We start from the raw sequence: 72,089 nt of genomic DNA, 5'->3' as shown, positions 1-72,089 counted from the left end.
TCCCTGTACTAAGCACAATTCAGCAGGAACAGCCCCTAAGTTTGTTCATAGTCTGTACAGAGAGATCCCATAAAACTATGGCAGCATAGGTATTCCCTGTACTAAGCACAATTCAGCAGGAACAGTCCCCTAAGTTTGCTCATAGTCTGTACAGAGAGATCCCATAAAACTATGGCAGTATAGGTATTCCCTGTACTAAGCACAATTCAGCAGGAACAGCCCCTAAGTTTGCTCATAGTCTGTACAGAGAGATCCCATAAAACTATGGCAGTATAGGTATTCCCTGTACTAAGCACAATTCAGCAGGAACAGTCCCTAAGTTTGCTCATAGTCTGTACAGAGAGATCTCATAAAACTATGGCAGCATAGGTATTCCCTGTACTAAGCACAATTCAGCAGGAACAGTCCCTAAGTTTGCTCATAGTCTATACAGAGAGATCCCATAAAACTATGGCAGCATAGGTATTCCTCTATACTAAGTACAATTCACCAGGAACAGTCCCCTAAGTTTGCTCATAGTCTGTACAGAGAGATCCCATAAAACTATGGCAGCATAGGTATTCCCTGTACTAAGCACAATTCAGCAGGAACAGTCCCTAAATTTGCTCATAGTCTGTACAGAGAGATCCCATAAAACTATGGCAGCATAGGTATTCCCTGTACTAAGCACAATTCAGCAGGAACAGCCCCCTAAGTTTGCTCATAGTCTGTACAGAGAGATCCCATAAAACTATGGCAGCATAGGTATTCCTTGTACTAAGCACAATTCAGCAGGAACAGTCCCCTAAGTTTGCTCATAGTCTGTACAGAGAGACCCCATAAAACTATGGCAGCATAGGTATTCCCCTGTACTAAGCACAATTCAGCAGGAACAGTCCCTAAGTTTGCTCATAGTCTGTACAGAGAGATCCCATAAAACTATGGCAGCATAGGTATTCCCTGTACTAAGCACAATTCAGCAGGAACAGCCCCTAAGTTTGTTCATAGTCTGTACAGAGAGATCCCATAAAACTATGGCAGCATAGGTATTCCTTGTACTAAGCACAATTCAGCAGGAACAGTCCCTAAGTTTGCTCATAGTCTGTACAGAGAGACCCCATAAAACTATGGCAGCATAGGTATTCCCTGTACTAAGCACAATTCAGCAGGAACAGCCCCTAAGTTTGTTCATAGTCTGTACAGAGAGATCCCATAAAACTATGGCAGCATAGGTATACCTTGTACTAAGCACAATTCAGCAGGAACAGTCCCCTAAGTTTGCTCATAGTCTGTACAGAGAGATCCCATAAAACTATGGCAGCATAGGTATTCCCTGTACTAAGCACAATTCAGCAGGAACAGTCCCTAAGTTTGCTCATAGTCTGTACAGAGAGATCTCATAAAACTATGGCAGCATAGGTATTCCCTGTACTAAGCACAATTCAGCAGGAACAGTCCCTAAGTTTGCTCATAGTCTGTACAGAGAGATCCCATAAAACTATGGCAGCATAGGTATTCCCCTGTACTAAGCACAATTCAGCAGGAACAGTCCCTAAGTTTGCTCATAGTCTGTACAGAGAGATCCCATAAAACTATGGCAGCATAGGTATTCCCTGTACTAAGCACAATTCAGCAGGAACAGCCCCCCTAAGTTTGCTCATAGTCTGTACAGAGAGATCCCATAAAACTATGGCAGCATAGGTATTCCTTGTACTAAGCACAATTCAGCAGGAACAGTCCCCTAAGTTTGCTCATAGTCTGTACAGAGAGACCCCATAAAACTATGGCAGCATAGGTATTCCCCTGTACTAAGCACAATTCAGCAGGAACAGTCCCTAAGTTTGCTCATAGTCTGTACAGAGAGATCCCATAAAACTATGGCAGCATAGGTATACCTTGTACTAAGCACAATTCAGCAGGAACAGTCCCCTAAATTTGCTCATAGTCTGTACAGAGAGACCCCATAAAACTATGGCAGCATAGGTATTCCCCTGTACTAAGCACAATTCAGCAGGAACAGTCCCTAAGTTTGCTCATAGTCTGTACAGAGAGATCCCATAAAACTATGGCAGCATAGGTATTCCCTGTACTAAGCACAATTCAGCAGGAACAGTCCCTAAGTTTGCTCATAGTCTGTACAGAGAGATCTCATAAAACTATGGCAGCATAGGTATTCCCTGTACTAAGCACAATTCAGCAGGAACAGTCCCTAAGTTTGCTCATAGTCTGTACAGAGAGATCCCATAAAACTATGGCAGCATAGGTATTCCCCTGTACTAAGCACAATTCAGCAGGAACAGTCCCTAAGTTTGCTCATAGTCTGTACAGAGAGATCCCATAAAACTATGGCAGCATAGGTATTCCCTGTACTAAGCACAATTAAGCAGGAACAGCCCCCTAAGTTTGCTCATAGTCTGTACAGAGAGATCCCATAAAACTATGGCAGCATAGGTATTCCCTGTACTAAGCACAATTCAGCAGGAACAGTCCCTAAGTTTGCTCATAGTCTGTACAGAGAGATCCCATAAAACTATGACAGCATAGGTATTCCCTGTACTAAGCACAATTCAGCAGGAACAGCCCCTAAGTTTGTTCATAGTCTGTACAGAGAGATCCCATAAAACTATGGCAGCATAGGTATTCCCTGTACTAAGCACAATTAAGCAGGAACAGCCCCCTAAGTTTGCTCATAGTCTGTACAGAGAGATCCCATAAAACTATGGCAGCATAGGTATTCCCTGTACTAAGCACAATTCAGCAGGAACAGTCCCTAAGTTTGCTCATAGTCTGTACAGAGAGATCCCATAAAACTATGACAGCATAGGTATTCCCTGTACTAAGCACAATTCAGCAGGAACAGCCCCTAAGTTTGTTCATAGTCTGTACAGAGAGATCCCATAAAACTATGGCAGCATAGGTATACCTTGTACTAAGCACAATTCAGCAGGAACAGTCCCTAAGTTTGCTCATAGTCTGTACAGAGAGATCCCATAAAACTATGACAGCATAGGTATTCCCTGTACTAAGCACAATTCAGCAGGAACAGTCCCTAAGTTTGCTCATAGTCTGTACAAAGAGATCCCATAAAACTATGGCAGCATAGGTATTCCCCTGTACTAAGCACAATTCAGCAGGAACAGTCCCTAAGTTTGCTCATAGTCTGTACAGAGAGATCCCATAAAACTATGGCAGCATAGGTATTCCTTGTACTAAGCACAATTCAGCAGGAACAGTCCCTAAGTTTGCTCATAGTCTGTACAGAGAGATCCCATAAAACTATGACAGCATAGGTATTCCCTGTACTAAGCACAATTCAGCAGGAACAGCCCCTAAGTTTGTTCATAGTCTGTACAGAGAGATCCCATAAAACTATGGCAGCATAGGTATTCCCTGTACTAAGCACAATTCAGCAGGAACAGTCCCTAAGTTTGCTCATAGTCTGTACAAAGAGATCCCATAAAACTATGGCAGCATATGGTGTAAGGTACAAAGGTACTAAGCACAAAACTACAAGGAAACTGAACAGGAGATTTGAGTCAGAAGCTGAAGCAGTGGCACAGACTATCATAGCTAGAAGCATATACTGTACCAAGCAAATTAATTAGAATAAGCGCAGTACTGTAGGATGTGGGATTTTAAATTAATTCTGCATCAAATTAAAAATAAAACTTTGTAGTATTGAGTTTGTGAAGCTATTTCAGCTGCTGACGGTTAATATTTATGAGCATGAGCAGAAGATTTTACTTTGCATCGACCTTGCAGATATATGGTAATCATACGCCTTTATTGACGTCTCATTTCCAGCGGTAGCAAATCCATTCTTGGATCGTTTTTCCCTTAATCTTTTCCCTCATCGCTGACTTCTTTCCAGCAGTTCATTTTTTTTTATAAAGAATTGGTTTTTGTGCATACATTATTACAGGTATGGGACCTGTTATCCAGAATGCTCAGGACCTCGAGTTCTCCGGATAACGGATCTTTCCGTAATTTGGGGTCTTCATGCCTTATGTCTGCTAGAAATTCATTTAAACATTAATTAAACCCAATAGGATTGTTTTGCATCCAATTGAGATTAACTATATCTAAGTGGGGATCGAGTACAAGCTTTTATTTTATTATTACAGAGAAAAAGGAAATAATTTTAAAAAAATTGGATTATTTGGATAAAATAGAGTCTATGGGAGACAGCCATTCCGTAATTCGGAGCTTTCTGGATATCGGGTTTCCGGATAAGGGATCTTATACCTGTACTACTATTTTTTGTTTTGTCTTAAAGGGATACTGTCATGGGAAAAAACATTTTTTTCAAAATGAATCAGTTAATAGTGCTACTCCAGCAGAATTCTGCACTGAAATCCATTTCTCAAAAGAGCAAACTGATTTTTTTCTATTCAATTTTGAAATCTGACATGGGGCTAGACATATTGTCAATTTCCCAGCTGCCCCAAGTCATGTGACTTGTGCTCTGATAAGCTTCAATCACTCTTTACTGCTGTACTGCAAGTTGGAGTGATATCACCCCCTCCCCCCCCAGTAGCCTAACAACAGAACAATGGGAAGGTAACCAGATAGCAGCTCCCTAACACAAGATAACAGCTGCCTGGTAGATCTAAGAACAACACTCAATAGTAAAAACCCATGTCTCACTGAGACACATTCAGTTACATTGAGAAGGAAAAACAGCAGCCTGCCAGAAAGCATTTCTCTCCTAAAGTGCAGGCACAAGTCACATGACTCGGGGCAGCTGGGAAATTGACAATATGTCTAGCCCCATGTCAGATTTCAAAACTGAATATAAAAAAATCTGTTTGCTCTTTTGAGAAATGGATTTCAGTGCAGAATTCTGCTGGAGTAGCACTATTAACTGATGCGTTTTGAAAAAAACATGTTTTCCGATGACAGGATCCCTTTAAATATAAGTGAATGTAAAATTGATGAGGGGGCTATTCTAATCACTTTTGCAATGTACATTCATTATTTATTTATTTTTAATTCCAAGATATTAAAGGGATACATGTACTGTTAATATGAATGAATTTTGTTACAACAGCGCCACCTGCTGGTCATTTTCCCACCAGTCTGACCACCAAGTAGTCAAGGAAGAAGTTGTCAGGAGAAAGAAAGAGGCTGCTCTGATGTTCTTCTGCTTAGGAAAAACAATTAGAAACCTTTCTCAAATCTTTCCTAAGCAGAAGAACATCAGAGCAGCCTCTTTCTTTCTCCTGACAACTTCTTCCTTGACTACTTGGTGGTCAGACTGGTGGGAAAATGACCAGCAGGTGGCGCTGTTGTAACAAAATTCATTCATATTAACAGTACATGTATCCCTTTAATATCTTGGAATTAAAAATAAATAAATAATGAATGTACATTGCAAAAGTGCTTAGAATAGCCCCCTCATTAATATTATATTCACTTATTTTTAAAGTTTACTTATCCTTTAAGAGGTGCCAAATGCAGGTAATGTGCCAGTGATCTGCCTTCCATCGCCTCTGCTCCAAAGAAATCAAAAGACTTTCAGGTTGAAATCCAATTAAAATGTAAAACACGGGATCCAAGCACACAAGAAGCCGGCTATTATTTTGTGACAATCATCTTTGTACTTATAAGTAGCAAAAGCAATGATATATTCTAGTACAGGGGTATAATTTAGGGGAAAGGGTCATTGTTTCTGATGCCCATAGAAAGCAGCTGCCGTCCAAGCCCCAAAATCCATTACCAAGAAAATACAGATTTCTCCTTTTATCCCCCAGAACAATAGAAAAGCTTTAGACAAAGACATAGCTCAAGGTCTGATCCGAGACGACAGAACTTTTGTTTATGCGCGAGTTTTTTTATTTTTTTATTTCCAAGGACAGAATTTTAGGAAGGAGTCTGGAGATCAAGCGATGCTGAATATGGAGGTTTATAAAAGAGCCTTGAGGAAACATCTTCTGCTTCACAATGAATTGTATTTCAGCCCGTTACACAGCCGCCGCATTGTTCCTATTATGTTATTTTACATTTTCTTTTTTTTGGGTTATCTTGTAAAGTTATTAAAGAAGGACAAAGTAAAGCTTAAAACTGAATTATAAAGAAACAGAGAGATTTCAAATATTCAAACTTTAGATTTAATTAAAGGGATATAATCAATGGAAATGTTCAATGCTTCTTAGTAAAGGAATGGCTTTGATTGCATAGTTTTATGTTATTTCTCTGTTCTGACTATGAGCAAATTTAGGGGCTGTTCCTGCTGAATTGTGCTTAGTACAGGGAATACCTATGCTGCCATAGTTTTATGGGATCTCTCTGTACAGACTATGAGCAAACTTAGGGACTGTTCCTGCTGAATTGTGCTTAGTACAGGGGAATACCTATACTGCCATAGTTTTATGGGATCTCTCTGTACAGACTATGAGCAAACTTAGGGAACTGTTCCTGCTGAATTGTGCTTAGTACAGGGGAATACCTATGCTGCCATAGTTTTATGGGATCTCTCTGTACAGACTATGAGCAAACTTAGTGGTCTGTTCCTGCTGAATTGTGCTTAGTACAGGGGAATACCTATGCTGCCATAGTTTTATGGGATCTCTCTGTACAGACTATGAGCAAACTTAGGGGACTGTTCCTGCTGAATTGTGCTTAGTACAGGGAATACCTATGCTGCCATAGTTTTATGGGATCTCTCTGTACAGACTATGAGCAAACTTAGGGGACTGTTCCTGCTGAATTGTGCTTAGTACAGGGAATACCTATGCTGCCATAGTTTTATGGGATCTCTCTGTACAGACTATGAGCAAATTTAGGGACTGTTCCTGCTGAATTGTGCTTAGTACAGGGGAATACCTATGCTGCCATAGTTTTATGGGATCTCTCTGTACAGACTATGAGCAAACTTAGGGGACTGTTCCTGCTGAATTGTGCTTAGTACAGGGAATACCTATGCTGCCATAGTTTTATGGGATCTCTCTGTACAGACTATGAGCAAATTTAGGGACTGTTCCTGCTGAATTGTGCTTAGTACAGGGGAATACCTATGCTGCCATAGTTTTATGGGATCTCTCTGTACAGACTATGAGCAAACTTAGGGGACTGTTCCTGCTGAATTGTGCTTAGTACAGGGAATACCTATGCTGCCATAGTTTTATGGGATCTCTCTGTACAGACTATGAGCAAATTTAGGGACTGTTCCTGCTGAATTGTGCTTAGTACAGGGAATACCTATGCTGCCATAGTTTTATGGGATCTCTCTGTACAGACTATGAGCAAATTTAGGGACTGTTCCTGCTGAATTGTGCTTAGTACAGGGGAATACCTATGCTGCCATAGTTTTATGGGATCTCTCTGTACAGACTATGAGCAAACTTAGGGGCTGTTCCTGCTGAATTGTGCTTAGTACAGAGGAATACCTATACTGCCATAGTAAGTGCTGAATTGTCAGATACATGTAGAATCCTATAGTTTCTATGTGTATATTGTATCGAACGATTCAGCTCTACACGTTTGTATTGAAAGAAAAGATCTTTCTTGGAAACATCTTTTTCCATGCAAGATCATAATTGTAACGTCTATGGCCACCTGAACAAGGTTACAAATCTAGAGGAACGTTGGTGCGTCAGCCTTTCAGTCTTAATCCAAAGAATATCTTGAGCAGTGAGTACGTTTTCTTTCCAATCTCACCCCAACCGACCTTCAAGCTGGGCTTTCAGGTGAACTCATCTACATCCCATAATTCCACTACAGAACGGGCTCTCTGCTATTTATATAGTTGCTAAATAAACTCCAGAGGAAGACATTATCAGTTATAATTTTAAGATTACGCGAAGGTGATTATAGTAATTTAGACCTAAGTGCATTAGATCCTCGGCTGCATGGAATTGTTTACCTAATTTTATATTTGAAGAAAACAAATCATTCCATATAAACAAATTATAACGTATAATCCAACAACAAGCCATAATGCCACACATGGATAGGACCCAACAGGGGGTGAAAGGAAATTCAAGGGCCCAGTCACTCTAGCAAAAGAAAATTGGGATGATTGGGGGCTTGTCTAACAATCTCCCCCTACAAGAGGTATCTTGGGTATTCATTTGCTGCCGGTGCTCCAGCCACACTGCCTCACTAACCTATTCACTGAATGGCAATAAGTCCCAATTGGATATAAAAGACTCCGTTTAACATCCCAGGGCTGAAGACCTACTGCCTCCTGCCCCAGTGGGAAGCTTGGTTGTGCGGAGATTTAGCCATTGCAGACCATCCATCAGAAGAGACAGGGTGGACATCCTGAAGACCATGTGGAACAGGGCAGCCATCAGGGGAGGACAGGGGGGAGAGTTGTAGGGGGTCCTGATGGTAAGGGGGGCCCGGTCAGGCTGCACTTTCTTGATTAGCCGGGCCCCCCTGCTTTCTGAGAGCTGCTGACTCCGGGAAGGCAGGGCGGGAGCACAAGGGGAGGTATCTTCTGTCCATTCCTTTCCCTTATTGGTCACTGAGTTTAAGTCCTGGGTGAGCTGCTCAGGGATTGGATAGCTGAGGTTTGAACTTCTCCTCCAGCTCATCCAATCACCATGCAGCTTTACAAGCACTTTAAATTCTGTGACCAATAAGGGAAGAAAATGTTGTCACTGGAAGAAGATGCAGCCACCTGTGCTCCACTCCTCCCTTCTGTAGTAGCAAGTGGGCCACACTAATGAAGTAAGTGTAACATGGCAGGGCCCCCCTAAAGGTAACCCTTTGTGGTCCCTGTTGTGTGGTGGGGCCATGGGCACCAAATTATTTTAAACTTCTGGGGTGGGGCAAGTTTTTTTACATGGACGTTTAAGGGGGGCCCTGGCCACCAATTTTCTTATAACGTGGGGGGGCCTGGCCACCAATTTTTTTCCCCATGTGGGGTCCTAGCCACCAATATTTTTTAATGGGGGCCCTGACCACAAATGTTTTTTTTAATGGGGGGCCCTGACCACAAATGTTTTTTTTCAATGGGGGGGCCCTGACCAGTAATATTTTTTTATTAACATGTGGGAACCATAGTCACCAACGTTTTTTTTTCTTTTTTAGTGTGTGGTGGGGGTTGGACCTGTCGGGTGGGGAGGGCGGACCTGTAGGTGGGGCTTGTGGTGGGTGCAGCGCAGGGGGCCCAGGAAATTTTTTCGTATGGGGCCCTGCGATTTCTGATTGCGGCCCTGTGTGGAGTGTGTCTGGATGCGAGTTCCATCTGCTCTCCATTGCATCCATATCGGTGCAATCATAAATGCCCCCCATCAATCCCATCTCCTCTATCAAGCCATATCTCTAAAGTCCTACAAGTACTCCTTGCTTCTAAAACAAACAGAGCCGCCATTAGAAATCACGGGGCCCCATACAACAAAATCCAACCCCCACCCCTTCGGGTCATTTCGTGGCTTCAGGACTTCAACTTTGGCTCCATTCGTGGCTTTGGGTCTTTTCGTGGCTTCAGGACTGTTAACTTCGGCTCCTTTCGTGCCTTCGGGTCTTTTCGTGGCTTCAGGACTTCGGCTCTTCGGTGCCTCAGGACTTCTGCATGGCTTTGGCGCTGTCGAGAGGGGCCCAGCTATTTTTAAAAGTGCAGCACAGCCTGGCCCCCCCTAAAGGTCCGGACCCGGTACAACAGTACCCCTTGTGCCCCTCTGATGGCGGCCCTGGCCACAAATGCCTTGGTAAGAATCAATTGAGGACCTTAGACCCCTCCATTGGTCAAAATCACAACTCCTGTTGATACTCCTCTGTTATTCTTAGTTATTCTTATTTCTTATATATATATATATTTCTTATATATATATTATAGCCTTTGCTTATTCCAGGTATGATAGAAACCTCTTGCAGTTTCGTCCTCTACGACTTCAACTGGAAATGAGTTGCAGACCCCAACTGTGTTCCCTGACTGCTGATCTTCCCACCAGAGAGCTCCACAACCTCTTGTTCTCGACTCCCCCTTCCTATGAAATACACTGCCCTTCGGTGAAGCTTTTGTTACATTTTTTTTGTTCTCTCATCATACTTCCCAACATTTTGGAAATAGAAAGAGGGACAACGAGATTTGCTGCTCGGAGCAAGGTGAATTTTTTTTTATAGGAGGGCTCCTAGAAGATGTATCAGAGCTCACTCTATTAAAATCACCAGACATCATGTCTCTCTACATGCAGAATTTGTGCAAAAGGCAGTTATTGTGTTAGATTTTGATTATACTGGAATCAGTTATTTGAGTGAACTCTAATTCATCTGCTAGGAAAGGAGCCCCCTATAAGATATATTGGATCATTCATCTGACACCCAACTGCTGCATGAAGACAGAAGGAAGAGAAACAGATGCTGAGAGAGGAATAGTGAAGATAAACTTGATTATTTCAACAATGCAGAATTTTTAATTGATTGTGTATAGAAAGTTTCTTATTTCAGTCTGAGGAAGTATATATTACATTTTAATTTTCGTGATAGTTCCCCTTTAGGTTTTAGAAATGTTGTAACTTTATCTGGCTGTTCAGTGCAGGATATCAAAAAGAAAGTCGGGACATTTCAGTAACATTCCAGGACTGTGGGTTGAGCTGTCAAAATCGGGACTGACAGTTGGGTGGCGTGTTGTATTCTTACCTCCTAGATATATCTGTAGATGTTCTTTGAAGTAGGGATGCACCGAATCCACTATTTTGGATTCGGACGAACCCCTGAATACTTTGTGAAAGATTCGGCCGAATACCGAACCCTAATTTGCATATGCATATGCAAATTAGGGGTGGGAAGGGGAAAAATGTTTTACTTCCTTGTTTTCTGACAAAAAGTCACGTGATTTCCCTCCCTGCCCCTAATTTGCATATGCAAATTAGGGTTCGGTTCAGCCGGGCAGAAGGATTCGGCCGAATCCGAATCCAGCAAAAAAAAAAAAGGCCGAATCCCGAACCGAATCCTGGATTCGGTGCATCCCTACTTTGAAGGCAGCCTGTTATATTGCTATGTACAAGTTCAGCAGCCGAAAAGTCTTCAGTTGATGTCCTTCAGGGCAACCGACAAGGAGAGGACCTGTGCCAACAACTGAAACGATGCATTAGTTCAAACATCTCTGTGTCCATAATAGAGAAATAAAAAATGATATATCCACATACTGTTCCATATAAAACTGGCGTCTGTTCCACCTTGTGCTCTGATACACAAATAATGGGCAACCCAGATGCTGCAGGTTCTAGTAGGACTCACTCAGGCTTAAATATATACTGATATATAAAAAGAAGAATAAACTGCTCATTTACTAGCAGGAAATGTGATCACATTGGTTCAGAGACATTTATCTGCCCCCTTGAAAGATCATTTTGCTCTTCATTCACAATAGTTGCTGCTGTGGCTTATTAAGGTGTTCAACATGGCGCTGAACATGGCAGCAGCTCCCATATGTACTGGGTTGGTGCAACTTTATAGGCAATGACTGATTGGGACAAATCTTTTATGCAAAGTGTTATTTACAGACACAAAATTGATCCAGATTTTGTCATTTTAACCACTGGGGAGTTTATAAATGAAGCCCGAGGTGTCTAACTCAACAGCAATCACACCACCAAGTCTCTAGCCGGTGTGAAGTTCTTAAAGGGCTGCACTTGATGACATTAACTGCTTAAAGGATAAGTAAACCTTAACAATTAGTGAATGTTAAATAGATGAGGGGGATATTCTAAGCACTTTTGCAATGTACATTCATTATTCATTTCTTTTTTTAATTCCAAGATATTAAAGGATACATGTACTGTTAATATGAATGAATTGTGTTACAACAGCGCCACCTGCTGGTTATTTTCCCACCAGTCTGACCACCAAGTAGTCAAGGAAGTTGTCAGGAGAAAGAAAGAGGCTGCTCTGATGTTCTTCTGCTTAGGAAAACAATTAGAAACCTTTCTCAGACCTTTCCTAAGCAGAACATCAGAGCAGAGCATCAGAGGGGCTGTTCCTGCTGAATTGTGCTTAGTACAGGGGAATACCTATGCTGCCATAGTTTTATGGGATCTCTCTGTACAGACTATGAGCAAACTTACGGGGGCTGTTCCTGCTGAATTGTGCTTAGTACAGGGAATACCTATGCTGCCATAGTTTTATGGGAACTCTCTATACAGACTATGAGCAAACTTAGGGGCTGTTCCTGCTGAATTGTGCTTAGTACAGGGAATACCTATGCTGCCATAGTTTTATGGGATCTCTCTGTACAGACTATGAGCAAATTTAGGGGACTATTGGTTCCTTATATCCCTCCATTGCAATGTCCCTTCATTGGCCGAGGTACAGACTGACACTTGCAACAAACTGGCCTATATTCGGCCTATATCTTATGTTCTATTTTTTCAAATTTAGAGAAAATAAATCAGACTTAAAATTTTCCACTGAAGCAACCCATTTTGAATTTAGAATATTAAATGTAACTAAAAAACATCATCAGTGGAGTAAATTTTATTGATTGGTCGGTGCTGTGACGGTCTGTTCCCTGGTGCCACATTCCATCACTTATTGTCGCTCTAGAAACATCAAGAGGCGTTTGGTTCTGGACCGACGGAGGCGAGCAAACTGGAAATATAAAATTATACAATTGATGTCACAAATGTTTTTTCTCCCTAAAAACAAATACCCCGAGACGTCCTAATGAAACGGAAAGAGAGCGGCGAGTCTCCCAGCCCCGTCCCTGCAATTCCCACTTCTGTATTTCTGCTGTAAATGTATCTGGGCTCTATACTGTAAAAACAAATAAACTAGGATAACTGGAAAAAAAAAATTCTTAGGATCAGATAAGAAGGATTTCTGTGGTTTGACACAATCAGTTATATATATATATATATATATATATATATATATATATATATATATATATACAGTATATAGATACAACGGAAATAATGTCACCCCATCGCCCCCGAGCCTAAACTGCGTGATCAATACGTTACTGTCGGTCTCTTTATTATTGAAGGTCACTTCAATAATAAGGTTATCTCATCAATATAATGATTTTGCTGTATATAAATATATATAGCAGTGGGAATTGGTTAATTATGTATTAATGGCAAATTAGCTTGATTTTATTTTTAGGCTCTGGCTAACAGTTGTGCCCTGTCCTTGAACTTGAGACGTGATGTGTGATTAACACCTTATATTTCCTACTGCACCCTTCCTTGACTCATAACAAGGTTACAGATATATAGAAACATTGGGGTGTCACCCTGCTATAGTTCCAGGGGTACCCAGGGTACAAATAAACACTCACCCCAAATCTCCCCCTAACTGACCTTCAGACTGGGCCCCCTTAGCTCATAACAAGGTTACAGATATATAGAAACATTGGGGTGTCACCCTGCTATAGTTCCAGGGGTACCCAGGGTACAAATAAGCACTCACCCCAAATCTCCCCCTAACTGACCTTCAGACTGGGCCCCCTTAGCTCATAACAAGGTTACAGATATATAGAAACATTGGGGTGTCACCCTGCTATAGTTCCAGGGGTACACAGGGGTACGCTCAGTTAGCACCGACAGACTTTCTTATAGTAAAACATAAAGCAAACTCAAATTGAAGCCATTTAATAAGATTTAAAGCATTGTTTATTAATAGCCAGCAATGCTTCATACTTACAGGGCCAAAGTCGGGATTTTAAAGGCCAAAGTCGGGATTTGAGAAAATGAATAGAAACCAAAGGTTCTGGAGATTTATCACTGGTTAATGTTCGCGATTTTAAAATGAATTTCCTCAAATGATTTGACCAATTTTTCAGATTTCTTTTTAGGAAGATTTTGTCATTTCCCTTCTGATTATAAATAGTTGGCCAATTCAGGATAACGTGAGCTCCTATGCAAATATTGAGCACTTTCTAGGGCCAGAACTCAATGAACGTATTCAAGGACAATTCAAGAGAGTCTGAGGTTTGAATGAGATAATTCCGGTAATCAAAGATTATTCCAAATTTGTCAGATCAACTCAATTTTTGAGTCCCATAGAAGCTGCTTCTGGCCTCGTTGTAAACTTGGTCAATACAGGTATGGGATCTGTTATCAGGAAACCTATTATTCAGAAAGCTCTGGATTACAGTAAGGCCATCTCCCATCGACTTCATTTTAATCATAATTAAAAGTTTTAAAAATAAATTTCCTTTTTCTGTGTAATAATAAAACAGTAGCTTGTACTTGATCCCAACTAAGATATAATTAATCCTTATTGGAAGCAAAACCAACCTATTGGGTTTATTTAGAGGCACAAAAGCCGAATTTAAAATGCATGTGAATTTTTAAAAGCTCCCATAATCTTGAAATTTGACCTTTATTTAAAAGTTTATTTAAAAAATTTAATTTCTTAAACTTGGGTGAATAGGAACAACCTGAAAACTCAAATCAAATTCGAGTTTTAAAAACTCAATTAGAGTTTTAAAAACTCAATTAGAGTTTTAAAAACTCAATTAGAGTTTTAAAAACTCAATTCGAGTTTTAAAAACTCAATTCGAGTTTTTTCTCCGTAAAAAACTTGAATGTCAGGAAGGCTGCAAACAAACGACCAAATTGATCCCAGGACTAAAACAGCGATTCAGCAGGTTTTAGGTGGTAAATAGTCAAATTCTTAAAGGACCAGAGCATGATAAATCTCGAAAATCAATATTTTAAAAAAACTCAAAACAAATTTGAACAATTCCCTAATCAAATTTGACAGTTTTGGTTGGACTGGGTCGGAAAAAACCTGGTCCCGCTATTAGCTCTACTCCCTGCAGTGGCACAGGGGGTCCTGAGGTGTCTTCGCTGTTGGGCCGGGGGGCTTGGTGGCCCAAAAGCAGCAGCCCTAGTGGGCCCCCGGGCCCCCAGTCCGACCCTGAACAAAGTATGGACATTCAAATTACCGGAAAATGTATCCGGAAAACCCCAGCTCCAGAGCATTCTGGATAACAGGTCCCATACCTGCAATAGTTATTTGGGTAGAGTAATAGTTTCCCTTGGGGAAAAAATAAGAGAAAATGGAATTGATTTTTTTTTTCAAAATGTTGAAAAATGTGGAGAGTTGTACAACCGGAAACAAATATTTGACCCTATTTATGGTACAGTAAATATTCGGGTAGATTTAAGACTTAAGATGTAGATGGAAACACAAGCAGGATTTGTCTAGTTCCTATCAAACAGAGCTCTGTCATCATCATCATCAGCCCAATACAACTTCCCGGGTCACAGAACACTTTCAGATTCAGCTCCCGGAATATCAGGCGACTCTCTCTCTCCGCCAGCTGCTAACTGTCATAATGACGGGGATTTTACATTATGTCTCACACATGCGGGAGGATTCACACAAAGGCAAAACAGTTGCATCAGTGCTACTGGCTCTATAGATGATCCTGTAGAGCCGGTCTCTATAGATGTTAGTGGCTTCTAATCACTTTGTCATCTGGAGGGCACCCAGTCCGTGTCTCCTCTCTGGGAATAACTTGAGCCCCGGCTCCTTCTTTCTCTGTAGACCAGTGATCCCCAACCAGTAGCTCATGAGTAACATGTTGCTCCCCAACCCCTTGGATGTTGCTCTCAGTGGCCTCAAAGCAGGGGCTTATTTTTGAATTCCAGACTTGGAGGCAAGTTTTGGTTGTATAAAAACCAGATGTACTGCCAGAGTCTCCTGTAGGCTGACAGTCCTCATAGGGGCTACCAAATAGCCAATCACAGCCCTTATTTGGCACCCCCAGGAACTATTTTCATGCTTGTGTTGCTCCCCAACAGTTTATATTTCATTTGAATGTGGCTCACAGGTAAAAAAAGGGGGTTGGACACCTCTACTGTAGAAGAAGGGAAAAGAAGGCAAATGAGACATGTACAGAAGCCCATGAATACACAATAGAAGGAAAGAAATGTGGTGTTTCTTTTGACAGAGGACTCAGAGCAGCATTACTTTGAAGGTTTACTGGTGTATTTAGGTGGACCTTTTCTGATAAGGCTTACTTAGTTTTAGCCTTTCCTTCTCCTTTAAAGGCCATTATATCCTGAAATGTCCAGATTTAAGGCTGTTCCTGCTGCATTGTGCTTAGTACAGAGGAATACACATACTGGAATAACCATTCTGTATCCGTGTACAGGCAACTGCAGTATCTTTGGAGTTTTAGCGGCTCTAGAGAGCACTTCCAAATCCAACCCAACCCCTGGTATCCTAGTGCATATGTCTTCTGGGTTTGTATTATCCTAGTGCATATGTCTTCTGGGTTTGTATTATCCTAGTGCATATGTCTTCTGGGTTTGTATTGTATTGAACGAGTCTGTCCGGTCCTTGTACCTGTGGATCAGGATGGTCCAAAACCCAAGATTCAGTTTGAGCTCTTCCTTCCTCTCTCCCCTCCCACGACATTACTGTTCTTGCTTCCACCTCCAGCAGTCTGTATTTATAGGTGGGCTCCTGTCTTGCTCCCTCTCATGATATCAGACATAGAAGGGTCGGACTCGGGTCTAGAAATAAGGTCTTGGGTTAGAGATGCTGATCAGCTTCAAACAAATCATTTGGCCCATCTAGAATAGCTGCATGGGTCAACATATTATCAACCAGTGCCCAAACTCTATAAATCACCCTCCCCTAACCCCGCCCATCCAGCACGCCCATCACTGATGTCATCGAGGGGACAATCGGGTGCAGTGACTTAACTATATGTTATTGGGCCCCAAAGCAAATTTATTTTAGGCCCCCCCAAAATATCCAGAGATTGTCCCATCTTACCAATATATATTGAAATAGCTCAGGTCAATTTTGAAGCCATTGTTAAAGTCAATGGGCGTACGAATAGTGTCAACACGTGATGATTTTGACGCAAACGACTTTTTGTGGATGTGCGTCTAAAAAAAATTTTTCCGTGGGTGTTTCGCAAATTTATTCGCCGGCAGCAAAACAATGAAATTCACCTCAAATTCGCGCCAGCTAAATTTATTTACCCATGGGAGTGGCCTGGGCACAGTTAGTTCCACCACCTGCCTGTTAAATAACTAGAACTAATATTTCTGCTACATGTGAGAAAGATTTTTACATTTTCAATTTAAAAAAAAAAACATTTTCAGAGACAAATACCAATATTATTTCTTGTAGAAAATATGCCTTTAATTGAGCCAGTTCTCAGGCTGCTCCTTATCACATTTTCCCATCTTTCTCTCCTTTCTCCTTCCCTACTTTCTCACATGCTTCTAATTATAAAGATCAATCCCAGGTACAGGGAGAAGCCACTTTCCTGGGAGAAACAGAATTCTCTCCTCCTAACGTTTATCCTCCAATTTTGATATATAATCCATTTAATATTTATCAGGCAGGGTTTTTTTCCAAAACACATCAGTTAATAGAGCTGCTCCAGCAGAATTCTGCACTGAAATCCGTTTTTCAAATGAGCAAACAGATTTTTTTATATTTAATTCTGAAATCTGACATGGGGCTAGACATATTGTCACTTTCCCAGCTGCCCCTAGTCATGTGACTGATAAACTTCAGTCACTCTTTACTGCTGCAGCCTAACAACAGAACACTGGGAAGGTAACCAGATAGCAGCTCCCTAACACAAGATAACAGCTGCCTGGTAGATCTAAGAACAACACTCAATAGTAAAATCCAGGTCCCACTGAGACACATTCAGTTACATTGAGTAGGAGAAACAACAGCCTGCCAGAAAGCAGTTCCATCCTAAAGTGCTGGCTCTTTCTGAAATCACATGACCAGGCAAAATGACCTGAGATGCACCTACACACCAATATTACAACTAAATACACTTGCTGGTTCAGGAATGACATTTTATATTGTACAGTGAATTATTTGCAGTGTAAACAGTGTCATTTAGAAATAAAAACTACATCATAAAAATCATGACAGAATCCCTTTAAATTATGGTTTCCTTAATGACCCTCTCTAAAGAACCTACTGCCATCTTCTGGTAGCTGCTGGAAATGCACTTCTCCAACCTAGGCCTTTTTTTTTTTTGACATTTTGGAAAATTTTTAGGGCTACGGAAAACCAGGCGCTTTGTCTGCCTTTGGTAGAACACATTAACAGACAAAACTCCAGTGAAGTGAATGGAAGGTGCCCTACTGGATGCACAAGGAGAGGTGAAAGCCGACCTTGGTTGCAATATGCATAAGAGGGAATCTTCATCTTGGTGCCAAGTCACTGTTCCATGTCTCCCAAATAGGGGAGCTCCAGTCATCAGTATTTATAGTGGTAACAGAAGAGGGGCATTTTGTCTGGCGCTGCATTCCACTAGATGGCAACGGTAGATAAAATGCCCCATGTCAACAATTGATCACATGTCCAGTGATTGGCAGAAGCAGATGGGGTTTCGCTATGCATGTTCCTGGCTGGGGTTCGCCATGGGGCAGCAGAGTCTCTGCAGAAGGATCAGTTTAAAACAGGGGATGGGGGTTTCAGGCACTACTATAACTTTACATTGGTATCTCTCTGTACAGACTATGAGCAAACTTAGGGGACTGTTCCTGCTGAATTGTGCTTAGTACAGGGAATACCTATGCTGCCATAGTTTTATGGGATCTCTCTGTACAGACTATGAGCAAACTTAGGGACTGTTCCTGCTGAATTGTGCTTAGTACAGAGGAATACCTATGCTGCCATAGTTTTATGGGATCTCGCTGTACAGACTATGAGAAAACGTAGGGGCTGTTCCTGCTGAATTGTGCTTAGTACAGGGAATACCTATGCTGCCATAGTTTTATGGGATCTCTCTGTACAGACTATGAGCAAACTTAGGTGACTGTTCCTGCTGAATTGTGTTTAGTACAGGGAATACCTATGCTGCCATAGTTTTATGGGATCTCTCTGTACAGACTATGAGCAAACTTAGGGGCTGTTCTTGCTGAATTGTGCTTAGTACAGGGAATACCCATGCTGCCATAGTTTTATGGGATCTCTCTGAACAGACTATGAGCAAACGTAGCGAACTGTTCCTGCTGAATTGTGCTTAGTACAGGCAATACCTATGCTGCCATAGTTTTATGGGATCTCTCTGTACAGACTATGAGCAAACTTAGGGGACTGTTCCTGCTGAATTGTGCTTAGTACAGGGAATACCTATGCTGCCATAGTTTTACTTTATTTATTTTGCTTTTCTACCTACAATTACAGTCAGTAATATATTCTCAGGAGCAAGGGGAAATCGTTACCCTTTCATATTTCCATTATTTAAAGCCACAACAGAAAATTAAAATCTGAAGTTACAATGGCCCTTAAAAACCATACACCCCTTTTAACACTCTGTGAAAGGAGACTATAGACTATGTCAGGGGGAAAAAAAACACTTAAATCCAAATAATCCCTAATGAAATCTTCCAAGAATTAAGTGAGTCGAGCGGAGACAGTCTGCTGGGAGGCCAATGTGGTCGACCTCTCTTTTCCTCAGATACCCCCCCTGATAACAGATGAATAAAACAAACAGTAGCGAATACAGGCGGCGTGTTAAGCCTCTTTATATCTCGGAAAGCAAATATGGAGTTAATAGACTCGCAGTCGTATGCAGCATAGATTGGCATTGATTCCCCCAGACCCCTGTCGCTGAAGGAGTTAATGCTTCTCAGTGGGATTGTTTGGAAAATATCCCCCATCTGATTCCAACTGACGGCTCCTATTTAGTCCCATCAATGGCACCTTGTGGTGGGAAGCAAAGGGCTTGTTTTGTGGCTGCACACTGAGCGCTCTCTGTGGGTCTCACACATCCATCACACTGAGAAGGCTGAGGGACAGGTCTCGGGTTATGTGCGCTCTCTCATGTTCCACGGCCGGGCTGAGAATAGGAAGGATTATGAGACACGCAGCGGAGCAAAAGCTTTCGGCACCAGAGAAATGAGTCAATAAGTGAAAGACACACTGCGGCATTGTATGGCAGCACTCTGCACTAGGAAGTTGGGAAGGAGCTCGCCATTAGCTCATTAAATGCTCTGGATTAATGTGTATGTGACCCTCCAGACAATCCTGCGTACATGCGCATGCTTAGGATAAGTAAACCTAAAATATAAGTAAAATATAAGTTAATGTAAAATTGATGTACTTTTGCAATGTACATTCATTATTTATTTATTTTTAATTCCAAGATATTAAAGGATACATGTACTGTTAATATGAATGAATTTTGTTACAACAGCGCCACCTGCTGGTCATTTTCTGACCATTCTGACCACTAAATAGTCAAGGAAGAAGTTGTCAGGAGAAAGAAAGAGGCTGATGTTCTTCTGCTTAGGGGAGATTTGAGAAAGGTTTATAATTGTTTTCCTAAGCAGAAGAACATCAGCCTCTTTCATTCTCCTGACAACTTCTTCCTTGACTACTTGCTGGTCAGACTGGTGGGAAAATGACCAGCAGGCGGCGCTGTTGTAACAAAATTCATTCATATTAACAGTACATGTATCCTTTAATATCTTGGAATTAAAAATAAATAAATATTGAATGTACATTGCAAAAGTGCTTAGAACAGCCCCCCTCCTCAATTTTACATTCACTTATTTTTAAGGTTTACTTATCCTTTAAGGGAGGAACTCCACGATGCGTTTGGTGCCGACACGTCGCCATGTTGTGAAGAAACAGGAAGTGAAGGAGAATCGCCTAGTTCTTACATACGATTCTCCTTCACTTCCTGTTTCTTCACAACATCCGACACGTCGCATGCGTTTCGTCGCATGGTGACGTGTCGGCACCAAACGCATCGTGGAGTTCCTCCCTAAAGCGGTGGTTCACGTTTAAGTTAAAGGAAAATTCAACCCTTAAAGGGATACTGTCATGGGGAAAACATTTTTTTTTTCAAAACACATCAGTTAAAGGGGACCCGTCACCAATATGTCTAGCCCCATGTCAGATTTCAAAATTGAATATAAAAAAATCTGTTTGCTCTTTTGAGAAATGGATTTCAGTGCAGAATTCTGCTGGAGCAGCACTATTAACTGTCCCATGACAGTATCCCTTTAACTAAAAAAAACCTACTCTACATAGACCCCTCTCCCCCCCCAGCCTAGCTGCTAACCCGCGGAAATGCCCCTAACGTTTTACTTACCCCTCGGTGCAGATATAGGGATCACAGTTCACAGCAGCCATCTTCCAGGTCTTCGTGTCTTCTTCCGGCGATTTGGATATTTCCGCCAATTTCAGCCGGCGAACCGGGAAATTGCTCCAACTGCGCCTCTGCCATTTCGCTGATCTCAGTCTCGGATTACCAAAGACCAGGAAGATGGCTGCCGTGAACTGCGATCCCTGAAGTAAGTAAAAAGTTAGGGGCATTTCGCCGTGTTAGCAGCTAGGCTGGGGGGGAGGTCTATGTCGGGTAGGGGGCTAGGGTTTTTTTTTTTAGTTAAGGGTTGACTTCTCCTTTAACTTTTAGTATGTTATAGAATGGCTAATTCTAAGCAACTTTTCAATTGGTCTTCATTTTTTCTTTCTTTAAAATTTTTGAATAACAGGGAGTCCTCGAGTTGCAAACATCTGACTTAAGGTGGCCATACACCAATGAGAGCGTTAGCGATGTCACCAAACGAGGTGGGCAATATCGGGCTGATCCGATCATGGGCCCTAGGGAGCAACGATTGGATCATAATGAAAGGTTTACGGACGGTCAGATCACGGGACCACATCAATGAACAGATGCAGTCTGCGATCCAATGGGATTTTTAGCCCTGTCTGATTGACATCTATTGGCAAATATCGATCAGGGAAGCCGTCGGAGGGCCCCACACATTGCCCAATAAGCGGTCGACTGGGTCTGTCGGCAGCTTTTATTGGCCCGAGTACGGCCACCTTTACATGCAACTCACACTTACAAACGGAGGCGGTTACAGTAACATACTGTGGTTTGCTTGACCTTTAAAAGCATTTAGCTTTAATAAACCCCCTGCCCCAGTCCCCTCTGGTGTGTGTTGTCTACTGCGTAGCTAAGAAAGGTAAAAATAAATACTATGTAAAATAAACATCTAAGTTGCATTTAATAAGTAAACGTATATGTTTCAACTTATGTACAAATCCAGCTTAAGAGCAAACCTACAGACCCTATCCCGTACATATCCCAGGGACTGCCTGTATTTTGCTTTTGACTATTTCCAGCTTTCAATTGGGGGTCACTGACCCCATCTAAAAAACAAATGCTCTGTAAGGCTACACATATTTGTCTTTGCCCTACAAAATGTTCCATACTGTGTTGGCACTTTAAAAACCCTGTTTGTTAGTAGAGAAAAACCAATCTGACTCTGGCAATTGTTAGAGCATTTAACCAATCAGTGCTAATTAGTAGTAATGCGTTACTTCTGTTTCGTCCTGTTCTCTTCTCCCCCTTGGGATCTGTATTTCAGCTAAATTTCTATCCAAGTCGTACTGTTTGTACATGTTATTCCCTCTCATTTCCAACTTGTGCTGCTAACGCTCTCTGTATAATTACATAGGAAAGCAATTCTGGTTATTGAAATTGGAAATGGGCACAGCTTTGATATACAGTAATATCTGCCGATGCTAATTGAAATATTCTCTGCTAGGCACTTTGTAGCAGGTTGAATTCTCTCTTGAAGGAAATGTAAACTCTCAAAACAAATGCATTTTGAAATTGCGCCTGGACTTGGTTGGTAGAAAATTAAATTAGTGAGAATTGGAAGGTCCTGTGACCAGAGAAATGTCAAATGAGTCTTCTCTGCTCACTAACCTCATTTTCTGAGCAAGACTTTCCTTTTCTTACAGAATTCATTTTCTACTGACACAATGGAACAAACATTAGTTGGTGTTGTTAAGATTTTGCTAACTAGAAAAAAAAATATACATTTAAAGGGGGAGTAAAGTCTAAAATAGAATAAGGCTAGAAATGCTGTATTTTGTATACTAAACATAAATATGAACTTATTGCACCACAAGCCTAATCAAACAAATGATTTATGCTTTCAAAGTTGGCCACAGGGGGTCACCATCTTGTAACTTTGTTATACATCTTTGCAAGACCAAGACTGGGCACATGCTCAGTGTGATCTGGGCTGCTTAGGGATCATCATAAATTATCAAAACAGCACAAGTCAAATAATATCTGCCAGAAGCCGATACATCAAGACTGATTAATAATCAGAATATACAGACTGCACTGGGTCCTGTGTTGTCATGTAATCTAATGTGGATTTTATAGTTTTTGTATTGTTTAATACAAACTTTCTCCAACTCTGCAGAACCAGTGGCTGCAGCAAAATAATCCTCCAAATAGAATCCCAGTTTATCTGTTTAAATCTGGCTCCATGATCTTTGTCCCTGCAGCTGGAGTTGGAAAGCTAGGGGGATTTGCAACACAATTCACAAAGCTCTGCGGTAATTGTGCTGCAAAATCTCCACCATTACTGAATAGGGGCAAACTTCTTCCACAGTTGGGGAATGTACAGTAACACAACCACCATCCCTGGGCCCAAAAATGTACATTCCCACCTGCAACTCCCAACAATTGTGATATAAATGGTTACATAATCATATCCTTTGTCTCAATTCATTTTCCTACCATAAAACGGTCTCCGGAGTCTTGAGTGACTATGGCCACACTGATACCATAAAACAATATTGTTTGATGTGTGTTTGAGAGCACTTTAGTGTGTTACCCAATAGATTTAGCGCAGGAACAGCGCACCCTGTTCAGCATCTTGATGCATTTCTTACACGATCAAATGGATGTTGAACTCATAGGAATGAACTTATTTGCTTTCAAGCATCGTGGGACCCCATGTGCCCTCTTGGCCATGACCCTATTGTGCCAACCAAACCCATTACTGTAATGGAGTCTACTGACCTGCTCCAAGATGGCGTCCAAAATGGCGATTCCTCTTCCCTGCACATGGCTCCGGGTGGTCGCAATCATCCTGCATCATCTCCTTCTTGCCCTGTGATTGGTCGCCGGCGACGGAACGGACGCCGGCGTCAGAATCGGGCGCCGGCGTCAAGGCGTCAGCGTGGGGACGCTGGCGTCTGCGTCTGACGCCAGCGCGTCAATTTTGGCGCCAATAGACTGGACTATAAAGACCCTCATTTCCATCCTGACCTTGCCCAATTATAGGTCTATTTCATATAGTTCCTGGGTGCGATATATTCTGTTTTGCTTATCCGTGTTTGAACCTTGCCTGTTATCGACTTTGAATCTGTACTGCCTGTCTTGACCATTCTGCCTGTTTTACGACCATTCTTTGATAAACCCTTTTCTGTACCGCGAACTTGGATTGTTGCCTTCTCTTTGGTCCTTACTTCAACTGCGCCTTCGGGCGTTACAGTATAATTGGGCCATGGACCCCTCGGAGGAGGCCCAAGTACCCCTCGATGTCGGAGGGGCCATTCGGGGTTTGGCTTCTCGCATGAAATCCTATGAAGCCCAGCAGTCTCAAATTGGCCAGGCAATTGATGTTATCCTGGAGAAATTGACTGCCATGTCTCCAGCGGCTCCTGCGGCTGTGCCTGTTCCTGCCATTCCTGCTCCTCTCCAGGTGTCTGAACCTCGTGTTCCCGCTCCACCTCTTTTCAGCGGAGACCCAAAAGCTTGTCGTGGTTTTATTAACCAATGTGAAATTCAATTCACTCTGCAGCCAGGCCAGTTCGTCTCCGAGCAAGCCAAGGTTGGTTTTGTCATCTCCCGTCTGCAGGGGAAGGCTCTGGAATGGGCGTCTCCCCTTTGGGAGAAGAGAGACCCGCTGATCGACAACGCCGGGGCCTTTCTCCAAGAACTCCGGACGGTGTTTGACGCTCCTGGTCGTACTACTGCAGCCTCGGCTCGACTGTTCCAGCTTCAACAAGGCACTCGCTCAGTTCCCGAGTATGCCATTGAATTTCGTACCCTGGTGGCAGAGACCTCCTGGAATAACGATGGTTACCACGCGGCCTTTTACAACGGCTTGGCTATACGCATTAAGAATGACCTCGTTTCCCGGGAAATTCCTTCTCGGTGGGAGGATCTGGTGGCCTTGGCGGTGAAGGTGGATACCCGGCAGAGGGAGTTCCAGCTTGAACTCGACCGAGAGCGTACAAAGAGGTACCCCCGGTTCCAACCTTCTTTGGCCCCCCGCTTCCAGAGACCCCTGCTTTTCAATCCTGTTCCCCCAGAGCTTCCTCCTGCTCCTATGGATTCTGCTTCTTCCTCCTTGCCGGCTGAAGAACCCATGCAGATTGGGCGGGCCCGCCTGTCCGAACAGGAGAAACTCCGGAGAAGGGCTGCCGGCCTGTGCCTTTACTGTGGGGGTAAAGCCCACTTTGCCCAGGAGTGTCCAGTGAAGCCGGGAAACGCCAAAGCCTAGGTAAGCTCGGGGAGACTTACCTGGGTGGGATTTGTCATTCTCCCCATTCTTCTACTCTACGTTTCCTTCTTCCGGTGCAGATCCAGTTTGGCTCTTTAAAGTTTTCCTCACAAGCCTTTCTAGATTCCGGTGCTGCAGGAAACTTCATGGATCGATCCTTTGCAAGACGTCATTCCATCCCTCTCCAACCCTTGGCAGTTCCTCTTCGTGTCCTGGCGATTGATGATCGTCCGCTGTCGTCTGCCTTCGTCTCGCATTCTACTCAGGAACTTTCTTTTAAGGTGGGCACCTTGCATTTGGAGAGATTATCCTTCCTCCTCATTGATTGCCCTTCCACTCCGGTTGTCCTGGGACTGCCATGGTTATGTACACATAATCCAGTCATTGACTGGTCCACATTGCAAGTTTCCAGATGGAGTCCTTTTTGTTTACAGAACTGCCTACCCACTGTTCCGGTTGTCAAAATTTCCTCTGTGTCCTCTAATTCTTCTCTTCCCTCTGTATACCAAGCATTTGCCGATGTGTTTAACAAGTCTTCTGCTGAGATTCTTCCTCCCCATCGGCCTTACGATTGCCCAGTGGAACTTCTATCCGGCTCTATGCCCCCCAGGGGCCGCACCTACCCACTCTCTCCTTCGGAAACTTCTGCTATGAAGTTATACATCCAGGAGAATCTTCAGAGAGGATTCATCCGTCCTTCCACCTCCCCTGCCGGTGCAGGTTTCTTCTTTGTTGAGAAAAAGGATGGTAGTTTGCGGCCCTGCATCGACTACAGAGGACTCAACAAGATCACAGTTAAAAACAGGTACCCTCTTCCTCTTATTTCTGAACTGTTTGATCAACTTAGGGGTGCCAATATCTTTACAAAGCTGGATCTTCGGGGGGCATACAATCTTATCCGGATCCGTGAAGGGGACGAGTGGAAGACCGCCTTTAATACCCGTGATGGACATTATGAGTATTTGGTCATGCCCTTTGGTCTCTGTAATGCTCCTGCGGTCTTCCAGGAGTTTGTTAATGATATTTTTCGAGATTTATTGGGTCTATGTGTGGTCGTTTATCTGGATGACATTCTTGTTTTTTCTAAAGATCTTCTGGAACATCGTGCCCAAGTACGTGAAGTCCTCTCCAGACTAAGGAAGAACAATCTCTTTGCTAAATTGGAGAAATGCACTTTTGAAGTCTCGTCTATTCCTTTCCTTGGCTATATCATTTCTCCTCTAGGTTTCAAGATGGATCCTGCCAAGGTGTCTGCAATCCTGGACTGGCCTCTTCCTACTAGTGTCAAAGCCATTCAGAGGTTTGTCGGCTTTGCCAATTATTACAGACAGTTTATAAAAAATTTTTCTTCCAGACTTTCTCCAATTCTGGCCCTGATTCGTAAGGGGGCAAACCTCAACACTGGTCTTCTCAAGCCCTGGAATCCTTCAAGTCCCTCAAAGAGGCCTTTTCTTCCGCTCCAATTCTTCGGCACCCAGAACCTCTACATCCCTTCTTCATGGAAGTCGACGCCTCTGATGTCGGAGCTGGAGCAGTTTTATCACAGAGATCCATTTCTGACGGTAAACTCCATCCTTGTGCGTTCTTTTCTAAAAAATTTTCTGCCCCAGAACAGAACTATGATGTGGGGAATCGTGAACTACTTGCCATCAAATTAGCCTTGGAGGAATGGAGACACTTACTGGAGGGTTCTTCGGTTCCTGTGACGATTTTTACCGACCATAAGAATCTTGAGTTCATCCAAACCCTCAAACGCCTGAATCCCCGGCAAGCCAGGTGGGCACTTTTCTTTTCCCGTTTTAATTTTGTCATTACCTTTCGTCCTGGCTCCAGAAACAGGAAGGCCGATGCCCTATCCAGAAGCTTTATTCCCGAAGATTCTGTGTCCGAGGAACCTGAACCTGTGGTACCCTCCATCAAGATTATTGCTGCCTTGTTCCCTTCCTGTGCCTCCCAATTGTTGTCCGCTCAAGATTCTGCTCCTGCGGAAACTCCTCTTGGTGTTGCTTTTGTCCCTCCAGAATTTCGTCTTGCTATTTTGTCTCAGTCTCATAGTTCCAAACAGGCCGGACATCCTGGAATTCAGAAGACGACCGAGCTCTTATCTCGTCTAGTATGGTGGCCAACCTTAAGAAAGGACGTTAAAGATTTTGTCTCCTCATGTTCCACGTGTGCTGTATCCAAATCCGGACATTCTCCTCCCAAGGGTTTTCTTCTTCCACTGCCCATCCCATCTCGACCCTGGACTCACCTCGCCATGGACTTTATTGTCGATTTGCCCATTTCCTCCGGCCACACTGTCATTTGGGTTGTTATCGACAGATTCAGTAAGATGGCTCATTTCACTCCTCTCCGCAAACTGCCTTCTGCTCCTGAACTTTCAGAACTGTTTATTAAACATATTTTTCGCCTCCATGGCTTCCCAGCAGAAATTGTGTCCGACCGTGGTCCCCAATTTGTGTCTAAATTTTGGAGGTCACTGTGTAATGCTTTAAATATCTCTCTTCAATTTTCTTCTTCTTATCATCCCCAGTCCAATGGTGCCGCTGAACGTGTTAACCAGGCCTTGGAGCAATTTCTTCGTTGCCATGTGTCTTTGTGTCAAGACGACTGGTCGGACCTTCTTCCCTGGGCGGAGTTTGCCCATAACAATTCTTTACATTCTTCTTCCCAGAAATCTCCTTTCTTCTGTGTGTATGGCCGGAACCCATTGGCATTCCCTCAGGATCTCTTACTCACAAATGTTCCTGCTGCTAATGATCAAGCCGCTCATATGCTGGCCATCTGGCAGGCCACCACTGCTAATCTGGAAAAGAGTTCATCCTCTCAAAAGAAGTTTGCCGACAGGAAGAGAATTGCCGCCCCACCCTATGCTCCTGGTGACAAGTTCTGGTTGTCTACACGGAATATTCGCCTCAAGATTCCCACTCCTAAGCTTGGCCCCAAATTCATCGGTCCCTTTCCCATCATCGAGGTCATCAACCCTGTGGCAGTTCGTCTTCTTCTTCCTCCCGAGATGCGGATCCCTAATGCCTTTCATGTGTCTCTCCTTAAACCTGCAGTGTCTTCCCCCTCTTCTTCTTCCACAGCTCCTGTTGTTATCGATGACCATTTAGAATTTGAAGTCAGCAGGATTCTGGACTCTCGTTTTTCCAGGGGCGCTCTCCAGTACCTTGTCGAATGGAAGGGTTTCGGTCCCGAGGAATGCTCTTGGGTGAAAAAGTCGGATGTCCATGCCCCCATCCTTGTTCGCAGGTTTCATAGGCAGTTTCCTTCCCGTCCTGGTCCCGGTGGTCCTGAGGCCCCCCCTAAGGAAGGGGGTACTGTAATGGAGTCTACTGACCTGCTCCAAGATGGCGTCCAAAATGGCGATTCCTCTTCCCTGCACATGGCTCCGGGTGGTCGCAATCATCCTGCATCATCTCCTTCTTGCCCTGTGATTGGTCGCCGGCGACGGAACGGACGCCGGCGTCAGAATCGGGCGCCGGCGTCAAGGCGTCAGCGTGGGGACGCTGGCGTCTGCGTCTGACGCCAGCGCGTCAATTTTGGCGCCAATAGACTGGACTATAAAGACCCTCATTTCCATCCTGACCTTGCCCAATTATAGGTCTATTTCATATAGTTCCTGGGTGCGATATATTCTGTTTTGCTTATCCGTGTTTGAACCTTGCCTGTTATCGACTTTGAATCTGTACTGCCTGTCTTGACCATTCTGCCTGTTTTACGACCATTCTTTGATAAACCCTTTTCTGTACCGCGAACTTGGATTGTTGCCTTCTCTTTGGTCCTTACTTCAACTGCGCCTTCGGGCGTTACAATTACACTACTTGAGCTGCAATCTCTGCCTCTATTGCGGCAACCTAAGCTAGAGTCCTGCGCAGAACCAATTTCTAAGGGTAGGATTACACGGACGTTTTCAGCACGATCCGACGCGCCTGCGACAACTATGATTTCAGCCGACAATGCATTCACTTACCTTATTTCCGGCGCATGCAATTTGTCACAGCGCGTCGGATCCCACATATTTACCCACTTTGATCTGCTACCTGACCCACAACTGCCTTATCCGCAACCCGACCCGCAACCAACCAACCACCATCAAACAGGAAGTGATGGTGCTGCAAACTGGAAGTGGCGTCATCAAGAGTGGGTGCGGACAGAAACAAGTTTTGTAAAACTTTAAAAAGTAAAATATAGAAAATATTATATAAGATAAGAAATTTAGATGAGACCCACAACCCGACCCGCAACTACAACCGCACCTGAAAATCCTCCCCTCATTCCGCAGGGTGCCCTCTTTTTTTGCAGGTACCCGACCCGCTGCAGGACTAAGCACTAAGAGGCCCTAAGAGGTTACTGTGGTCACCTCAATTATTAGGTTCTTCTCTTATGTCTTCACTCCCAGCAACACCCCTGGAAAGAATTAAGCCTAACTGGTTCCTACCCTGTGGGTCTATATTAACTTTATGTTTTAGGTAGAAAAATTAGAAATCTTTCTCAAATCTTTCCTAAGCAGAAGAACATCAGAGCAGCCTCTTTCTTTCTCCTGACAACTTCTTCCTTGACTACTTGCTGGTCAGACTGGTGGGAAAATGACCAGCAGGTGGCGCTGTTGTAACCAAATTCATTCATATTAACAGTACATGTATCCTTTAATATCTTGGAATTAAAAAACATATTAATAATGAATGTACATTGCAAAAGTGCTTAGAATAGCCCCCTCATCAATTTTACATTCACTTATCACTTCATTATAAATCTTTGGAATTTTGGCCTCATTCTCCCCGTTTTAGACCATTTATGATCTACAGATTTACAGCAGAGCCGTATTTGCATTATTAGAAGCCGTAAAAAGAACTCTGGCACAGATTGGGCTTTGAAAGCTCCGGTTAGTAACTGGCGCTGGTCCCATGCTAGGGATATTATACATCTGAAGCAGCAGCGAGCAGGAACCATTTCCTACCCTGTGGATCTATATTAACTATAATTAATCTATATTAACTTTATGTTAATATGTTTAAGTATTTAAAGCTCGACATACTTTACAGGAATATTGTACAATGTTGGGTAAATGCTGCCATCTAGTGTACAGCACAATGTGTATGTTGCTGCGTCTCTTTTCTTGTTTGTATATATATATAATACACAAAAGCCATGAATATCCTGTAAATTATATCCTTATAAACGGTGAGTTCTGATGTCATCAGTTATAAACGGTGAGTTCTGATGTCATTTCTGTCACATGACTCACTGAAATTTGTGTATTATAATAAATAAAGTACCCCCAGTTGTAAAATATGAGGATATTAGAAGTTACCTCGGAGTTCCATGACCTGTATAAAAACACTCGGCCTTCGGCCTCGTACTTTTATATGGTCATGAAACTCCTCGGTAACTTATAATATCCTTATATTTTACAATAGGGGGTACTTTATTCACTATATATATATATACACACACACAAGGGTGCTTATATTTATGAGAACGCTACTCTATACAGTATATATTTTTCTTGCTTTTTCCCATTATCCGCTTTTGGAGTTTGCCAACACACATCTTGAACCTTGGAGTTTTTGGAGAACCTGATGTGTTGTTGCAGTGGGTATAACACTGAATTTGGAACTCAGTGTTGGAATTATACTAAGCACAATTCAGCAGGAACAGCCCACAAAATAACTAGCAGAGATTCCACAAAACACAGGGCCCACCAGACATTGTACCTGATGAGGTGCCTCATGGTTCTGTACTATGCCCTCTGCTGTTCTCTTTGTACACTCTCACTTTAGGAGACCTTATATCTCCATTTGGCATTAAATGTCACCTATATGCTTATGACATCCAGAATTATTTAGACATCTCTTCACTAACCACTGACGTTGAGAGGCAGATCACAAACTACCTACTCGCTATCTCCTCCTGGATGAACCAACTCCACCTCAAGCCTAACCTGCCTCAACCTGAACTCATGGTCTTCCCACCTAAACCAAGTCCCTTGTTTCAATTCCCTATTACTACTGATGGTATGACTATTAAAGGACAAGGCAACCCATTATTTGATTTCCCCAAATGATAATCACAACTTTGCATTACTGAGTCGCTAAATTATTTTCTCTTTGTAGCGCCTCCTTCCTTTACTTGAAGGCTAAGAAAGTTGCTCACAGCAGGTTAAGAGGGACTTGGATGATTTCTTGGACAAACATAATATCCAAGGCTATTGTGATACTAAATTCTATCGTTAATGTAAGAGTATTTATTGTACGTCGATCGGGGAGGTTTGATTTTTCTGGCGACCAAGGATCGTGTATGGCCACCTTTACACATTCCAACTTCTGACGACTTTCCTCTAAATCCGATGTGCTCATGTGCAGAACATTCAGTGACGTCGGCAGGAGTAGGGTTGCCACGTGTCCGGTTTTGACCAAGGCAGCTCAGTTTTTTGAAGGGATGTACAGGTCAAAACTGCCTGGAAAACCAGGCAGGATTCGCTGAGATTGACATGGTGATCGGTGATACATCATTGCCCCGCCTCTGTACGGCCCATCACACCCCTCTACATCACAACCCCGCAGGGCAGGGTTGCCAGGTTGGCTGTTTTTAGCTAAATCGGGCTACTTTTTAAACTTAGTGGTTGGTTTTAAAAGTCCAAACCGGCCATTGTACGGCATTTGGCTAGTTTCGGTAGTTGCCGCTAGTTTGGACTTTCAAAACCCGCTCAATTTCCTTTTCTCCCCAGCACCATCTGCTGCAGGTAGGGTTGCCACCTTTTCTGGAAAAAATACCGGCCTTCCTATATATTTATGTTTTTCCCTATTAATAACATTGGGATCAACCACCATTTTTAAAATACCAGCCAGGTGGCTACTCTAGCTGCAGGTCACCCCAGCTTCTATCTCTCCTTCCTCTTTCTACCAGTCATTGTCCGCTGTCTCGTTTCTCTCACCTCCTACAGCTCCTTCTTTCCTAAAACCTACGTTCCCGTAGCCCCAAGGACTAAATCCAGATCTATGTGTGAGACTCAGGTCTGGATTCCTGATGAACCAACAACACCTGCAGCTCCATGACAAGCCAGGAGCAGTTCCCCAGTGTACAGCCCAGTTTGTTTCAGTCTACAAATTGGGCTATTTTTGGGCTTTTAAAATGGCTTTTGGCTACTTTTTGGCTTTTTTATAGTGTTTGGCTGACTTTGACCTGGCAACCATGCCATCTGGAGTTAGTCGGGAAGAAAGTGGCAACCCTAGGCAGGAGTGATGTGCGCATGCAGAACACAGTTTACGCTGCTTCAGAAGGGGTTAAGCGCATGATGTCACTTGCTGAGTCTAGGGTTGCCATCTTTGCTGAAGGCTAAACCCAAACAGGGGGTGGGGCAGTGATGTAGGAAAAGGCGTGATGACATCAGAGGAGGGCACAATGATGTTGGTTGAGTTATGACACCAGGGCAAGGTTATTGCATCACTCAGAAGCAACTGGCTGTATTTCTACCCAGTATTCTCAATGTTTTAAAGTGTTGATGCCCAATTCAAAACCACACTGGTGGCACCACTATCTCTAGATATATTCTGCTTGATGATTAAGCCAAGGGTTGCCAGGTAGGCCGTTTTCCAACCAAATTGGGCTACTAATTTAAAGCCCAGGCAGGTTTTGAAAGTACAAACTAGCCAAGGTAGGGATTTGGGCTACTTTTTGGGTCTTTGGCTGGTTTGTACCTTGGAAACCAGCCAAAGTTTTTTCTTGCCCTAATGTGGCCAAGCCTGTGTCTCCCAATGCATGTTGGGTAATGTCGTTTTTGCTTAACAATTTGCCAACTGCCAAGTTTAATGTAAGACTACAATACCCAGCATGCAATGGGACTAACTTGTGTAGGTCGGGAGTTACCAGATTTTGGGCTCTGTACCCCAGTCTCCCGTCACTCTTAAAGAACCAGTAACATAAAAAAATTCGTTAACATACTACGAAAGAAAAAAAATTCTTATTTTTGATTGATTTGCTTTTTTTTGTTTTTGGTGTCTGTAATAATAAGAAATGAACTGCACTTGATAGTAACTAGACCATGTTGAGGTGAGTATCTTAGTATTTAAATGGTTTTCATGTATTGGCCAGAATATTGTTCAGGTTTCACAAGGCTGAAAATCAAACAGAAAGTTCAGACCAGAAGAAACCTTACAAAAACTGAATTGTTCAGGTCAAAACCAAACAGGTGGCAACCCTAGCTGAGTCACAGCCGCTTTTATCATAGACTTGGAAATGAAGGTTTCCACTAGCGATGTGCGGGTCGAGAATTTCCCGACCCCCACCTGGGCCCGCTGCTCTCCTTTATTTTTAGACCCGCGCCCGCCCCGCAGTGATGTCACAAAAGGGGCGGGGAAGGCGGAAGTGTATAAATTCCGGCGCCGGAAGCACTAGGTCGCGGCCGGGGAGAGCAGGAGAAGAACTCAACCCGCACCCACCCGCGCATTTCGTCCAGGGGTCGGCCCGCACATCACTAGTTACCACCTTTCCATGGCCAAGATCCGGCCAGGTATTTGATGCCAGAGGGGTGGACCAGTGACGTTGCAATTGGCTTATCGCCATGTCAATCAAGGGAGATCCTGCCCAGTTTTCTGTTTGTTAAAGGGATACTGTCATGGGGAAAAAAAATGTTTTCAAAATGAATCAGTTAATAGTGCTTCTCCAGCAGAATTCTGCACTGAAATCCATTTCTCAAAAGACCAAACAGATTTTTTTTATATTCAATTTTGAAATCTGGCATGGGGCTAGACATATTGTCAATTTCCCAGCTGCCCCTGGTCATGTGACTTGTGCTCTGATAAACTTCAATCACTCTTTACTGCTGTACTGCAAGTTGGAGTGATATCACCCCCCTCCCTTTTCCCCCCCAGCAGCCAAACAAAATAACAATGGGAAGGTAACCAGATAGCAGCTCCCTAACACAAGATAACAGCTGCCTGGTAGATCTAAGAACAACACTCAATAGTAAAAACCCATGTCCCACTGAGACACATTCAGTTACATTGAGAAGGAAAAACAGCAGCCTGCCAGAAAGCACACCTCAGTCTATATAAATGGGGAGGTCACACTTTGGAGGTTAACGCTACATCTAAAAACTAAATAAATCAGGATAAAACCCCGTCGGGTAAAGTCACATTCGCGCTCTCCTCCGAATAGTCACGTGGTGCTGCGAATGTGGGTTTAGTCACAGCGCCGGAGGAAAAAAAAACGTAGCCACGCTTTTACGTGGTTTACGTCCTCACGCCCCCATTACGGTCACATGGCAGTGACGTAGCAGTTTCTGATCCTATCCGTCTGACTGCGCTGGAAAGAAAAGGTTCCGTTTGCTAAGAAGCCGGTTTAGCGATGGTGAGTGGGTGAAGCGCGGGTCGGTACGGGACTGGCCTACTGTTCGTAGTCTCGTTATTAGTTACTGGGACCAGTCTGGTCAGAAGAGCCGCTTCCTTATGGTTTCAGTTTCGCTTTGCGTTACTTGCTGTGTCACCGGCCTCTCATCTGTTGCAGCCGGTTCCTGCTCTGCGCACAATACTCCTTTGTCTCCTTCGGACTACATTTCCCAGCAGCCTCTGAGAGCCTTGTCTGGTCCAAATCAGTATTATTGCAGGGAGGCTCTCTGGCTGCTTTGCTTCCATACTGGGGAGCTCGTCCATACAAAAGCCCTTGTGTTATTTGCCTCTGACTTTAGCAACAATCTAGTCATAGCCAGTTCTCCTCCTATTGCTACACAGTTTCAGAAGTCACAATCAGCAGTGCAGGGAATAAAAACTGCAATACAGATAGGGTTGCCACCTTTGCTGATGGCTGAACATGGGGGAAGGGCAGTGATGTAAGAACAGGCGTGATGACATCAGAGGTGGGCACAAAGATGTTGGTGGATTTATGACACTGGGGGGAGGCTATTGCATCACTTAGATGCTGTTCAAGCCCAGGTCAAAACCACACGGGTGGCAACTCTATCTGTCACTACATTCTAATTGATTATCAAGCCCAATCCTTTCATGACGGGTATGAGATCTATTCTCCAGAAATCCGTTATCCAGCAAGCTCTGAAATACAGAAATGCTAATTTAGAAAAAAAAAAATCTTATTTTTGATTGATATTAGGGATGCACTGAATCCACTATTTTGGATTCGGCCGAATCCTTCGCAAAAGATTTAGCCGAATCCTAATCTGCATTTGCAAATTAGGGGTGGGAAGGGGAAAACATTTTTTACTTCCTTGTTTTGTGACAAAAAGTCACACGATTTCCCTCCCGTCCCTAATCGCATATGCAAAATCGGTTTGGCCAGGCACAAGGATTTGGCCGAATCCGAATCCTGCTGAAAAAGGCTGAATACTGAACCGAATCCTGGATTCAGCGCATCCCCTAATTCATTTAGCTTTTTTTTTTTTTTTTGTATCTGTAATAATAAGAAATTAACTGCACTGGATAGTAACTAAAGCCATGTTGAGGTGAGTATCTTAATATTTAAATGTTTTTCATGTATTGGCCAGAATATTGCTCAGGTTTCACAAGGCTGAAAACCGAACAGAGTTCAGACCCGAACAGACCTTATAAAAACCGAACTTTTCTGGTCAAAACCAAACAGGTGGCGACCCTAAATACAGATGCAAAGGCTACCAGGGAGTTGGGATTCGGGGTTGGCTTATATACTGGGGAGCTCTCTGGCTAGTTTGTTTGTATACTGGAAGGGTCAGGTCTTATTTTCAAAACCAGCCCAAGTCAGCTATAATACTAGCCCAAAAGTAGCCCAAAAAATAGCACAATATGTGCAGTGGAAAAAAAAGTCTAAAAAACAAATGAATATATGTGAAAATACTCCTTTTTCAAATTTTCACGGTTTTGCAATTTTTTCCATGAAGCAAAATGGGACAGATTCGCCCATCACCAGGGTCATAAATACAGAGGGGGGCCCAGGAGGTATAGGGGTCCCATAAGGCCCTAATACATATACAGTTTCAATAAATATTGGTAAAACAGATCAACCTCTGGACATTTTGGTGATTTTTGCCCCAAAATTGAGGAAAAGCCACCAGAAAATGTGAGAATGGGACCGGGAACTTGGGTACAGAGCCCAGAATCTACACAAGTCAGCCCCATTGCATGCTGGGTATTGTAGTCTTACATTAAGCTTGGCAAATTGTTAAACAAAAACTACATTACCCAACATGCATTGGGAGACATAGGCTTGGCACATTAGGGGAAGAAAAAAAAAGTTGGCAGGTTTCCAAAGTAAAAACCAGCCAAAGTAGCCCAAAACGTACCTTGGCTAATTTGTACTTTCAGAACCAGCCTTGGCTTTAAATTAGTAGCCCAATTTGGCAGGAAAACTGCCAACCTGGTAACTATATATTCTGGGGTGTAGTGATGGGCGAGTGAATTTGCAGCAAATTTCAGGGTTTCACTGCGTCAATTCCCACTTTGGAAAAGTCGCTCACATCAAAACTGTCGCGCGTCGACACTATTCGGACGCCCATTGACATCAATTTTTTGAGTTTCGCAAATTTTTCTTCGTTTTATTGGAAATTTGTTAATTTTCCGGCAAAACGTTAGAAATTTGCAAATTGCTACTGGGGAACTTTTCCACACAAAAGCCCTTGTTATTTGCCTCTGACTCTTTTGCAACAATGTAGCCAAAGCCAGTTCTCCTCCATGTCTATTGCTACACAGTTTCAGAAGTCAGAATCAGCAGTGCAGGGAATAGAAACTGCAATACAGATGCCGGTGCATTTGAATAGATTGAAACCCATTGTACATTTTTATTCTGCATGAAATCCACACGGATGACTCTGTGTAATGTGTGGCCCTGCTGTGCCTTTCAGAATACCAAGGCTCTGGGGTCGCAGCTCAAGGACAGTATCCCGATCGGTGAGCTTTCCACGCACTATGGAGGATACGGGATCCAAGATACTCTCCGTACTGGGTAGGTTTGTGTTCATGTGGTGGTGAGATATTGTACAAAGTGTCAGGCTTCCCCCCTGTAGCTTTTGCCTTTTTTTTTTGCTTTGATGAGACTGAAACCCTTACATTAACCGTAGGCACAATCATGGTTGCCACCAACTCTTAAGGTGGCCATACACGGCCTTTAAAGCTGCCAATATCAGTCCTTTAGACTAATACGGCAGCTTATCTGCCTGTGTATGGGGGCTTCTGACGGGTCTTCCCGATTGATATCTTGCCATGATATCGATCGGGAAGGTTTAATTTTTCCGGCGACTGACCCATCTGAGCCCATTGCTCCTCGTTGTAATCCGATCGCTCAGCCCTATGGCCGAATGTTCGGATTACCCCGATATAGCCCTGTCGTTGGCGGACATATCTTCGTGTAACGCCAGCTTTATGCACAGCTCTTTCAATTCAGTACAGGTATCGAGGAGCATTTGGGGAAATTTGGGGTGGCTGTTTTGATGCAGCTGCGGAGATAAGGCTCAACTGTAGTTCAAGTTCGTTTTTAATTGTGGAGCTGCCAAATGAGCACCCGGGAAGATGTAATGAGGTCCCCATTAAAGGAGAAACAAACCCCTTATTAAAAATACGACAACTGCGCATGCGCCGGAGAAGACGGGAAGACCCAGAAGATTGCTGCCGTGAACTCTGATCCCTGAATCTGTAAAAAGTTAGGGGCATTTGCCCGGGGTAGCAGCTAGGCTTGGGGGGAGGAGGGTCTGGGTAGGGTTTTTCTTTTTTTAATAAGGGGTTTGTTTCTCCTTTAATAATGAAAATAGCGGGCTGTTGTGACTACTGAACAATGCACACTTTTGACATTCTGTCTCAGTGTAATGGGGGATGTGCCGTGGAGAGAAGGTTTACAATTAGAGAGATAAAATAAAAATTCTAATGTGCCCCTTATTACTATAGTTTTTGAGTCTGGGTTCATTATAGAGATGTGCTGCTTATGAGGTGAGCCTGTTCTGCCTGCCACTTTTGTGTATGTGTATAGTTTGTGTGGTTTGTACACTTGTAGGCCAGGAAACCTGTATATACCCCAGTCAGTATGAATATATCCTCTTTATAACTGATGTGTAACCTATTTGTACCATTTTTATTCCAGCTTTACAAGTGTGCAAAGTGAGCTCATGCCAAGCCACCCTCTGGAGCTCTCTGAGAAAAACGTAAGTGGTTGCATTTCTGATGAAGGTGCTTGATTGGGCTTTAAAGGGGTTGTTCACCTTTGAGTTTTAGTATGAGGTAGAGTGTTATATACTGAGACGATTTGCAATTGGTTTTCATTTTTTATTATTTATGGTTTTTGAGTTTTTTTAGCATTTTATTCAGCAGCTCTCCAGTTTGCAATTTTTGCTAGGGTCCAAATTACCCCGGCAACTGTTCATTGGTTTGAATAAGAGACTCCAATATGAATAGGAGAGGCCTGAATAGAAAGATGATCCCTACAAAGTAACAATGGTAACATATTTATTTTTAGATGGGGTCGGTGACCCCCATTTAAAAGCTGGAGTCAGCAGAAGAAGGCAAATAATTAAAAAAACAATAAAAAATAAATAATGATCAATCGAAAGGTTTCTAGAAACTGACCATTCTATAACATACTAAACGTTAACTCAAACGTGAACCACCCCTTTACACCCTGTGCAGTCAAAAATAATATAATTAAAGGAGAGCTAAATTTCAACCAAGAAGTAGAGTAGAAATGTTGCAAATTATTTGTTGGGAGTTCTGTACCAGCCCAAAGTGCTCAGCCCTTTAAAAGGGAAGATATGTGTCTCCAAAGATGCCCCAGTAGCTGCCCATCCTCTTTCCTGCTGATTTCCAACTCTAGGCTGCTGTCACTTATCTGAGCTTATGGACCAACTCACAGTGTATTGTGTGTTATATATAATATAAATATGATAAAAGGCTGATTTTAGTAATTCAGATTCACATTACATAGCAGCTTCAGAAACCAGTGCAATTAGCATCAGCAGTTAATAATCAGCCCTGTAGCATCAGCTTATATTACAGGTGAACATCACTGTCTGCTTGATGATTTGCAAGGACCCCTAAGCTTAGATTCTCAACAGCTGCCCAGACCATACTGAGCATGTGCAGTGCCACTGACACCCCTTAACAAAATCCAAGTTGATTAGCATGGATGGCCTGGATCACTGCTACCTTTAGGCTGGTGCAGTAAGTTCAGTATATAATGTGGATTTTAAAGCAATATCCATTATGTCCTGAATCCTAAAAACGGCCATATTTATAAATGTGTGTGATAAAGGCTTTGCCACTTTAATGCTATGGTTTGCCATGTAAATCTGGTTAGGTTTTAAGAGAGACCAAGAGCCCAGGACAAAACGTTCTCGTTTATAGCATGTGGGGGTCACCCCCAGTAAATTAAGATTTTGTGCTGTTTTCTATAGGGGAAAAAAAACAACTGATTTGACTTATTAACAATTGATTGAATGTTGCAGTTTCAGATAAACCAAGAGAAGGTGAATTTCTCCACAGTTAGAAATATCCAAGGGCTGCACGCTCCATTAAAACTGCACATGGAGTTTAAAGCAGTCAAACAGGTAAGTGGAAACATCACTGTATAAAGCAACGCTAAGATTTGTATCTGATTCAAACGTATGATCAGCAATGTGCAAAATAAATAATGTATCTAATATAGTTAGTTAGGCAAAAATGTAATGTATAAAGGCTGGAGTGACTGGATGTGTAACATAATATCCAGAACACTACTTCCTGCTTTTCAGCTCTCTTGTTTTTCACTGATTGGTTACCAGGCAGTAACCAATCAGAGACTTGAGGACGGGTTAATATGAGTTATAACTGTTGCTTTTGAATCTGAGCTGAATGCTAAAGATCAATTGCAAACTCACTGAACAGTTATGTCCCATGCGGCCCCCCTTATAGTTGCTGACTAACTCAGCGTTAGAGAGCTGAAAAGCAGGAAGTTGTTTTCTGTTTTATTATGTTAGACATGTATAAGGCCGAAACCATAGCCTGCCCTGCCAGTATCCTTGGGCTGATGCTCTCCTGTCCTAACGGATTTTTATAGATCCCTGTTTTGATGGAGTAGTTGTCTGGCGAGGGAGAGGCCTGTGATTGCTTGAGGATAAAATGCTCTCTCCCTTCTTATGCACCCTCAAAGGTCCAGCGTCTCCCATTCCTTCCCATTTCCAACATTGCCTTGGATACGTTGAGGGGAACTGACGAGTGCATTAGCTTTGAGGATATACTCAATGGTAAGTTGGCAGTAAGATCTGCCTGATTTATTGACAACAATGTAATATAAAGCTTTGAAATGTGACACTGTTTTAAAGGAAAACTATACCCCCCAAACAATGTAGGTCTCTATAAAAAGATATCACATAAAACAGCTCATATGTAAAACCCTGATTCATGTAAATAAAGCATTTTCATAATAATATACTTTTCTAGTAGTATGTGCCATTGGGTAATCATAAATAGAAAATTGCCATTTTAAAAAATAAGGGCCGCCCCCTGGGATCGTAGGATTCACGGTGCACACAAACATACCATACTTGTTAGGTCACATGAGCCAATTAACAGACAGAGTTCTGTCTTTTGCTTCAACACTTCTTCCTGTTACAGTTAGAGCTGCAGTATTTCTGGTCAGGTGATCTCTTCCTGTTACAGGTAGAGCTGCAGTATTTCTGGTCAGGTGATCTCTTCCTGTTACAGGTAGAGCTGCAGTATTTCTGGTCAGGTGATCTTTTCCTGTTACAGGTAGAGCTGCAGTATTTCTGGTCAGGTGATCTCTTCCTGTTACAGGTAGAGCTGCAGTATTTCTGGTCAGGTGATCTCTTCCTGTTACAGGTAGAGCTGCAGTATTTCTGGTCAGGTGATCTCTGAGGCAGCTCACAGACCACCACAAAATAGTGGTTCAAGGCAAGAGATGTAAAAGGACAATATTTACTTAAAGGAGAAGGAAATGTTAAAACTAAGTAAGCCTTATCCGAAAGGTCCATCTAAATATACCAGTAAACCCCCAAAGTAATGTTGCTCTGAGTCCGCTGTCAAAAGAAACACTGCATTTCTTTCCTTCTATTGTGTACTCATGGGCTTCTGTATCAGACTTCCTGCCTTCGGCTTAAACCTCATTGCCCTGGGCAAGAGCATGCTCAGTTTGCTCCCCCCCCCCTTCTCTACTGTGATCTGAACCCAGAGCAGGGAGAGACTCAGGCAGGAAGTGATGTCACACCATGTTAATACTGCAGCTCCTATCCTAAACAAACAGAGAGTTTCTAGAGCTTTTTACTAAGGTATGGTAAAACATTCTACAGAATAAATATAGCATTCTAGCTTGCACTATTGCAGCTAATCTATTGGCAATAAAATGCCTCCGTAGCTTTCCTTCTCCTTTAAAGGGATCCTGTCTTTAGAAAACATGTTTTTTTCAAAACGCATCCGTTAATAGTGCTACTCCAGCAGAATTCTGCACTGAAATCCATTTCTCAAAAGAGCAAACAGATTTTTTTATATTCAATTTTGAAATCCGACATGGGGCTAGACATATTGTCAATTTCCCAGCTGCCCCAAGTAAATATTTTCCTTTTACATCTCATGCCTCGAACCCACTATTTTGTGATGGTCTGTGTGCTGCCTCAAAGATCACCTGACCGGAAATACTGCAGCTCTAACTGTAACAGGAAGAGATCACCTGACCAGAAATACTGCAGCTCTAACTGTAACAGGAAGAGATTACCTGACCAGAAATACTACAACTCTAACTGTAACAGGAAGAAGTGTTGAAGCAAAAGACACAACTCTGTCTGTTAATTGGCTCATGTGACCTAACAAGTATTGTATGTTTGTGTGCACCGTGAATCCTACGATCCCAGGGGGCTGCCCTTATTTTTTAAAATGTATATTCCAGTTTGGTAAGATTCTTTAATATGCCACTTAATATGATTTAAATCTGTTGCTTAAGTGTTAATTTTGGGGTATACTTTTCCTTTAAGTAGGGATGCTGGTAAAGTCTGCACAAAATATTCTGCCAAAAAATTAAGACTTTAACCTGATTTGCATATTCAATTTGTTTTTCATTTGTTTTGCAGATCCCTCACAAAGCGAGCTGATGGGAGAGCCGCACTTGATGATGGAATATAAACTGGGGTTATTGTAACATGTTTGTGGGTGAGGGGTAATAACGTTTTTGTAAATAAATAAGAAACTGGGGGTTTGTACCTCGGTCAGGGTACAGTTTAGAAAGCACATTTCTTCAGTTTCCACAAACAATAAAAACTTGTTTATTAACGGGCGCTTGTTTGGGTGTCAATGAATGAGTAAAGTTGGGGTCCTGGGTTCAATTCCAGATAGGTCCGTTACTGTCAGTTTGTTTGTTCTCTCCATACTTGTGTGGGAAAGGGCTGTTAGATAATAAGTTTCAAGGGGCAGGGACTGATGGGAATAATCTACATGTTTCGAGCTGGAGCCTTGTAATCCAACAGAAATAGGGGCAAGAGCTGGTTAAGCACAGATATTTTTTTTTATTATTTGTACTACGGGGCAGATTTATCAAAATTTGAAACCACAGAAAAACTCACTCACTTTCTGTTCCCTACTATTGGATTTTTAAAAGCATATTTATCAAATGGTGAACTCTATTGATAATTACGATTCTAAAAATCCCACATTTATTTATTTACCTGTAGGGGCAGATAGGAACAGTAACATCAAAAAATTAATAATTAATAAAAATTGAAAGTAATAAAAATATAAGGTTGTGTTACCCTGCACTGGTAAAACTGGTGTGTTACTTCAGAAACTCTACTATAGTTTATATAAACAAGCTGCTGTGTAGCCATGGGGGCAGCCATTCAAGCACAGGATACACAGTAGATAACAGATAAGTACTACTATAGTTTATATAAACAAGCTGCTGTGTAGCCATGGGGCAGCCATTCAAGCACAGGATACACAGTAGATAACAGATAAGTACTACTATAGTTTATATAAACAAGCTGCTGTGTAGCCATGGGGGCAGCCATTCAAGCACAGGATACACAGTAGATAACAGATAAGTACTACTATAGTTTATATAAACAAGCTGCTGTGTAGCCATGGGGGCAGCCATTCAAGCACAGGATACACAGTAGATAACAGATAAGTACTACTATAGTTTATATAAACAAGCTGCTGTGTAGCCATGGGGGCAGCCATTCAAGCACAGGATACACAGTAGATAACAGATCAGTACTACTATAGTTTATATAAACAAGCTGCTGTGTAGCCATGGGGGCAGCCATTCAAGCACAGGATACACAGTAGATAACAAGTACTACTATAGTTTATATAAACAAGCTGCTGTGTAGCCATGGGGGCAGCCATTCAAGCACAGGATACACAGTAGATAACAAGTACTACTATAGTTTATATAAACAAGCTGCTGTGTAGCCATGGGGGCAGCCATTCAAGCACAGGATACACAGTAGATAACAGATAAGTACTACTATAGTTTATATAAACAAGATGCTGTGTAGCCATGGGGGCAGCCATTCAAGCACAGGATACACAGTAGATAACAGATAAGTACTACTATAGTTTATATAAACAAGCTGCTGTGTAGCCATGGGGGCAGCCATTCAAGCACAGGATACCCAGTAGATAACAGATCAGTACTACTATAGTTTATATAAACAAGCTGCTGTGTAGCCATGGGGGCAGCCATTCAAGCACAGGATACACAGTAGATAACAGTTAAGTACTACTATAGTTTATATAAACAAGCTGCTGTGTAGCCATGGGGGCAGCCATTCAAGCACAGGATACACAGTAGATAACAGATAAGTACTACTATAGTTTATATAAACAAGCTGCTGTGTAGCCATGGGGCAGCCATTCAAGCACAGGATACACAGTAGATAACAGATAAGTACTACTATAGTTTATATAAACAAGCTGCTGTGTAGCCATTTTTTCATTTGAAAAAAAGAACTGGCACCTGTTTGTATTACGTGGTCAGAGCCCCCAGTATCCCCCTCACAATCAAATGCTGCCAAGGGATGCACATTGGATAATACTGATAAGTTAAGTTTTTAAGTTAACATTTGTTACCATACCAGTCACCCAACAGTATCAATTCCTTTGGGGGATCAGTAGATTCTTTGCTTTCCCTTTGCAATCATCTGTTGTGCTAAGGGGCCCATGGTTGTAACCTCCCCTGCTTGCAGAAAAGACCCACTCAGGGATATCTCACCCAAATCCATGGACTAATTTAAATTGCTTTATGCCTTCAGCGAGTAATAGTAAACTATTTGGAAAATTCCTTCTGCGTATTTGTATATTATTAATGAGAGCGGTTGCACAATTTGTGTGTCTGACACTAACCATAGACTTATCCAGAACTGCAGCATCTGTTCATGGCCACTAGGTGGTGACTACAGAACCAGTATGCAGAAATGCGTTAGCTGATGTTTTGGATGCGGAACTGTGGGTTTGAGCAATGTTTGGCTACTTTACTGTCTGACTACAAGACCATTTTTCTCTGTAGGTGGTCATCTCTGCAAGTATATGCTGTTTTTAGTTCTTAAAACTGAAGTTATTGCCTTCTTTTTACTAAACTTTCTAATTTGTTATGCCAATAAAACTATTAAGGTCAATGTCACACTGACATAGCTATGTTGTAAAATCTCAGCTGCCATAAAGCAGGGCAGGACTGCTGCTTACAATGGGGATCAGATAGGATCTGTGCAGCCACTGGGACAGAATGCTCTGTTATACAGATAGCTAGAATCTCAGCTGCCATAAAGCAGGGCAGGACTGCTGCTTACAATGGGCATCAGATAGGATCTGTGCGGGCATCAGATAGGATCTGTGCAGCCACTGGGATAGAATGCTCTGTTATACAGATAGCTAGAATCTCAGCTGCCATAAAGCAGGACAGGACTGTCATTATCCCACTAGGAAAACTGTCACTTAAAGGAAAACTATATCCCCAAAATGAACACTTAAGCAATAGAGAGTTTACATAATTTTAAGTGGCATATTAAAGAATCTTACTGGAATGTATATTTAAGTAAATATTGCACTTTTACATCTCTTGCCTTGAATCCCCATTTCGAGATGGTCTGTGTGCTGTCTCAGAGATCACCTGACCAGAAATACTGCAGTTCTAACTTTAACAGGAAGAGATCACCTGACCGGAAATACTGCAGCTCTAACTGTAACAGGAAGAGATCACCTGACCGGAAATACTGCAGCTCTAACTGTAACAGGAAGAGATCACCTGACCGGAAATACTGCAGCTCTAACTGTAACAGGAAGAGATCACCTGACCAGAAATACTGCAGCTCTAACTGTAACAGGAAGAGATCAGCTGACCAGAAATACTGCAGCTCTAACTGTAACAGGAAGAGATCACCTGACCAGAAATACTGCAGCTCTAACTGTAACAGGAAGAGATCACCTGACCAGAAATACTGCAGCTCTAAGTGTAACAGGAAGAGATCACCTGACCAGAAATACTACAGCTCTAACTGTAACAGGGAGAGATCACCTGACCAGAAATACTGCAGCTCTAACTGTAACAGGAAGAGATCACCTGACCAGAAATACTGCAGCTCTAACTGTAACAGGAAGAGATCAGCTGACCAGAAATACTGCAGCTCTAACTGTAACAGGAAGAGATCACCTGACCAGAAATACTGCAGCTCTAACTGTAACAGGAAGAGATCACCTGACCAGAAATACTGCAGCTCTAAGTGTAACAGGAAGAGATCACCTGACCAGAAATACTACAGCTCTAACTGTAACAGGGAGAGATCACCTGACCAGAAATACTGCAGCTCTAACTGTAACAGGAAGAGATCACCTGACCAGAAATACTGCAGCTCTAAGTGTAACAGGAAGAGATCACCTGACCAGAAATACTACAGCTCTAACTGTAACAGGAAGAAGTGTGGAAGCAAAAGACAGAACTCTGCTAATTGGCTCATGTGACCTAACAAGTATGGTTTGTTTGGTATGTTTGTGTGCACCGTGAATCGTACGATCCCAGGGGGCGGCCCTTATTTTTTAAAATGTTTTCTATTTTTGATTACCCAATGGCACATACTACTAGAAAAGTAAATTATTATGAAAATGGTTTATTTAGATGAAGCAGGGTTTTACACATGAGCTGTTTTATGCAATATCTTTTTATAGAGACCTGCATTGTTTGGGGGGTATAGTTTTCCTTTAATTACTGCCCATACAAGTCCATAAGTGCTGCGTATCTTGACAGCGCTATATAAATAAATGATGACAATGAATGATGCTGATAAGTGTGTTCCATGAGTAGCCACCCTGCATATAGCTGTTAAAGGAGAACTAAAGCCTAACTAGCTGCATTCTTCTCGAGGAATTACATGGAAGTGTGACATTAGAGGGCTTTGTACCTACTTTGTATCTCCATTTTCTAAGAACTTAATAAAACAAGAGGCAGGGCCTTTCCATGACAACGAAGGGGAACCTAATGTCAGTGACTTTCCTGTTCCCTCCCCTTAACTCAAACAATATAAGAACTACTACTACTACAGTAGTTGACTACTACAATAAAAACTTAACATTTACTTGCCTGCGCGCTCAGTCCGAAAGTGCCGGTGCCAGAAGTGTGCGCACACTGTTTGTGAATACGCGCATACGCACCTGGGGCAGACAGTTTGCTTAGGGCCAGGGGGCGCCGCTTATAGAAATCCGGCCCTGGTGACGACCCCAAAGCTTAGCTTCTCAACTGCCAATCAGAGCCCACTGAGCATGTGAGTGTCACAGACACTTTCCAAGATGGTGACCCCCTGTGACAAGTTTGAAGTCCTGGATCATTGCTGCTATTGACAAGCTCAAACTTTAGCCTCGTGCAATAAGTTCACTATATAAAATATGCCATTTTTAGCCACTTTCATTTTTAGGGTTTAGTTCTCCTTTAATCTCTGATGAATCAGGGACAACAAAGAAGAGGCCGAGCTCTGTGTATATTTTTTTTCCAGAGATGGATTATCAATTCTGTATGGGTTTCAGAAACTGTTTAATCTTTAGAGGATTAACCTCTGCAGTTAATGGCCACATCATCAGCCGCTGATTTATTACTCACTTTCAGAGCACTCGGTGCTGTAAATACAGTTTTAATACATCAATAATAAAACAGAACACTCATTAAACACTCTGTAATTGGACTAATATCCCTTGGCCCCAGAGAAAAAGACAAACCATAACCTAAGATGCGGCCGTTCATATCCCTGCGGTGCCAAGAGTGATTTCAGCACCAGACTGTAAATCAATATTATCTGATCGTAAAAATACTAAAACGTTTGATTCCAGTTAAGAGCTTATTCTATTCCCATTCCTCATGACAAACGGCTCAAAGTCTCCTCAGCACTCAAGTGGTTACTGAGCATGCTGGGAATTATACTTCGGTTATAAACCAATAAAAAGTTTGTGAGCCCTTGGGTATTGAGCCATAATTGTATCCATCAAATAATTTGTAATAGGTGCATGCTGCCATTACGATCTTGATCCAGATCTGTTTACCATGTGATATTGGCTGGTCAGTGGATCGGCAGGCTATAAATTCCATTTGTCGATGCCCCTTTAACATCCAACTCATGTTGCATTGGCAGATAAGGGAATGAAGAAGAACCACAACTCCCTTTTCGTTTCCTGCTGTCCCAGTTGTTCAGAATTTTGGCTAGAACAATAGAAAGGTGGTAATACCATGCATTTACGGACCCTCTACCTTATCCATGACCCTAAGTTGATTGCGCAGACACTGTAAAAGATCCATTACGTACATATTCCTGAATTTTAGCAATAATTCCTCATGAAATTGTGATTCAATTCAGCAAAATCGGCAAAAGCCAACACAAAGACAATGGTACTTGTACTTGGAAAAAATGATGGAATCCTTTAGGCCAGCGCTGTCCTGGAATTTTTCAGGTCTACGTGATGGAGGCCTGATAATGGAAGCCCCTGTTGACCACTCCCCCTTTCAAACCACACCCATGTTACCACAAAAACTTTTAGGACCATACCCACAATGACACTCGTAACACTCCAAAAATACCAAATGGATGGTGCTCAATGCAGGGATATCACTCATACATGAAAAATGTAAGTCATACCCTTAAATATACCATAAACATACCCTTTACTCCATATGCCGCCTCATCCTGTTAACACAGTCCCCCAGCACAGGCTTAAACACCTTAGGGGCCCCTAACAACAATTTCCAAATGCAACAAATCCCCAGACCAAACCCTACCAGGCTTAAATCCACAGGGTAAAGAGTAGGGCAAGCAGAGTATGGCACACACAGGGAGCATAGGGCAGACAGAGTATGGCACACACAGGGAGCATAGGGCAGACAGAGTATGGCACACACAGGGAGCATAAGGCAGGCAGAGTATGGCACACACAGGGAGCATAAGGCAGGCAGAGTATGGCACATATAAGGAACATAGGGCAGGCAGAGTATGACACACACAGGGAGCATATGGCAGGCAGAGTATGGCACACACAGGCAACATAGGGCAGGCAGAGTATGGCACACAAAGGAGCATATGGCAGGCAGAGTATGGCACACACAGGGAGCATATGGCAGGCAGAGTATGGCACACAAAGGAGCATATGGCAGGCAGAGTATGGCACACAAAGGAGCATATGGCAGGCAGAGTATGGCACATATAAGGAACATAGGGCAGGCAGAGTATGGCACACACAGGGAACATATGGCAAGCACAGTATGGCACACAAAGGAGCATAGGGCAGGCAGAGTATGACACACACAGGGAGCATATGGCAGGCAGAGTATGGCACACACAGGCAACATAGGGCAGGCAGAGTATGGCACACAAAGGAGCATATGGCAGGCAGAGTATGGCACACACAGGGAGCATATGGCAGGCAGAGTATGGCACACAAAGGAGCATATGGCAGGCAGAGTATGGCACACACAGGCAACATAGGGAAGGCAGAGTATGGAACACAAAGGAGCATATGGCAGGCAGAGTATGGCACACACAGGGAGCATAAAGCAGGCAGAATTTTGCACACACAGTGAGCACAGGGCAGGCAGAGTATGGCACACACAGGAAACATATGGCAAACAGAGTATGGCACACACAGGCAGCATAGGGCAAGTAGAATATAGCACACACGGAGCATAGGGCAGGCAGAGTATGGCACACAAAGGGAGCATAAGGCAGGCAGAGTATGACACACACAGGCAACATAGGGCAGGCAGAGTATGGCACATGCATGGAGCGTAGAGTAAGCAGAGTATGGCACACTCAGGGAGCAAAGGGCAGGCAAAATAGAGCAGGAGAAAGGAAAACCTATGTGGACTCTAAGATGAACAGTTCACTGTGCACTACATACAGTGACACAATGCCGATGTCCCTCCAGACGTTTGTAGGAGTGTGTACAATGTGGGCAGTTTCAGTCTGGGTCTCAGGTGTGAACAGTACAGGAATCACAACAGGCCGACTTTTATATGGGGGGGCCACTGACCTGCAGGGCGCCAGTTGGACAGCACTGCTTTAGGCCAATAACTGCTCTAAACATTGACCAACACATACCAATTTAATCAGTTTTCAATATGGGTATGGCGGGCCAACAATCCCAACCAACTTCCTTGTAGATTTAAACACCGGCAGGTTTGGTCAATTTATACTCATATAAGGAATTAGGAATCGGTTGAAAGCTCAAAACACTAGAAAGACGTCCATTTGATATCCATCTGTCAGCATACATACCATGCGAGCTTGTCCCCCTGTGTATGGCCACCTTTAGGCGTTCCATTTGATGAGATTGGAGAGGTGGGCACTATGAACAAGCAGATCTCTACTCAATTTTATCACCACCAAAGACACATACACGTACATACAATGGTATCCTGGGATGGTATTTTCTCAAAATAAATATCCATTGGGGAAATGTTACTTTTGGTCCCAGAAGGGACTGGTGATGACGTTGCTGGTATGGGGGAGCAATGCATGAGGTTTGGCCCACCCATGACCTGCTGCTAGTGATGATTTGTCATCCCAACATCCAAGTTTGGCCTTCAGACTAAAGAGTTACTAAACTGAAGGAAGCTGATGGTTTTACTACTATACAGATGCAAATTCTATTTCAGGTCTAGTAACATATCAGATTTCTATTTCCAACAGCAGACTAGTAAATACTACCCAACGACTGGCTGCTGTAGGTCACTAGAACTGTTGCAAAGCCTCCATCTATTAAATGAAACTCCAGAAATATTCCATTTGCATATACATTTGGAAAAGAATCAGAACCAGAGGCCAATGACACATTATTGGCTTTAATTTTTAATATTTAACAGTACATTTTTATCTTTAAAAATACAGAAAAGCAAAAATCGGGAGAGGAATTCTGGGAGTGGGGCTATAAATGTTGCTTTTAGGTTTGGAAAAAAAGATTTTTTTTGAGCAGAGAGGATTGAGTTATTTCTTCTCGCTCAGAGTATACCTATTCCAAAGCCTCAGGTCTGGTCCGTTAACCCGGTAACTTTAAGATCAGACCTTCATGGAGAATAGGGACGTCCTGAAAATAGAAGAGATCCTGCCTGCCATGCTACAAAAATACAAATATAATCCGAATATGTTTAAAAAAAAAAAAATTCTTTGACAATTTTTGGCACTCTGCTCCTTTGGCCTTTCAGCTATAAGGACAAAAATGAATATGCAATAAACATACACAAGTAATAAAATGACCATGTAAAACAAAAAAACCACAACCTACAAAATATTGTAACTGTGCTGCTTAAAGGACCAGTAAGATTTCTGGATTAGAAATGGTTTCCCATAAAAGTACAGGGATATCCAAAAATAATAAGGGTTATAGGAGAAGAAATGCAAGTACAGGGATGGGACCTGTTATCCAGAATGTTCGGGACCTGGGGCTTTCCATGTAATTTTAATCTTCATACCTTAAGTCTACTAGAAAATCATATAAACAGTAAATAAACCCAATAGGCTGGTTCTGCATTCAATAAGGATTAATTATATCTTAGTACTGTTTTATTATTAGTAAGTGGCATATTTAAATAGGGAATAATTGTTAGAGACCACCCAAATGTTTCATGATCATATAGGCAAAAGATCAGATATTTTCAGGATATTCATGACGCATTATTATGGCTCTATTCTTATGCCGAAACCACGACATGTGCCATTAACTGAAGAATCAATTCATTCTTGACTGTTTTCATATACAGGCATGGGACCTGTTATCCAGAATACTCGGGACCTGGGGGTTTTCTGGATAACGGATCTTTCCATTATTTAGATCTATACCTTGTCTACTAAAAAACATGAAATAAACCCAATAGGCTGGTTTTGCTTCCAATAAGGATTAATTATATCTTAGTTGGGATCAAGTACAAGTTACTGTTTTATTATTACACAGAAAAAGAAAATAATTATTTAAAATTTGGATTATTTGATTATAATGGATAGTGGGTTTCTGGATAAAGGATCCCATACCTGTACCGTTATCTGGAAACTCGTTATCCAGAAAGCTCCTATTATGGAAAGGTTCCAGATTTTTTAAAATGATTTCCCTATTATTATATATATTATTATAATGATTTCACTATTGGGTTTATTTAATGTTTACATGATTTTCTAGTAGACTTAAGGTATAGATCTAAATTATGGAAAGATCCGTTATCCAGAAATCCCCCAGGTCCTGAGTTTTCTGGATAACAGGTCCCATACCTGTATATGAAAACAGTCAAGAATGAATCGATTCTTCAGTTAATGGCACATGTGGTGGTTTCGGCATAAAAATAGAGCCATAATAATACGTCTTGAATATCCTGAAAATTATCTGATCTTTTGCCTATATGATCATGAAACATTTGGGTGTTCTCTAACAATTATTCCCTATTTAAATATGCCACTTATCTTCCTGTAATAGATTATTTCTGTGATTGTAATACATGGCGATCATTCATGATTTATAAATATTTTATACCAGGAAAGCCTATGGGGACCTTCCCCATAGGCTAACATTGAGTTCGGTAGCTTTTAGATGGCGAACTAGGGGGTCAAAGTTTTTTTTAAAGAGACAGTACTTCGACTATCGAATGGTCGAATAGTCGAACGATTTTTACTTTGAATCCTTGATTCGAAGTCGTAGTCGAAGGTCGAAGTAGCCCATTCGATGGTCGAAGTAGCCCAAAAAACACTTCGAAATTCGAAGTTTTTTTACTTCGAATCCTTCACTCGAAGTTAGTGAATCGGCCCCTAAGGGATACATGTGCTGTTAATATGAATGAATTTTGTTACAACAGCGCCACCTGCTGGTCGTTTTCTGACCAGTCTGACCACCAAGTAGTCAAGGAAGAAGTTGTCAGGAGAAAGAAAGAGGCTGCTCTGATGTTCTTCTGCTTAGGAAAACAATAAGAAACCTTTCTCAAATCTTTACTAAGCAGAAGAACATCAGAGCAGCCTCTTTCTTTCTCCTGACAACTTCTTCTTAATTTTACAATCACATATTTTTGAAGTTTACTTATCCTTTAAATACTGAGCTGTAATATTGTGTGTTATTAACACTGCTATGTATAGCATTTATAGAAGCATATGTAGCAAGGCGATTTCCTGCAGCTTTAGTTTCGGTTAGTGGTTAGAACACGACCCTGCTACAAAGTATAAAGTACTACTTCTACCAGGGACCGAGGTAAGGGAAAGCAGAGTGGACAGATACTAAACGTGACTATACATGCACTATACAGTTCGCTTTGTGCGATCATCTGAGCACGTATGGTGGCCCACTGCTTCCAACCGATAGTATGGACATGTGTTGTTTGGTAATCAAGACAGGTTTGAAAATGACACAAGGAAGCAAAGAGGTGCTGCAGCTTCCTGCTGTGTCAATCATTTATGTGCTTCAACAGAAAGGTGCCCATACTGTGTGTTGACCCTCATACATTCTCCATCCATTTGACTCATGGCCAAGTCAGATGAAGAACATACAGTTGGTGTAAGGCTGCCTAAAGGGCTCATCAAAAATTCAGCTATGGGCATCTACCTTCTCATGTCTATCCAATCCTCTGGTCTACTTCCCCACTGCTGAGAGACATGGGGCAGCAGAGCCAAATCCATACTAAGTGTTAACCCTCATATGCTCTTCTTCCATTTGGCTCATGGCCAGATCAGATGAAGAACATACACAGTGTAAGGCTGCCTTAATGGCTCATCAAAAAGCTATGGACCATCAATCTTCTTCCAAGTATCTTCTGGTCTGCTTCCCAACTGCTGAGAGATATGGGGTAAAGCTGAATTGGCAGAGAAACCACCAGGTGTTACATTTACCTACCCCGGCCTTAAGGTATAGCAGCTGCAAAAAAAAGAAATAAATTGGTTTCCAAAAACCTCAGAAAATATTTGCAAACCATTGTGCCTTAGTTATAGGGCAGACACAACGAGGAGACCAAGCCATCCAAAAAATGAAGACACTGGTCTCTGCCAGTGGGCATATGTAGCCTTTAATTAGGAAGCCTTCTCCTATGTGGCATCCTTTTGGCTACAGAGGGTAACCAGTGCTCCATTATACGTGCAGTAGTTTCCATACATAATATTATTTTGTAGCAATAGGTGTTGACCCTTTAAGAGAACTAGAGGAGACCTATGCCTCAACTACATGGTTTTGTAAATATTTTCTGGGGTTTGGCTAACCTTCACAGCCACATGATGATCATGATAATATCTTGAAACATAGCTAATGAATAGAGTCTCCAAAAAGTGTCCTACAGAAAATGAACACCCTATACGAAATACAGCTCATTAATACGTGGAAAAGAATTGGGCTTATACAAATGTGCCATCGTCTAAGGATGCAAGAATGGTTTTGTCTTCTCCATCCCTTCCTTTAGGAACTTTATGTAAGTGGCAGTGGACAAATCCTCCACTCCATCAGATAAGCTAAACATGTTGTTCTCCACTTCATCTGGCTTCAGGGATGTAATGTCCAAGAAATAATTAGCATTTATGTGATGAACAACGGTTCCATTGGAAAGGCAAATCATCATCTCCACGGGAAAGTTATACTTCTCCAAATGGAGGGAAGCAAACGTGGCGTACGAGTCTTTGTTGTTTTGCAGCTCCTCAAGCTCCTTCACTAATGACCAAGTGCTTACGAAGCTCTCGTTCAGCAAAGCAAGAATGGGCAAACTCTCTAGGACAGTCTCCCGGAGAGTTCGCCCCGAACCTCAGCAAGACTGATCATCCAGTGCACCCCATAGCAAAACGGAGTGCACAAGTTTCTTTTCGGCTAACGCACGGTCAAAAGCTTCCGGGAAGGGGTAATAAGTAACTTTTTTAAATGGGTACATAGTGACCTCAAGTTTTTTGGCTGCTTCTTCAAAGGTAATCTCTGACTGCCAGGTTATATCTTCGAACACAAACTCTATAGCCTCTCCTTCCGCATTCAGGCTTTCCATGACATTCCCATTCTCATCATAGATCACGGATGGGATGGAGGGTCCTAAAGATTCGATTTCCATCTGTGGCAGGTAACCAATGTCAACCTCCATATTGCTGCTCTCGCTGGCTCCGTACAACCACTCCATGTCAACATTCAGCGTTCGGTTGTTAGGGACAAAAAGTTTAAAGTGTCTGACGTGAGCAGCGTCTTTTGAGATGATAATATTGCCAGCGAACTGACCAGGGGAGAACCAAAAAGGAAAATTCGGAGGTTCGTTAAGCTGAAACTCTGCATGAATACGGAAAACGATATCATAGTAAAAATCGCTGATGGCCCGAATGCACGCTATGGAGCCTTGAGGGGCAAACCTTGTTTTTATAAAAGGACGTGGATGAAACATGGACAGAAGTTTATGGATGATCACCTCCTTTCCTTTGGGAGGCGGGGGATAAATTCTGTTATTAGGTAGGTACCCTGTAAATATGCTTAACTCGCTAGGAATAATCCACCAAGGATTTCCCACTTCTAACTTGTTCTTTGGTGGGAGGAACGCCTTGAATTGTCCAGCATAAAAGACATTACTGGGCACCACGGCCGTCGTCCAGTTCCGAAGTCCAGAGAGAGCGCTGTGAGTGATACCCAAGAACCCATCTTTGCTCTTTGTCATGGTCTCCATGACCAAAGGCTGAAAACGTGAAACCACAGACAAAGTCTCTCCGTTTGTATCGAGAAGCTCTTCCTCTTCATAGTCGGAGCCGGTGGAAATCCCTGTGAGTTTCTCAGCGATAGGCTTAAATTCTTCAGGGCTTATATACAGGTCCTGGTCGGTGTCCAGCGAGGAGAAAAGAAAGAGGCCCTCTGCCCCTAAAGTCCTCAGTGCTGCCTCCTGCTGTCTCACCAGCTCATTATCTCTATAAAACTTAATACCAAAGATCAGAGCGATCAGCAGCAGCCCCAGGAGCAGTTTCCAAAGGAATTTATACCTGCAGGAGTTAGGCTTTTCTTTCTTGTTTTCTTTTTCAGCTTCCTGTGGGGCATCATTGCTGGCGGTAAGGTCTTTTTTTCTCTTCCGAAGATCAGCTGGCATCTATAGAAAGGAAAACCCACAAGAGTCAAAACATACTGCGCAATCAACGGCTTAAAATAACATTTTATCCCAGGTCAGTTACCGAGGAGGGCCAAGTTAATGCAAGTGGCTTTCTTACTTATTTACTGCTGCTTAAAGAGTATGTGGAATAACCTAAATTATATCCTGAAAGCCAAGATATATTTTGCAATGCAAATGTTTTTTTAGTCTAGTAACCCATAGCAACCAATTAGTTATTTTTATTAGTGGAGGTTACAGCCAGCCTAAAAAGCATTAAAACGATTTCAAAATATGATGAACAAAACCCCTAGTCAATGCAACCAAACATAGAGCAGTTTCATCAGTGACAGGACAGGGGGTAACCTGAGCTAAGGGACAGCCCCATAACATACAGTTTAAATTATTTATATAAGTCACAGTTTCTGTCGACCCCTAAGCTTAGATTCCCAGCAGCAGCCCAGAGCCCACTGAGCATGTGTAGAGCCACTGACACACAAAAGATGGTCTAACAAGAACCAAGATGGGGAGCTGCTGGAGACCTGGATCATTACTGTTATGGGGCTGCTGCAAATCTGGGTATAAGTATATAAAATACAGCATTTCTAGCCATAATAGTTCTCCTTTAAAGTGTAGATAGCCACAGTTTAAAGTCCACACATGCAGCTCAGCCAGAGGAGAATCAGATCAGAATGTTTCCGGTTCGATCGATTTAAAAAAAAGTGTTTAAAGGGCACCTGTTGGCCAAAAACATTTTCCCCAATCAAAAGGTGCTGGCTAATAGAGCCTGCACTCCAATTGGGGGTAATAGTAGCTTGTTTAACTTTAAAGAAAAAGAAAAAAACTACTGTTACCCCCCAAACGGGTGCAGGCTTTGTTAGCCACTAACTTTGGTTGGGGAAAATGTTTTTGGCCAACAGGTGCCCTTTAAAGGAATTGTTCAGTATAAAAAATAAAAACTGGGTAAATAGACAGGCTGTGCAAAATAAATAATGTTTCTAATATAGTTAGTTAGGCAAAAATGTAATGTATAAAGGCTGGAGTGACTGGATGTGTAACATAATAGCCAGAACACTACTTCCTGCTTTTCAGCTCTCTAACTCTGAGTTAGTCAGTGACTATAAGGGGGGCCACATGGGACATAACTGTTCAGTGAGTTTGCAATTGATCCTCAGCATTCAGCTCAGATTCAAAGAAAACTGTTATGACACATACACTGGTAACCAATCAGTGGAAAGCAAGAGAGCTGAAAAGCAGGAAGTAGTGTTCTGGCTATTATGTTACACATCCAGTCACTCCAGCCTTTATACATTACATTTTTGGCTAACTAACTATATTAGATACATTATTTATTTTGCACAGCCTGTTTATTTACCCAGTTTTTATTTTTATACTCAACTGCTCCTAAACTGCTCGAGTGAAACATGTAAAGCACTGGTGGTAATGGAGAGAATAAGCCAAGATGATTTGTAATCCAAGGAAAAGTAGAGAGAGTCATTTCTTGTACAGAGTGTTGAAAAGCAGATGTATAAAAGCAAGTGGCCTTCACTCAAAGTTCCAAATTCCAGCATTCAGAGGGCAGTGGAGGATTCTGGGAATTGTAGTTTTCAAATGCTTGGCAAAGGGCACATATAAGCTTTAAAAAAACATAAAACTGCTGCTAAATTAAAAAGCAGGTAAGGGCACGTCTGTTTTCCATCCTCTTATGCAGAGCTGGACAAAATGACTTCACTGACAGAAGCCAGACAGACAGCAGTCCTGCACACACTGGAACATGGACCATCATTTTACTGCATAATGAAGGAAAGTGTTATTCTAAAGAACTTTCCCCATTTACGCAGGTTATTTATAATAATGAATCTATAGAGTACCTGCTGCTACAGTATTCGCTTCCATAAGCTGCCATTCTCTCTGGGCCGGCCCCGAGCGTGTTTTATAAAAGAAGCCAAAAAGGGCAAAAACTGGCAGATCAGGGGCATTAAACCTCACTACCATGGAGGTGACCAGCCAAATAGGACTGTACAAATGTCCTCTCCTCTCCTACCCTGTACTAAGCACAATTCAGCAGGAACAGCCCCTAAGTTTGCTCATAGTCTGTACAGAGAGATCCCATAAAACTATGGCAGCATAGGTATTCCCTGTACTAAGCACAATTCAGCAGGAACAGTCCCTAAGTTTGCTCATAGTCTGTACAGAGAGATTCCATAAAACTATGGCAGCATAGGTATTCCCTGTACTAAGCACAATTCAGCAGGAACAGTCCCTAAGTTTGCTCATAGTCTGTACAGAGAGATTCCATAAAACTATGGCAGCATAGGTATTCCCTGTACCAAGCACAATTCAGCAGGAACAGTCCCTAAGTTTGCTCATAGTCTGTACAGAGAGATCCCATAAAACTATGGTAGCATAGGTATTCCCTGTACTAAGCACAATTCAGCAGGAACAGTCCCTAAGTTTGCTCATAGTCTGTACAGAGAGATTCCATAAAACTATGGCAGCATAGGTATTCCCTGTACTAAGCACAATTCAGCAGGAACAGTCCCTAAGTTTGCTCATAGTCTGTACAGAGAGATTCCATAAAACTATGGCAGCATAGGTATTCCCTGTACCAAGCACAATTCAGCAGGAACAGTCCCTAAGTTTGCTCATAGTCTGTACAGAGAGATCCCATAAAACTATGGTAGCATAGGTATTCCCTGTACTAAGCACAATTCAGCAGGAACAGTCCCTAAGTTTGCTCATAGTCTGTACAGAGAGATCCCATAAAACTATGGCAGCATAGGTATTCCCTGTACTAAGCACAATTCAGCAGGAACAGTCCCTAAGTTTGCTCATAGTCTGTACAGAGAGATCCCATAAAACTATGGCAGCATAGGTATTCCCTGTACTAAGCACAATTCAGCAGGAACAGTCCCTAAGTTTGCTCATAGTCTGTACAGAGAGATCCCATAAAACTATGGCAGCATAGGTATTCCCTGTACTAAGCACAATTCAGTGGGAACAGTCCCTAAATTTGCTCATAGTCTGTACAGAGAGATCCCATAAAACTATGGCAGCATAGGTACTCTCTGTACTAAGCACAATTCAGCAGGAACAGTCCCCTAAGTTTGCTCATAGTCTGTACAGAGAGATCCCATAAAACTCTGGCAGCATAGGTATTCCCTGTACTAAGCACAATTCAGCAGGAACAGCCCCTAAGTTTGCTCATAGTCTGTACAGAGAGATCCCATAAAACTATGGCAGCATAGGTATTCTCTGTACTAAGCACAATTCAGCAGGAACAGTCCCCTAAGTTTGCTCATAGTCTGTACAGAGAGATCCCATAAAACTCTGGCAGCATAGGTATTCCCTGTACTAAGCACAATTCAGCAGGAACAGCCCCTAAGTTTGCTCATAGTCTGTACAGAGAGATCTCATAAAACTATGGCAGCATAGGTATTCCCCTGTACTAAGCACAATTCAGCAGGAACAGTCCCCTAAGTTTGCTCATAGTCTGTACAGAGAGATCCCATAAAACTATGGCAGCATAGGTATCCCCTGTACTAAGCACAATTCAGCAGGAACAGTCCCCTAAGTTTGCTCATAGTCTGTACAGAGAGATCCCATAAAACTATGGCAGCATAGGTATTCCCCTGTACTAAGCACAATTCAGCAGGAACAGTCCTCTAAGTTCGCTCATAGTCTGTACAGAGGGATCCCATAAAACTATGGCAGCATATTCCCCTATGCACAATTCAGCAGGAACAGTCCCTAAGTTAACTGAACATAAAGTAACTGTCTGTGCATAAAAATAAAGTGCTGGTACATAATGACACAATAGAGAATTCTATACATCGGGAATGAATTCAGTCCAGTCATGCAGCACAAATCAATGGAGAGACTGAGAGCTCCTGTACCCCGGGGGCAGGACACACAATCAATAGCACTGGCCTGCGCTGAAGGTTGAACGAAGATTGAAGGAGAAAGAGAATAAAAGATAAAATGCAATTTACCTGTGACTAAGATATTATAAACCTTCATGTTTAGTTTTAAACAGGGATGCACCACTATTTTGGATTCAGCCGAACCCCCGAATCCTTCATGAAAGATTCGGCCAAATACCAAACTAAATCTGAATCCTAATTTGCATATGCAGCCCCCATCAACACTAGCCCCTAGCAATGACCGGCCCATGAGGTTCTGCAGCAGCAGGTGTATTTGAGACATTCATAGGGCCACACACTGATTAAAAGTGGCCCTTTAGATATTCCCCAATAACTAAGCTTCTCATCTCTTTAAAAGTGGCTGATTGTGTTCATGAGGATCGTGGGAGTTGTAGTTCAATAAAAATACCTACAAACACCAAAAACAAAAAAGAGAGTAGGGTCCCCCGGCAGAAGTCACAAAGTATGAGCAAAGCCTGTTTACCCTTAAATTATGTCTTGTGCATTAACTGTTAGTATGATGTAGAGAGGGATATTCTCATTCAATTTGCAATTGGTTTTCATTTTTTATTATTTGTGGTTTTTGACTTATTTAGCTTTTTATTCAGCAGCTCTCCAGTTTGCACCAGTCTGGTTGCTAGGGTCCAAACTGCCCTAGCTACCATGCACTTTTTAAAATAAGAGACTGGAATATAAATACGAAGGTTACTGAATAGAAAGCGGAGTAACAATAAGTAGCAATAACAATACATTTGTAGCCTTACAGAACATTTGTTTATTAGGTGAGGTCAGTGACCCCCATTTGAAAGCTGGAAAGAGTCAGAAGAAGAAGGCGAATAATTCAAAAACTATAAAAAAATGAAGGCCAATTGAAAAGTCGCTAAGAAGAAGCCATTCTATAACCTACTAAAAGTTAATTCACCCGTTTATGTACCATGTCTCTGGGCTTGGGCTACTACATGAGGGTGGGGGTAGACTTGCTCCCGGGAGCCCAGTGATGTGACCCCGGAGTGAGGGAACGGGGGGCCCCTCAGTACAGGGCCCTTGGCTCTTATTCATGAATGTAACTGTCTGTATATAGTGAATAAAGTACCCCCTCTTGTAAAATATAAGTAAGGATATTACAAGTCACTTTGGAGTTTCATGACCATATAAAAACACGAGGCCGAAGGTCATGGAACTCCGAGGTAACTTCTAATATCCTCATATTTTGCAACTGGGGCTACTTCATTTATTATAATACACAAGTTTCAGTGAGTCATGTGACAGAAATGACATCAGAATTCACCGTTTATAACTGATGACATCACTACTAGCCATTTATAACTGATGACATCAGAACTCACCGTTTATAACTGATGACATCAGAACTCACCTTTTATAAGGATATAATTTACAGGATATTCATGGCTTTTGTGTATTATATGTTATTATTGCACTGATCAGAAAGTATACATTGTACAGCACCGTGTACACATATATATCTTGTATATAACACTACACAAACACAACTACACACAGAGCAGCACTCACTACTCACCTCCTCCTCTCAGCAGACTGAGCTCTGCAGCCTCTACACCAGCCCTTCCATCTGTCACAGGGAAAGCCCAATATATTTCCCCTCAGCAAATCTGCCCACCAGAGACACAGCTCAGCCTCCCATATACTCCTAACCATCCGCTTCCCTTTAATAAAACATCTTCCGGTGTTACAGGGCAGAGAAACAATCACATTCCCAAGAACAACAGATTTCCTCCCCCCCCCCTCTGTAGCCGGTGCAATGGTATAACCCAGTGCTTGAGTTGTTCTGCCCCCTTCCAGCTGCTTAACCCCTGCAGTGCTGTACAGCACCAACCAACTCTTCCTGGGAATTGCAGCTGTATTTTTATTTTGAGGGGACGCCTGGGGAAGGGAAAAGTGACTGCACATGATATTAAAGGGGAAACAAACCCGTAATTTGTTTGTTTTTTGTAATAAAAGCAAATGTAATTCTGAGCAACTTTCCTATACCCAGATTCCAATATTCCATTGGTGTAAATGCACTAGTAAATGAAACTACAACTGGAAACTAAAAAGATATTGTTTGTTGCTTCCTGCACTTTTTTTTTTAAGCTTGAGCATGCTTCATTACCCGAGTGCTCCCTAAATCCCCCAAAACTCCATGTATTCAGCCAAAAGGCACAAAGATAAAAAGAATTTGTAATTTGCAAGAATTTAGGCCACCGCTTCACGGCACAAACGGGAGGGAAACTCTGTGGGTGAAGGGGTGGGCGATCTACGGAGCCGCTCTCTGGGGTAGTTTAAATGCAAGCTGCTAAAGTACCATCATTTACTCCTTACTATTAATTAGTGGATCCATTTTTGATGCCAACTAGACATAGCAATTCTTCCAAGACAATGGGAGGGTGCGTCGCAGGGTGAATGGGTGGCGGAATTATTAAGGCTGGGAACTGATTGGTGGTTGAAAGGGTAGCAATTTAAGAGGTTACCTACACTGGTTATAGGCTACGTGACATTTGTCCTTTTTTGCCCTACACCTCGTTAATATTGCAGTTGTGTCTCACACCACACTATTATTGAAGTCATTTACTACAGACTGTAGTGGTTCACTACAGACTTTATGTATCAGCCTTATACTCAGGGTCGGACTGGCGCAGTCGGGGCCCACCGGGTTGTGAACCTCGGGGGCCCCGTGCGCGTGCGCAAAAACTAGTGCGCAAAAACTAGTGCGCATGCGCGAACGTCAGGCCCAACGCGCGCATGTGCAACAGCGCCGGAAATCTTTTATTGCCGTTCGGGGGCCAATCTAGGACCGGGACTGGGCCGGCGGGGACCCAAGAGGGCCGGGGCCCACCGGGTTTTTTCCCGGTTTCCCGCCGGCCCTGTCCAACACTGCTTATACTTCACCTAGGGGTAGCAATTATCGCTTAACCTAACCAAGGTTCTCTGTCTCCCTGTTCCTAACTTTGTTTTAAATGCTTTCCTGGACTAATGATTTTAATTTTAAAATGATTTTAATTAAGTTAAGTTTTAACATTGTTCCGTGGGTTACAAGGCTCCTGGATGGGGTGGTGCAGTTTTAAGGGTTAACTTTCCCTTTTTTTCAATACTTATTTCTTTAACCCTGCACACCATCTACTTGTTTTCTCAATTGATGGATGGTGCTCCCTTACCTCGTTTGTGATTATAAAAATAATTTGTACGTTTGCCCGAAGGCTAGGCTGGAACCCTTTATCCCAGACACCCCCAAAAGGCACAGACAGGGGCGAGGGACTCCATATCCCTCATACCTCCCAGTATTTTGGAAATAAAAAAGAGGGACAAAAAAGCTGTGCGCGGCAAATTTTTTTGACCATGCCCATTTTTGTGGCCACACCCCCTAATTACCATGTTCATTATACAGAATTTGGCTGGTTATGAAAGTTTGAACATATTTCTGTGTTTTTTATGTGTTATTACAGTTTTGCTAATGAAGGGGAATTGCCCTTTAAGCTGCAAGTCAGTTTCCCCAAGAGACCTGCTTATCTTAAGTTGTAACAATTGTATTTAAGTGCACCTGCTGCGTATTCTGGGCTCTCAGCCAATAGCCAATTAAGTCTTAGAAATGTTGTATCTTTTTCTGGTTGTTCAGTGCAGGAGATCAAATAGAAAGTCGGGACATTTCAATAATGAGCTGTCAAAATTGGGACTGTCCTGCGAAAAATGGGACAGTTAGGAGGTATGCCAAAAGGCCAAAATTCTTTATACAGTACCAAGTGATTATAGGTTAAAATTCCTTTATTGGGTTTACATGGCACAACCTGGTTAGCAACATTTCAGGCTTTATCAAACCAAAAGGTAACACATCTTCCTCCTAGACTGACCCTGTGTGATATGAGATACAAGGGACCATGTGACCTTGACATGGACATGGGGGTATGAAGTCCAATGATTGCTGGGAGGGGAGCAAAAAATAATGCTATTCCCCTATCAATAGGTGCATGGCCATCAAGCGCCTCCATCTGTGTAAATATGGAACATCCAGCCTGTAGCTGATTCAGAGGAAGGAGCAAATAAACCCCCATCTCAAAGCAGCCCCAATTTGCTTTTTGGCCTTTTGGCTAAGAACGAGTGCAGAATCAGGGCTTTCACCTCTATTTTAGCACTTTTCGGATAAACCTCAAATTGCCTCTGCAGCCTCTGATCTGAGCACTGATCTGGGGGAGGGAGATGTGTGGCCATTAGGATCCTTCTACCCCTGAAACCGGACCCGCCATGGGCACATTTATAATTGGGACCTTTTCGGAGGTCCATTGTTGCCCCAAACCCTTTATAGGCCTTTTAGCTGAACGGGATAACCCCCTCCCCCCCAGCCTTGCAGAAAAGGGGGTCTGAAGACTGTTGCCTCCTGCAGTCCTTTTGGCCAAGGTTGTTGGGAACAAAGAAGTCTGTCCTTGAACAAAGGCCTAAGGATCTGTAGACACTTTGAGCCTTTTGGAGTTTGAGACTATGTCTCTTTTGAGACAAGTTCATTGCACCCTTTGAGTTTGTTTTGCACTTGGTAATGAAGCACTTCTTGGGTTTCCTTAAAAAAAACCCTCTCCTGATGGAGCAGATAAAGTACTTGGTCTGGCTAAAAGGCTCACAGCTAAGGAGCCCCAGAATTTGCACCCCTAGTCTGGACATTATAACACAGTGATCCCCAACCAGTGGCTCATGAGTAACATGTAGGTCTCCATCTTTCTTGGATGTTGCTCCCAGTGGCCTCAACACAGGTGCTTATATTTTAATTCCAGGCACGGAGTTGTATAAAAACCAGTTGTCCTGTCAAACAGAGTCTACTGTAGGCTGCTTCTCACAGGGGCTACCAAATAACCAACCACAGTCTATATTTGGCATCTCTTTCATGATTTTGTTGGCGACCCCAACTATAATGCTTAGGCTGCTTTTTTTTTTAAGAGACCTACTTGGAGGTCACTTGTTTAGCCTTCCCCCTCTGTGCCTTTTGGCTAGAAGAAGCTGGACCAAGGGACCCCCTAGCCATGGGGTAAAGGGGCAGTGTTTTGGCAGGAAAAGTCGAGATAAAAAGGTTCCACTCAAGTTCTCAGATGAAGACAGACCTGAAGACGCTATTTCATTGTGGGCCTTTTTGGCCGGGTGATCTGGAGTTGGCCTTTTTTATGGCACCCTTATTTTTGCAATGTATTATTAATGCACTTACGCTTTTTAGGTGATGGAAGAACTGCTCTGAGAAACAATTCTCCCGCTGTCCAGAAGGCAATTGGACCAGTGCCTGGATCATTTTTGTCCTGAGAGTATGACTATCAATAAGCCTCTCCATTGATAAACTGACTCTTGGAACACTCCAGCAGTAGTAAGATCTTCTCCAGCTCTGTTAATCAGCTGAGTTCTGCTATATTGTTGCAGGAGTCAGAACCAGCAGTGCGAAGAATAAAAAAAAAGGGATCAAATAAACCGGAAATTGTTGACCTGTCTAAGAACAAGATGGCAGACAGGGAGTGAGCTAAGAGAAAGCAAAACACTGGGACCACTTCCCTCTGAGCCGCAGGAGGAACATTCCAGGTTGGAATTGTGTCATTTACTAAGGGGAGTTCTGGGCTGTGAATTCTCCATTCATTCAAAAGGCAGAGCAACATCTGGATCTGATTTCAGACACTGAATAAAGGAAGTCCCGGGCAGCTGCTCAGTGAAGTCATTACGGTATTCCTGAAAAAAAAACGCCTGCTGGGAAGGAACTGGAGTCAAATTTATACATGGACTTTAATACTTATGCCTTTTGTAACAACCGTGACATGTACATGAGATTTCATTCAGCCAAACCATTACTATGTGAATATCCCTATCCCTGCTGTATGATTACGAAACAAATAGGGCTAAAAATGTCACATTTTATATAGTGAACTTATTGCATGAGGCTAAAGTTTGAGCTTGTCAATAGCAGCAATGATCCAGGACTTCAAACTTGTCACAGGGGGTCACCATCTTGGAAAGTGTCTGTGACACTCACATGCTCAGTGGGCTCTGATTGGCTGTTGAGAAGCTAAGCTTAGGGCTCGTCACTAATTATCCAGCAGAAAATGACCTTCCCTGGCTGTAATATAAGCTGATGCTACAGGTTTGCTGATTATTCAATTCTGATGCTAATTGCACTGTTTTCTGTGCTGCCATGTAGTAATTATGTGTATTAATGACTAATCAGCCTTATATTGTGACATTTCTATTCTATGTGTACTGTATATTGTGAGTGGGTCCCTAAGCTCAGTAAGTGACAGCAGCACAGAGCATGTGCAGTGAATCAGCAGAAAAGAAGATGGGGAGCTACTGGGGCATCTTTGGAGACACAGATCTTTACTGCTAAAGGGCTGTGGTTGCCTTGGGCTGGTACAGAAGCACAAAATATAATGTACAACATTTCTACCTACTTCTTTAGTTAGGCTTTACTTCTCCTTTAAGTTTTCCAGTTGCACTGAAAATGTTCTATGTCCAGCTGAATTCAAAAAAATGTAATAAGAATTCGTTGGAATTTCAAGTCATAAAAAATGTTGTATGCCTCCGATTCATTAGGAGCGAGTACGATGCAGTTTTAGAAGCAAGAAGCTGTGTGAACCCGGGAGCAGCCGCCATCTTCAGAGGTGGCAATTGGCATCGGCCAGTCCGGGAATTCTGAATCGACCTCCACGTTTGTAGCTCCAAGATTCTCCCGCAATACTGTGCTCAGTTCGGAACAGAAAGACAGACGGGTCAAGCAGAACTTTATAGAAGTGCAAGGAGCATTTATAAGGAATACCTTTAATGAATAGAATTTTTTTCATGCAACAACTGAAGACAAAATTATTCGACCATAACTTATATTTGTTGACTACTAGTATAGTTTATATAAACAAGCTGCTGTGTAGCCATGGGGGCAGCCATTCAAGCACAGGATACACAGTAGATAACAGATAAGTACTACTATAGTTTATATAAACAAGCTGCTGTGTAGCCATGGGGGCAGCCATTCAAGCACAGGATACACAGTAGATAACAGATAAGTACTACTATAGTTTATATAAACAAGCTGCTGTGTAGCCATGGGGGCAGCCATTCAAGCACAGGATACACAGTAGATAACAGATAAGTACTACTATAGTTTATATAAACAAGCTGCTGTGTAGCCATGGGGGCAGCCATTCAAGCACAGGATACACAGTAGATAACAGATAAGTACTAATATAGTTTATATAAACAAGCTGCTGTGTAGCCATGGGGGCAGCCATTCAAGCACAGGATACACAGTAGATAACAGATAAGTACTACTATAGTTTATATAAACAAGGCTGCTGTGTAGCCATGGGGGCAGCCATTCAAGCACAGGATACACAGTAGATAACAGATATAGTACTACTATAGTTTATATAAACAAGCTGCTGTGTAGCCATGGGGGCAGCCATTCAAGCACAGGATACACAGTAGATAACAGATAAGTACTAATATAGTTTATATAAACAAGCTGCTGTGTAGCCATGGGGGCAGCCATTCAAGCCAGGATACACAGTAGATAACAGATAAGTACTACTATAGTTTATATAAACAAGCTGCTGTGTAGCCATGGGCGGCAGCCATTCAAGCACAGGATACACAGTAAGATAACAGATAAGTACTACTATAGTTATATAAATAAAGCTGCTGTGTAGCCATGGGGGCAGCCATTCAAGCACAGGATACACAGTAGATAACAGATAAGTACTACTATAGTTTATATAAACAAGCTGCTGTGTAGCCATGATACAGCCATTCAAGCACAGGATACACAGTAGATAACATAAGTACTACTACAGTTTATATAAACAAGCTGCTGTGTAGCCATGGGGCAGCCATTCAAGCACAGGATACACAGTACGATAACAGATAAGTACTACTATAGTTTATATAAACAAGCTGCTGTGTAGCCATGATACCAGCCATTTCAAGCACAGGATACACAGTAGATAACATAGTACTACTACAGTTTATATAAACAAGCTGCTGTGTAGCCATGGGGACAGCCATTCAAGCACAGGATACACAGTAGATACAGATAAATACTACTATAGTTTATATAAACAAGCTGCTGTGGTAGCCATGGGGCAGCCATTCAAGCACAGGATACACAGTAGATAACAGATAAGTACTACTATAGTTTATATAAACAAGCTGCTGTGTAGCCATGGGGGCAGCCATTCAAGCACAGGATACACAGTAGATAACAGATAAGTACTACTATAGTTTATATAAACAAGCTGCTGTGTAGCCATGATACAGCCATTCAAGCACAGGATACACAGTAGATAACAGATAAGTACTAATAGGGGTCACTGACCCCATCTCAAACACATATGATCTGTAAGGCAACACATTTATTGTAATTGCTACTGCTGAATATGCAGTCTCTTATTCAAATCCATACATGGTTGCTAGGATAATTTGGACCCTAGCAACCAGTTTGCTGAAATTGCAAACAGGAGAGCTGCTGAATAAAAATCAACATAACTCAAAAACCACAAATTAAAAAATGAAAACCAGTTGCTCACTGTCTCTACATCATACTAAAATTTAATCTAAGGTGAACAACCCCTTTAACCAAATGATTAGCAACAAGGAGTGTGATGGATAATGAGTTGACTGTGGATAAATATAGAACTTATTTTCACTTTTTGTATTTGGTGTTAGTTCACAGACCTTTAAGGATGTTAAAAATTCAGCGATGCTTCCTTTTCTATTACTGGAATTAACTGCGCGTTTGTAAGATACGGAATTAATGCTGCCCTTAACCCTCTATAGCCTCTATAGCAGTTTGGCTATTATAATGCAAAGGGTTTCTTAAACTGCCCATAAACTTGGGGGCAGATTTATCAAGGGTTGAATTGAAAATATGGTTTTCGAGATTTATCATACTCTGGCCCTTTAAGAACTCGAAAATGACTATTCACCAGCTAAAACCTGCCGAATTGCTGTTTCAATCAATGGAAGACCTCCAGGGATCAATTTGAAGTTGTTTGCAGCCTTCTTGTCTTGACATTCGAGTTTTTTTCAGGGAAAAAATACGAATTGAGTTTTCAGGTCGATTTCCTTCATCCGAGTTTCTAAAAATTGATTTTTTTTAATTAATTTGGATGGGTCGAATTTTGATTTGAAGGGCTCTTACTGACGAGCGGTTGAAGCTGCGCTCCCCTGCGTTCCGTATTTCTGCGTTCAGCCGCAGGGGAGCACAGGAATAGACGCATTAGGTTCTTTTCAATGGGGCTGTACTCACACAGGCGCATGTAGGCGCCGAACGCAGGTTGAGACGCAACATGTTGCACTATTCAACATGGCCGCCCGCACTGAAAACTCCCTTACAGTTCAATTTTTTTTAAAACTGAAAAATAATGTTTCCCCCAACCGGAGTGCGGACTCACCTCTGATGGGGAAACTACTGTATTTCAGGTGACAGGTGTCCTTATAGGATTCATTTTCACAATGACCTTGTAGTATTATAAAGATGGAGACCTGTTGGCCTGTTTTTAATTGTTTCAATAAAAATAATGTTTTTTTTTTTAATTTACAAAGATTCCTGGTGTGCATCAACTTATCTTGGAATGTTATTGACATTAAAGGGGTTGTTCACCTTCGAGATAACTGTTAGGGGCATATTTATCAAGGGTTGAATATTCTAATTCAAAAAGACCAACCAAAATTAAGTCAACGTTTTTTGTTGGTCATATAGGTCAGTTTTCGATCAAATAGGTCTGTATATGGCCGAATTCAAAACGTGCGAATCGAAGGAATAGCGCATTTGATCGAATTTGATTCAAAGTTTTTCCCAAAAGAAACTTTGATTTTTCAAAGTCCACCAATTGGATCCAAATAGGTTCTAGGAGGTCCCCCATAGGCTAAAACAGCAATTGGGCAGGTTTTAGATGGCGAATGGTTGAAGTCTAATTTTTAAAGAGACAGTACATGATAAATTTCAATATTCAAATTTTTCAAATCGAATTTGGACTATTCTCTAGTCAAAATACACAAAAAATAGCTTGAATTTCAAATTCTTTTCATTTGAAAATTCACCTCGACCTTTGATAAATCTGCCCCTTAGTATGATGTAGAGAGTGAATGAGACAATTTGAAATTGGTTTTCATTTTTTATTATTTGTGTTTTTTGAGTTATTTAGCTTTTTATTCAGCAACTCTCCAGTTTGTAATTTTAGGAATCTGGTTGCTAGGGTGCAAATTCCCCTAGCAACCATGCACTGATTTGAATAAGAGACTGGAATATGAATAGGAGAGGCCTGAATAGAAAGATCAGGAATATCAAATAACAATAACAATACATTTGTAGCCTTACAGAGAATTTGTTTTTTAGGTGGGGTCAGCGACGCCCATTTGAAAGCTGCAAAGAGTCAGAAGAAAAAGGCAAATAACTATAAAACTATAAAAAATAAATAATGAAAACCATTTGAAAAGTTGCTTAGAATTGGCCATTCTATAACATAATAAAAGTTGCCTTAAAGGTGAACCACCCCTTTAAGTAGGGGCAGATTTATTAAGGGTTGAATTTTGAGTTTATGGGACTTTCTAAAAACTCCCATCAAATCCCATGAACTCAAAATTTGAAAAAAACCCCACAAAAACAACAAATTGAAATTTATTTAAAAAATTTTTTTTTTTAAAATAGGTGAATAGGATGGAGCTGCAAATTCGATTTGGATTTTGTCAACAAAAAAAAAACTTTTTTCAAAAGTCCACCAAACGACTCCAAATTGATTGTAGGAGGTCCCCCATTGGCTAAAACACCAATTCGCCAGGTTTTAGATGGCGAATAGTTGAATTTAAATTCTTAAAGGGACAGTACATGATATATTTCAAAATTAGAATATTGAATTTTTTTAAAATTCGAATCGAATTTGGACTATTCCCTAGTCAAATTAAACTAAAATAAACTCGAAGATCGAATTTAAAAATTTGAATTCTTAATTCGACCTTTTGATAAATCTGCCCCTAATACATGAGGATAGCACCCGGGTCATTTGTTGGAGTGCGGAAAACGAACGCTTTACGCGTCCATCTGACACTAAGGGGCAGATTTATCAAGGGTCGAATTTCGAGGTAATGGGAGTTTTTTTTTAAAATACCTCTGTATTTCACTTTGAAATTCGAATAAAAAAAGACCAACCTAAATTTATTAAAAAAATGTAATATTTATATGATTTTCTAGTAGACTTATGGTGTGAAGATACAAATTATGAAATGATCAGATATTTGTAAAACCCCAGGTCCCGAGCATTCTGGATAACAGGTCCCGTACCTGTACTGTTTGGAACAATCTGGGAAAACAAAAAACCCTAAACATGATAGGAGAGCAGCACCCTCAAAAGGTTTAATAACAAATGTGCAGCAGAAACACGCCAGTAATTTGATGATGAGCGCGTGCGATATTTCCAACAATGAAACAGAAGAAAGCAGCGCGGTCTCTGAAACCAGTAAAACAGAGCGAATCGGGGGCTTTTAGCACCATCTGCTGGGTTTATTTGGAATTGCTTCCGTTATCATTGAGTTTGTGGGTTGAATGACAGGCTGAAAGCTGAATAGGAGAGGGCTTCAAAAATAATATAAAGGAAAAGTAAAAATTAGTGAATAAAAAAATTAATGAGGGGGCTATTCTAAGCACTTTTGCCTTGTACATTCATTATTTATTTATTTTTAATTCCAAGATATTAAAGGGATACTGTCATGGGAAAAAAATGGTTTTTCAAAATGAATCAGTTAATAGTGCTGCCCCAGCAGAATTCTGCACTGAAATCCATTTTTTAAAAGAACAAACAGATTTGTTTATATTCAATTTTGAAATCTGACATGGGGCTAGACATATTGTCAATTTCCCAGCTGCCCCAAGTCATGTGACTTGTGCTCTGATAAACTTCAATCACTCTTTACTGCTGTACTGCAAGTTGGAGTGATATCACCACCCTCCCTTTTCCCCCCCAGCAGCCAAACAAAAAAACAATGGGAAGGTAACCAGATAGCAGCTCCCTAACACAAGATAACAGCTGCCTGGTAGATCTAAGAACAACACTCAATAGTAAAATCCAGGTCCCACTGAGACACATTCAGTTACATTGAGAAGGAAAAACAGCAGCCTGCCAGAAAGCATTTCTCTCCTAAAGTGCAGGCACAAGTCACATGACCAGGGGCAGCTGGGAAATTGACAAAATGTCTAGCCCCATGTCAGATTTCAAAATTGAATATAAAAAAATCTGTTTGCTCTTTTGAGAAATGGATTTCAGTGCAGAATTCTGCTGGAGCAGCACTATTAACTGATTCATTTTGACATTTTTTTTTTCCCATGACAGTATCCCTTTAAGGATACATGTACTGTTAATGTGAATGAATTTTGTTACAACAGCGCCACCTGCTGGTCATTTTCCCACCAGTCTGACCACCAAGTAGTCAAGGTAGAAGTTATCAGGAGAAAGAAAGAGGCTGC

The 72,089-nt window shown here is 42.1% G+C and overlaps 2 protein-coding genes across 2 annotated transcripts; one reads left to right on the top strand and one right to left on the bottom strand.

Moving 5' to 3' along the window:
- The first annotated feature begins 34,512 nt into the window (after positions 1-34,512).
- Positions 34,513-42,441, top strand: pomp.S (proteasome maturation protein S homeolog). The gene is given in 6 exon segments (NM_001091284.1): positions 34,513-34,562; positions 37,039-37,139; positions 38,268-38,328; positions 39,625-39,726; positions 40,308-40,401; positions 42,238-42,441. Coding segments are annotated over 6 exon segments (429 nt in total). The 5' UTR covers positions 34,513-34,559; the 3' UTR covers positions 42,306-42,441.
- An 8,038-nt stretch (positions 42,442-50,479) lies between these two features.
- selenon.S (selenoprotein N S homeolog) lies at positions 50,480-61,443 on the bottom strand. The gene is made up of 2 exons (NM_001348005.2): positions 61,149-61,443; positions 50,480-55,688 (listed from the first exon to the last, which is right to left on the bottom strand). The coding sequence occupies exon 2, from the start codon at positions 55,686-55,688 to the stop codon at positions 54,006-54,008; it is 1,683 nt and encodes a 560-aa protein (NP_001334934.1). The 5' UTR covers positions 61,149-61,443; the 3' UTR covers positions 50,480-54,005.
- Between the last annotated feature and the right edge of the window lie 10,646 nt (positions 61,444-72,089).

Source organism: Xenopus laevis, chromosome 6S, assembly GCF_017654675.1.
Source record: "Xenopus laevis strain J_2021 chromosome 6S, Xenopus_laevis_v10.1, whole genome shotgun sequence".
NCBI lineage: Eukaryota > Metazoa > Chordata > Amphibia > Anura > Pipidae > Xenopus > Xenopus laevis.
The sequence above is the reverse complement of the archived record's forward strand: the minus strand, read 5'-3'. Positions and strand labels throughout refer to the sequence as shown.